We start from the raw sequence: 72089 nt of genomic DNA on the forward strand, positions 1-72089 counted from the left end.
ATGAAGTTTCCGGTTAATACAATTCTAGCATGAATAATAAACATTTATCATTATATAAGGAAGTACAAAATAACAACTTTAATATTGCCTCTAGGGCATATTTCCTTCACCGACTACTCATTCTCACCACACCACCGTCCCGCTCCACGGTCAAGACGGCATGGAACGACGCGGGAGGACTTCAGACTCATCGCCGAAGGCTGCCTTCATCGTCGGAGACCTTCCGGGAGCTGGCCGAAAGGCCGACCTCTATCCGCCCCGTATGGCGGCCTTGCTACTCCGTCGCAAGGGTGACCACCTCGTGCTTCTGCTCGTCAAGAGGCTCTCCCACAACATGCTAGAGCTCGCGGTCATGGTGGAGGTGGTGGAGGATGTGAAGCGGGATGATGGTGTGGTGCGGTTTGTGCCAGGTGTGGCCTCGTATATATATCGGATGCCGGTCGGGCCAAGCGGCAGGGTGTGTCAATGCCAATGCCAGAGTCGATTTATCCGTTGCGTGCATGTTTAATGCCGGCAGGTGGATGGACAGGCTGCCCATTTGAATGCACTAGATACTTGTCCCATCCTCTCACGTCACTCTGACAATGAACATGCGCCTCGGCCGAAGCAACCTATGAGGTCGCATCCGCTCTGGGACGACATGAATGCGGCACTGGCGCTCTTGAGCGGCATGAATGCACGGCAACCACTTCACGCAGGAGAGGGTGTGGACGCGGGAGAGGATTTTGAGTGGGTCTCAGGTGTCGGACATGCGTGTGTAACAGCAGTCTAGACTCCCGGAAAGCCCCTCCCCTGTTTACTTTCGATTTGTGGAAAAATAGACTCTGGACCTACCAGGCGACCGATGGGATACCGCATCGAACGGCAAAACACATCCAGAAAGCCTGGTCCAGACGAATGCGGACGCTTGGAGATAGGGATGTAAGTGGCAAAACAAAAAATCTTTTTGAACTATCATATCATAAGTGGACTTTAAACGAGATTAAACAGGACCCGCTTGACATCCCTACTTGGAGATTCGCTAATCCCGTGAGATGTGCTAGTCCATACGTATAGGATTGCGTCTAATCGTCTCCATAAAAGAGCAGATGCAGAACTAGTGGACGTATAGGATTGCGTCTGATCGTCTCTATAATAGAGCAGATGCAGAACTAGTGGACGACGCCCATCTTAGTACACAGTTAGCTAGTCACCCAAATGGTTACGCTAAGTGTGCCTGTGGCTGTGGTCATGCCTTGGTTAGCTCTCCTGCTCATCTCCGTGCTAGCTGCCCGGCTGATCCATTTGCTATTGATGAGATGGAACAGCAGTAGCCCATACAAGGTAGCAGGGGCGGCAGCTGCAAGGCTGCCGCCGGGGTCGAGGGGCTTCCCCGTCATTGGCGACACGCTCGAGTTCTTCAGCCAGAGCCCATCGCTCGAGCTGGTCCCCTTCTTCAAGCGACGTCTTGAACGGTACTCCCAAAATCATGCTTCGGACACTGCTTTAGTTGAACTTGATTTTTTTTCTTATGCTTGTATTACATGTATTTAACCGCTTGCCCCGTTTGGATGCAAAGTAATTTAAGAGTTTCTCTTTTTTTTGCGAATAATTTAAGAGTTTCTCTATACTGCATAGAATTTCAAAAGAATATTTTGGTTTTTGGTGCTAATCAAGATTTCGCAAGGGGAATATGAGATACCCCCTCCGTTCCAAAATAGATAAAGTTATTGAAACGGAGGGAGTATAATACAATTTTTCTAAAGAAACTATTGTATTAATTAAGAAGATAAAGTTATGACTATCTCAATAGGTCAGGCTCAGCATGTAGGTTGGCACTGCACAACCCCGCCGCACAACTCTTTACGTCTAAATTAGGCAATACTTTAGGCTAAAACATGTCCGGATCTGTCTAGAACTCGGTCGACTGAGACTTGATGAAATCTTAATCGACTGGCATCGGCAAGTATAAAATCGGCTATGTCTGGTTTTCCTCACGTACTCCCTCCGAAAATACTTCTCGAAGAAATGAATAAAAATACAAGTATTTTCGGACGGAGGGAGTACATCGTATCGTTTCTGTTTTATGTAGCCGATTTAGGTGTGTGACTGCTTTTCTATTTGGGTTGGGTCTGTTGTCCCTGGGTTGGGTTTCTTAGCTTCTCTTCCCCTGTTTTGGGCTTGCTTCCTGACTTGGGCTTTATTTTTTCAACAACAACAAAATACACTGGTGAAAAAAAAGGAAAATAGTTCCATGACAGAAACTGGTGCATTGTATTGTGCTTGTGTTTCTTAAAGCCAGCAGAAGAGTTGCCTTGCATAGACCATCTATGTTTGTTCTGCCAGCTCATGTCCTGTTTCAGCTTTTTTTTATAGATCCAAAAGAAAAGTTGTTAAAATTAATTTAAAAAATGGAAACAATCTATATTGTATAAAATTAAAATTGTTCGTGTTTCGTGTTTATAAATGGCCGTCCTATATTTGTATCACCTCATATTTTAAACAAATATTGACCGTGTATTCATAAAAAAACATTGTATATTATAAAATGTTCATCATGCATTTGTCTAATTTTCACGGCATAATATAAAATGTTCATTGTGTATTTAAATATACACTCATCATGCATATAAGAAAATGCTCATCACGTATTTAAATTAATATTCATAATGTAGATATGAAAATGTTCATCACATATGTAAAATATTAATGTATTAAAAGTAAAAACATGGAACACAATGAAGGAAAAAAATAAAACAATGAGACGTCCTCGATGGGCTGGCCCCCTCCTAGTGGCAAGTTTGCAGCTGTCACACCACCGACAAAACACCACAGAGTTACAGTTCGGGCGACACTTGCAGTTGCATGCCTAGTGACAGACACGCAATTGTCCTTTCCGACCAAACATCACAGAGTTGTAGTCGAGCGCGACAAACTATAGTTGAGCTCCTAGTGATAGACATCAACTGCCTCCTCCACCAACAAAACACCATAGAGTTGCAGCTATGTTGAAGACCTGGGGTTGCAGAAGGACGCGACAATTGCAGTTGCATGCCTATTGATAAATGTGCAACTGCCCCAACAAAACACCACTGGGTTGTAGGTGTGGACGACACTTGCAATTCCATGTCTAGTGGTAGACATGCAACTGCTCCTCCTCGACAAAATACACTAAGTTGGATAAGCGTTGAAGACATGTGGTTGCAGTCGGAGCCGACACTTGCAGTTACGTGCCTAGTGGGAGACACGCAATTGATCTCTCTACTAACAAAACACCATTAAAATTGCAGTCGTATTGATGGCATGCAGTCACAAATGTATGCCTAGTGGCAGACATATAACAACCCCATTCCCTCCTTCCCCCAACCCTGAAAAACCACCACTAAATTATAGTCGTATTTAAGACATGAAGTTGGAGTTGGGCGACAAATATAGTCGTGCCACTTGTGTTTGCATACGTGGTGCATCATATGTGCTTGCATGTGAGAGACGGACGTTCAATTAGTTGCATATTTTCCGAAAAAAATAAACACCCATATTTAAAAATAAATAAAAAGTAAAGATAAAACATAGAAGAAAATTATAAAAAAACTAACAAAAAAATATAGATAATGAAAATATTAAAAGCATAAAAAAGAAGCCAACACACAAACAATAAAATAAAGATAAGAACAAAAAATATGGAAAATATAAATAAAACAATTTAAATAACAAATTTGTCTGCCGGTCCGCCCCACACACTCGACATCCTGTGACACCTAGTTGGGTGCACATTGTGCCACTTACAGCATTCGCAGTGCAACACATACAATTGCATGTGGGTGGCATGCAACTCGGATCCGTGTTTGCAAAAAAAAAAGATACCCCTTGTTATAGAAGGAAAAAACAACTAGTGAACACAAAAACTATAAAATAAACAGAAAACAGAAAAGAAAGAATATATAAATAATAATAATCATAACTACCGCACACCCCCTAGTTTCGCACATCGCCTGCTTGTTACATGTCAGGTACCATACATGCAGTGTGCACATTGGGATGCATGCAACCGAGTGGAACGTTTGAAAATAATAATCAAAACAGCTCTATTAAAAAAACTAAAATAAAAATAGATTTTTTTTAATAATAAACCCACATAATAGGCCGCTCATGCAACCAGCTGACTATATCCCCCTAGTTACAGGGAAAAAGGAATAATGAAGTGCAAAAAATACAACTGTTTGAAGCAAAGCCCAGCAAGACATAAGACACGGAAAAAGGCCCATGTTGCACCTGCCCAACACAAAACAATGGTGCTCCTGTTCGCCGCTCTAAACGCCAGTTAGCTGTGCAGCCTAGCAACATGCTGAAAAGGAAACGCGAAGAAAAAATTCTTTGTGGAGGAATCGAACTCAGCACCACACTGTCAAGTGACGCCCTGCCGTGATTACTGATAACCCTTCAAATGCTGCACATAACATACTCCCTCCGTAAAGAAATATAAGGCATTTAGACCACTATAGTAGTGATCTAAACGCTCTAGTATTTCTTTATGGAGCGAGTATTACATACCCAGTATAAAGTAATTGAAAAAAGAAAGTGTAAATTTAGAAACGAACTAATAAAAATATAGAAAAAACATGAATTTTAAAAAGATCAGCAATTTTAGAAAGAGGTCATTGATTTTGGAAAAAAGTTCATCAATATAGAAAATATGTTCACAATTGAAAAAAAAAGTTCATCAATTTTCCAAAAAAGCTAAATGAATTTGAAAAAAGTTCATCAAATTTGAAAATAATTCACCAAGTTTCAGAAAGTTCATTGAATTTGAACAAAAAGTTCATCAAATTTGGAAAAAAATCATCGAATCTGAAAAAAGGTCATCAATTCTAAAAAAAAAATCATCAATTTTGAAGAAAAGTTCATCAGTTTGGAAAAAAGTTCAGGTATGTAGCAAAAAAGATGAAAGGAAAAGAGAAAAGAGAAAAGGAAAAAGGAAAAAAAGTAGAAGGAAGAAACGAAGGAAAAGATAAAATTAATCACATGAAGTTGTGTGACAGGATGGTTACTAATCTTACTTCAAAAAGGAGGTGGCCGGTTCGGTTCTGCGCACACACGCACAATTATTGTGTTTTAAGAGAAAAGATACATGGGCCTGCCCAGCTCGCAGGAGGAGTGTGCCCAGTATCGCAAAATGGCATATGAGGCAGGAGTACTCCTTGCGAAGATCACTCCAACTTCCTCAGGTTGCGACAAGTGACGCGCTGTATGTGCGCCATTTGTCGTAACCTGGGAGTTTTCCCTTTTTCCGTAGATCCGTTTATTCAAAACGTTTTATCTCTTAAATCGTGCGTCCAAATCTCGAACCGCTTTCGCCGTTGGATTCGTCGCGTCGAGATCTTCAAAACTAGATCCCATGTTGATAGGTTTTGATGAACTTTTTTTGTTCACGAAAAAACCAGACGAAAAAAATCAACGAAAAAACTAAACCGGGAACACGGTTTTTTTTCCTTTTCGAAAGAGGCATGCCATGTCTCTGACGAAATCACAACCGTGCCTCTCGCGGAAGCAAAACCATGCCTCTCGTGAAATAAAAAAAATAGAAAACGCGTTTTTCCTCTTTCCGAAAGAGGCACGCCCGTTCCTCTCGCGAAAGCACAACCGTGCCTCTCGCGGAAGCAAAACCGTGCCTCTCGCAGAAGAAAAAAAAACAGAAATCGCGTTTTTTCCCTTTTCAAAAGAGGCACGCCCGTGCCTCTCGTGATAGCACTACCGTGCCTCTCGCGGAAGCAAAACCGTGCCTCTCGTGAAAGAAAAAAAAACAGAAAACGCGTTTTTTCCTTTTCGAAAGAGCCACGCCCGTGCCTCTCGCGAAAGCACAACCGTGCCTATCGCGAAAGCAAAATCATGCCTCTCACGAAAGAAAAAAAAAACAAAAAATATGTTTTTTCCCGTTTTCAAGAGGCACGGCCATGCCTCTTGCGAAAAGAAAACCGTGACTCTCGCCAAAAAAATGCGTTTTTTTCGCAAAAAAATATTTTTTTTTGAAAAAAATTTATTGGTCGAAAAGTTAGGGAAGACCGGTAGAAAACCAAAACGTCAAAAAAACCCAGAAAAAACCGTTTAAAAAGTTGAAAACGCGTGCGGAAAAATAAAAAACATCAAATCCGGAGGGAGCGCCCAGAGCGCGACACGTGGCAAATGGCTAAGAGCGCGCCAAGTGGCGTTGATCGTTGCGAGGCTCCCAAGTGAGTCCTCGTTAATTAGTTGCTCCCACGTTGGCTTCAACAACAAACCATAACAAAAAAAACATACTATGCCTCTTTGCCTGGTTAGTTGGTACTCCCTCCATCCGAAAAAACTTGTCCCAAACCCATGTTAGTAGGCAATTGGCCCAAGTCCACTTCACGTTTCTTCCCCTCGCACGAGTACAACCGCCGCGTCTGAAGTGTGCAGCCCCGCATCGTCTCTGGTGCTCGCAGCCAACAACCTCCCTATGCCTAGAAGAAATGCCTGGGAGGTCCACCACGCCTCCCTCCTTCACCCTGACTATTCGATGGGTGCCCATAAGGCCATAATCCCCCAACTGAGCCTGTCGTCACCGTCAATCGCAGCTCCACCCCACCTGCCGCCCGCCTTATTCGTCACCGTCGTCGCACTCCGCCTTCCCTTATCTTCTTCAGTTTTCTTTAAAGGGCGTTTTTATTGACTCATAATGTAGCATCAAGCGATACAACCACAATGAGCACACACCCGGCCTCTGCATAATTAGGATGCACACAACCAACACTACACACACACAAGAATCACACTGGCAAAAAGCAAAATCATGAAGACCGAAGCTATGCCTAGGCGAAGAAAAAGCAAAAAAGACACGAAGCGATCAAAACAACGATTGATGATGTACAACAACGACCATCGACATCAATCATATTTTGAACATAATGACAGCAACGCCTTCAAGAAGGAAAACGATGCATATACTCCGCCGTCGCCATATCCACCGTCGAAGGCCAGATCATGGGTTTTGACCCTGAAGATCCAGTCTGAGCAAACTCCAAGCAATGCCTTCAAGCGGGTAACAACGCAAAAATGCCTCCATTGCCAGGTATAACCAAGTAAGGTCAGACCTAGGATCTTCATCCCGGAGCTCAAGACTGGGTACTTGGGAAGCACCACCTAATCAAAGTCATCTTAGGTTATCTTCTTCACTTTCCATGATCCCAACAGCTTGATGAGGGAGAAAAGTCACATGGACATCCAAATCCAGAGTTTGGGACACTCGGCATACCGTGTCGTCCTCACAAATGACAGTAGATGACCAATCTGCATGAGACAACGTCACCACATGCCGCCACTACCGTCATCGTCATAGCATGTAGCAACAGATTACGCCAGGAGTGGACACGGTCGCTGTCATGCATCACCTTTAGCGATGCAGGTGGCGAGCCCCACTGGATATGAAGGTCCAAACCTCATCGGCGACCGTAATCCAGCGGATGGGAGCCGTGTCCATGTAGGCAGCCAAGCACGACCAATAGTGGCCACCAGCGCGTAGGCTAGATCGAGAAGCCATGGTGTAGGATCGAAAGTATGTCTAGAGGGGGGTGATTAGACTACTTGACCAAATAAAAACCTAACCTTTTCCCAATTTTAATTCTTGGCAGATTTTAGCAACTTAGCACAAGTCAAGCAATCACAATACAATTCAAGCAAGCATGCAAAGAGTATATGAGCAGCGGAAAGTATAGCTTGCAACTTGCAAGAAAGTATATGGGAGGAGTTTGGAGGGAGCAAACGCAATGTTGACACAGAGATTTTTGACGTGGTTCCAATAGGTGGTGCTATCGCACATCCACATTGATGGAGACTTCAACCAACAAAGGGTAACAGTTGCGAGAGTCCACGGAGGGCTCCACCCATGAAGGGTCCATGAAGAAGCAACCTTTTCAATCCCACCATGGCCATTGCCCACGATGGACTTGCCTCACTTGGGTAGATCTTCACGAAGTAGGCGATCTCCTTTCCCTTACAAACTCTTTGGTTCAACTCCACAATCTTGACGGAGGCTCCAAGTGACACCTAACCAATCTAGGAGACACCACTCCCCAAAAGGTAATAGATGGTGTGTTGATGATGAACTCCTTGCTATTGTGCTTCAAATGATAGTCTCCCCAACACTCAACTCTCTCTCACATATTTGGCAATGGTGGAAAGATGATTTGAGGGGAAAGAGACTTGGGGAAGGCTAGAGATCAATATTCTTGTGGTTGGAATGGAATATCTTGGTCTCAACACATGAGTAGGTGGTTCTCTCTCAGAAAATTAATGGTGGAAGTGTATGCACGTTCTGATAGCTCTCTCCACAAATGAAGAATGGGTGGAGGGGTATATATAGCCTCCACACAAAATCTAACAATTGCACACAAATTCCCAAACCCGGTGAGACCGAATGGTAAAACTCGGTCAGACCGATTCAGGTCAAAATATGAACGTTAGAGTTTTCGGTGGGACCGACATGAACAACTCGGTGGGACCGATGCGCTAGGGTTAGGGCATAACTTAATCTCGGTGAGACCGATCACATGAAATCGGTGGGACCGATTTCAGTAATAGGCACATAGAGAGTTGGTCAGGCAAACTCTATGGGATTGATTCGCTCATTTCGGTGGGACCAAAACGTTATGAAAAGGAAACAGGAAGTTTGCATTGCGAACTCAGTGGGACCGATTCGCTCATTTCGACGGGACCGAAACGTTACCAAAAGGAAATAGGAAGTTTGCAATCCTATCTCGGTGAGACCGAGATCCCTATCGGTGAAACCGAACTGACTAGGGTTTGTGGCAGTGGCTATGTCAAATGAACTCGGTGGCGCCAGATATATCAAATCGGTGGGGTCGAGTTTGACTTTTAGGTTTAGGACATATGTGGAAATGAGAAAGTGGCTGAGGGTTTTGGAGCATATCACTAAGCATTTTGAGCAAGTAAGCCATTAAGCAACACCTATCCCCTTTTAATAGTATTGGCTTTCCTATGGACTCAATGTGATCTTGGATCACTTAAATAAAAATGTAGAGTCTTGAGCTTGTTGCCAATATGTGTCCTTAGCATTTTGGGGGGTCCACATCTCTAGTCCATGCCATGCCAATCATTGAAACTTCTGAAATGATCATGTTGAAAGAGCATTAGTTCAATGAGTTATATGTTGTTAAGAATTACCAAAACCACCCAGGGATTAGTTGCACTTTTAATCTCCCCCTTTTTGGTAATTGATGACAACATATAGATTAAAGCTTCGACAAATGATAATAAGAATGAAAAACATCGTCGCTTTGAGAAGTATGTGATAAGAAAGAGCTTCCCCTAAATTTGTGCATTATTTAAGATTTGCTTTTGAATGCAAATGCACAACCAATTAGGATCATGGGTTACTCTTCCATGTCACATACAACTTGGTGGAGCGCTCAAAATGATAAAAATAGGAACAAGCACTCATCACCAAGGCAAAGTCAATGATCATACATAAGAGATAGATAATATCTTCATCCAAGCACAAGCATTAAGCATGATATGATCAAACACATGACCATACAAAGTATCTCACACACATAGACATAAAGTATCAACCAAGCAAATAAGAAAATAAGTAGCAAAAGAACCAAATATCTCTCTCCCTCGAAGCCTATGATCTATACACTTTGTCCCTCTTTGGCAACAAGTTACCAAAAAGCTTGAAAATGCAAAGTGTTATGCGGCTCTCTAAGCTTGATCTTTAGAAGGTGGCGTTGAGAGGGCTCCAAGGATGAAAGCATCTGTTGAAGTTGATGGAGCTGGTGGAGTTGCCACTGGAGGGGCAACTGGAGCTATGGCTGCAGGTGCTGATGTTGTAGCTCTAGTGTCTGGCACTGGCACTGTTGTAGACCTCTATGCCCTAGGCACTCTCTGAAAACACTTCTGTAGTTGTTTCACCCTTCCTCTCTTCTTCTTCTTCCTGGGACTGCTCAACTGTTGTTTGAATTTAAGTTACCTTAAAGTTAAGATCATAGAATTTGTTTCAATGATCCTCTCCAAGATCTCCTGGTTCTGAGTCAGGGTGGCCAAACCTTTCTCAATCCTCAAGGTAGCTAGAATAAGATATCCAAGTTGGTCTTGCTTTGACTTGAGGAATACTTGTGAAGCTTCTTCAGCACTTGGCATCTTTGCTGCCTTCTCGGGTTTTGCCTTCTCCCTCTTCTCTTGGGCTTCCACAGATGTGGGATCTTCAGCATTCATGACAATAGTGTTGTCCTCAAAATCAGGCAACAGGGGAAGGTACTCCTTGTCCAACAAATACACTCCTTTGGGCATCTTGGAGTTTATCAATGTCTGTATGTGTGGAGCATACCCACATGACCTCTTGTGGTCGGCAGTTGTTCTCTTGATGGTCTCAACAATCAGACTCATAACTTTGAATTTCTGGGGCAAATCAAAGAGATGAAGCAAATTGATGGAGTGGCCTATGATCATCCTGTGATCTCCTGATTTGGGCAACAAGGTGTGCCTCAAAATTGTGTTCATTGTGGCCAATCCAGACATCAAGTAGTACACTGATCCTAGCTTGTGTGTCTCCAAGGCTTTGTCAGGTATCTCCTTGTACATGTTGGCCATGGAGTTGTGATCCTTCTTCTTCTCAGCATAGACATCAATGTCTTTCTCGGCTTCTTTGGGGGCATTTATGAGCTTGGCCCACTCACCAACAGAAGATTGGTACCTTGTACCTTCAGACATCCAGACTATCTTTCCATCAGGATAGAAATGAGTTGTTGAGTAGAATTGCATAATGAACTCATCATTCCACTTGGTCAACTTTTGACCTACAAACTTGTCAACTCCATTGAGCTTGAAGCTTTCATGCAATCCTGGAAAGTGATTTTCATTGGCATGAATATATTCCCAATCAACCCACTTCATGTCACTCACTATGGGATTCTTGTCAAGTAACACTATCTCATAGAAATCTTGTTGTTCTTTGGTGTGAAACCTGTAGTCCATAGCAGTTCTCCTCCTCGCAGCATATGGATCAACTTGTCTCCACAGTCTGACTCTCTCCTTCATGTTTTCTGCCACTGGATGATTGTAATCATGGTCTGGTATCTTTGGCTTGAGTTTTCTGAGCACTTGGGCTTCATCTTGTTCTTCAACCTCAGGCACTGGGGCCTTGTTCTTCTCTGCAGAAGGAATGTTCCTGGTGCTTCTCTTAGGTGCATTCTTGGAGGCTTGAGCTGGAGCTTTGGGGGCAGTCTTGGGCTTTGAAGGTGCAGCCCCAGACTTGATGGCATCCCCCATCAGCTTTTGAGACTTGGGAGCTGGTGCAGCATCCTCTTTTTCCTCTTCTCCTGCAGAATCTCTCCTCATTGATGGATGTCCAATCACTCTTGCAAATATTTTCCTGACCCTTTCTTTTCTCTTCTTTCCATCATCATCTTTCCTGGGCTCAAGAGTGAATCCCATTGTCTCTTGTGTTGATGCCCTGGCCTTTGACATTGGCACTCTCTTGGTAGGTGCCTTCTTGTTCTGTCCAGGCTTGGTGGAAGCAGTAGCAGCATACTCTTTATTGAGCACTTTCTTCTTTGAAGTTACTTCCTCAACCTCAAAGTCTTCATCCTCTAAATCTGAAGTTTTCTTCTTTATCTTCCTAGTGATGCCTTAGGCAGGTTGCTTGGCGTGCTCCTGCTACCCTCATCAAAGCTGCCAGAGGGACTAGTGCCCTCACTCAGATCCATCTTCTCCTCTGACTTGTTCTGGTTGTCACTTTGATCAGACATTCTGGCACTGCAAACTGAGAGCTGACCTTGTGAATAGTTGTAGATGAGATAGAGTGGATGAGCATCACAAAGTGCAGAATTTTTGGAAAAAGAATGAGTAAAAACATAGTTTTAGTTTTCCAGAGAAAGCATTTTGGAGCGACCTATTTGTTAAACTCGGTGACACCAAAGAAACTTTGGAGTCTAAACTAGTGGAAGCGATCAGATCAAGACACAGTTTGGTGACTCTGAGTTTGCTAGGGTTTCACAAAGTCCTCTACTCGGTCACACCGATTTGCAATTTTCGGTCAGAGCAAAAACCACATGTGCAATGGCCTAAGCCAAATCGGTGAGACCGATTTCTCCAATTCGGTCGGTCCGAGATGAGTTCGGCGGAAACCTAACCCTAAATTTTCAAATAAAAACTAATCTAATGGAAGTTTTTGGTGGATAGATTGATCTCATACTTGGTAAGAAACATGACATTGTCTTTGTGCTAAGAATCAGAGGTAAAAGAATGCACAAAGTTTCAAACTCATACCCTAACTTGGAGATGAGCTCGCTACGGGGGCAACATAGGTGAATATTTTCGTTGACGGCGGCGGAGACCAACGGCGGGAGGTCGCTGGCGATGAGAGTACGATCCGGAGACCTGAGGCGGCAGAGCAGGACACGCGCGGGCGAAGAGGTTTTGGAGGAATTTCCAGAATTTGACCCGTCGGTATATATATCCTGACACTGTTAATGTGACCAAGTGGAACAACTCGGTGGCACCGAGATGCAGAATCGCAAGCGGTTCCTGCTACTCGGTGTGACCGAAAATTTCTAATCGGTTGCTCCGAGATTGCAAACTAGATCAACTCAGTATGACCAAAAAGGATGGATCGGTCAGACCGAAATGCACAGAGAGGTTTTGGAAGCTTAAGTCTATGACGAATCGGTGACTCCGAGTGCTCCTCACCCAGAGGGTTCGAATTTGACCTAGATTAAACATTGTGATGTAGCATGAATAGAGTTTGAGATGAGAAAAGCATAGATAGCTAGAGGAAGTTCTTAGGCATTCTTGTCCATCCATTTGGCAGAAGAAGAAGAGCCAAACAATCAAAGCAACAAATGGATGTCCTTGAATGAGAAAAGTATGAAATCAACATGCTCACACAATAAAATGGCAAATAAAATATGTGGCAAAGCATGCACAATCACTCTAGCATCTATCAAGCAATTTGTGATGACTAGGTAACATATATATGAGTATATTGACTTAGGAGTCAAATGAGAACATTTGATCATAGGTCATACTCATCGTTTAAGCACAAGTGGGGTTACCACTTTTACATAAAGCATTGTTGTGTTCACACCATTAGAGTTGCTTTAACTCAATCCTTAGAGTAAAGCTCCCCTAGATGTAATATCCCCCCTTAAGAGGGATAAACTAACCTTGGGTTTTGTTGATGATGACTTCATGTAGATGTTGAAGATGTGGATGCTCGTTTGTTGATGTAGATCATTTGGAACAATCCATTGGAGTGAGCTGCACTTTCAATACCTACATGGGTTAGTCCCACAAGGAACAAACAAGGATATCCATAGACATAGAGTGAAGCACACACATAATGATGTCCACGAAAGCATTAGATTACCTTGTCCCTTGTCTTACCAACAAGAGGGTTTGTGACTCCTTGAACTAGTGCAAGATGTGGAGGTTGTTTGCACTTGTTCTTGCCAAATGAATATGAGTGAAGTATGTTGGCGGAGTCACCCTCAAGAATTCTCTAGTTCTTCTTCTTAGGGATCCACATCATCTTGATGGGAATCCTGGGGGTTGTATATGTACTTGATGAAGTAGAACTTGACGTAGTCTTGGGAACCCACTTGACCAATGCCTTTGGAGCATCTTCAAAAGCATCAATCTCCTCTTGAAGCTTGTCCTTGCCTTTTACCTTGTGGCCTTGTGGTGGAAGATCATCTTGAGCTTGTGTCCCCTTGAAGGAAGTAGGATCATACTTCTCTTGTTGAGGAACAAACTTCGTCTTGGGGTATTGATCTTCTTACCACTCAACTCCATTGGCATTGAACTTTTGTTCAAAACCAACACCTTGATTCTTCCGGTGCCTTCCTTGCTTGTGTACAATTTCCTCAAATTGCTTACTTCCGGCAAGGCTCTTGTAAACACCTTTCTTTATAATTCCCTTCAATAAACTATTTTCTTGCTCAAGTGTAACTTGGCTAAGAGAATCATTAGTGGAATCAAGAGAACTACTAGAAGCAACAATATTGGATTTAGCATGAGTATTGTTACTACTAGAAGAAGAATATTTCTTGTTCTTGTTACTAGATTTTACTTGTGGCATGTAAGACAAGAGTAAATGCTTGACAATGTAAGAAGAACTTTTCTTCTGAAGATCATAATTGATGGCCTTTAAGAACCCATGTTATTGCTCAAGATTGAGTTTCTTGAAGCGTAGCTTCTCATGAGTTTTTAAAAGTTCTCGATGATATACTAAAGTAGTTTCATGAGCTAACTTAAGAGTGTTAAGTTCTTTAGTTAGGCGCTCAATCTCCTTCTTATCATTGTCATTCGTTTTATCTTGATTAGCATGATTAATAGCATTTTTATCATAGTATTCATCACTAGAGTTGTCAACAAGTAAATCATCATCACCTAGCAAGTCATCTTCATCACTATTGAAATCAACATACTCGGGGTGTGTTACCTTGGGGCCTTTAGCCATGAAGCATCTTCCAATCCCTTCATTTGGTGAATCAAATATGTCATAGGAGTTGGTTGACACAAGTGCTGGACCGGCAACACCGACATCTTGAGTATATTCGGTGTCGGAGTGATAACTTCTCTCGGAGTGGTGGTCGGAGTCAAATTCAGATACCCATTCACCAACATGAGCTTGATGTCTTCGTTTTGTGTAGCTCCTTGATGACTTATCCTTCCTTTCCAAATCCTTGTTTTTTCGAGAGGTTCTTCGTTCGTAGCGATAATCTCTACTCCTTCTCTCCCTTAGAGGTGATTCTTCCCTTTTGCTTCTCCTTTTAGGTGAGTCTTCTCTTCTTTTGTAGGGAGCCGTACACTCATTGGAGTAGTGTCTGGGTCTTCCACAATTGTAGCAATTTCGCTCACGACTAGAAGATCTTTTGTCATTGTATGACCTTGACTTGGAACTTCTTTTCTTGCTTCTACTCTTGTAGAATTTGTTGAAGTTCTTCACCATTAAGCTCAATCCTTCATTGAAGGCTTGTGTCTCATTTGATGATGTAGGAGCTACACATGAGGCTTTGTAAGCACCACTAGACTTATTGTGAAGCTCTTCTTTATCCTTGAGTGACATCTCATGAGCAACAATTCTTCCAATGAGTTTGGTTGGCTTGAGATCTTTGTAGCTTGGCATCATTTGGATCAAAGTGCACACAGTATCATATTTTCCATCCAAGGCTCTCAAGATCTTCTTGATGATGAATTTTTCGGTCATTTCTTCACTTCCGAAGCCGGCAATCTCATTTGTGATGAGAGCAAGCCTAGAGTACATTTCAGCGACACCATCACCATCCTTCATTTTGAACTTGTCAAGTTGACTTTGAAGTACATCCAACATGGATTCCTTGACGGAGTCGGTACTTTCGTGCATACCAATCAAAGTATCCCAAATTTCCTTTGCATTCTCAAGACGGCTGATTTTGTTGAATTCTTTGGGGCACAATCCGTTGAAGAGGATATAGCAAGCTTGAGCATTGTATTGCAACATCTTTAATTCTTCCGCGATAGCTTCACGATTTGGTTCTCTCCCATCGAAGAACTCACCTTGCAAACCAATACACACAATAGCCCAAACAGCGGGGTTATGTCCAAGAATATGCATTTTCATCTTATGTTTCCAACTAGCAAAATTAGTACCATCAAAGTAAGGACCTCTACGGTGGTAGTTTCCCTCGCTAAACGCCATACTCGACTAGGTTGTGAAACCAAGGCTATGATCACCAAAGCTATGGAAATCAAGGCAAATGGAGACCAAATCTCTGATACCACTTGTAGGATCGGAAGTATGTCTACAGGGGGGGGTGATTAGACTGCTTGACCAAATAAAAACCTAACTTTTTCCCAATTTTAATTGTTGGCAGATTTTAGTAACTTAGCACAAGTCAACCAATCACAATACAATTCAAGCAAGCATGCAAAGAGTATATGAGCAGCGGAAAGTAAAGCATGCAACTTGCAAGAAAGTAAATGGGAGGAGTTTGGAGGGAGCAAACACAATGTTGACACTGAAATTTTTGGCGTGGTTCCGATAGGTGGTGCTATCGTACATCCACGTTGATGGAGACCTCAACCCACGAAGGGTAACAATTGCCCGAGTCCACGGAAGACTCCACCCATGAAGGGTCCAGGAAGAAGCAACCTTGTCTATCCCAGCACGGCCATCGCCCATAAAGGACTTGCCTCACTTGGGTAGATCTTCACGAAGTAGGCGATCTCCTTGCCCTTACAAACTCCTTGGTTCAACTCCACAATCTTGATGGAGGCTCCCAAGTGACACCTAACCAATCTAGGAGACACCACTCTTCAAAAGGTAATAGGTGATGTGTTCATGATGAACTCCTAGCTCTTGTGCTTCAAATGATAGTCTCCCCAACACTCAACTCTCTCTCACAGATTTGGCAATGGTGGAAAGATGATTTGAGTGGAAAGCAACTTGAGGAAGGCAAGAGGTCAAGATTCTTGTGGTTGGAATGGAATATCTTGGTCTCAACACATGAGTAGGTGGTTTTCTCTCAGAAAATGAATGGTGGAAGTGTAGGCACGTTTTGATAGCTCTCTCCACGAATGAAGAATGGGTGGAGGGGTATATATAGCCTCCACACAAAATCTAACAGTTACACACAGATTCCCAAACTCGGTGAGACCGAATGGTAAAACTCGCTCAGATCGATTCAGGTCAAAATATGAACGTTAGAGTTTTCGGTGGGACCGACATGAACAACTCGGTGGGACCAATGCGCTAGGGTTAGGACATATCCTAATCTCGGTGAGACCGATCACATGAAATCGGTGGGACCGATTTCAGTAATAGGCACATAGAGAGTTGGTCAGGAAAACTCAGTGGGACCGATTCGCCCATTTCGGTGGGACCGAAACATTACGAAAAGGAAACATGAAGTTTGCATTGCGAACTCAGTGGGACCGATTCACTCATTTCGGCGGGTGTTGGTTCAATATCCGGCGTATCTCGTAGTAGGGGTCGTAAGCTAGGCGTCTTGGAGCGATGGTAACATGGACATGGATTTTACCCAGGTTCGGGACCTCTTGATGGAGATAAAACCCCACGTCCTGCTTTTGATTGAATTCATATGGGGTATAGTACAGAGTACATGTATCTACCACGATATGATAGTAATGAATATGAGATTTTTTTATTGACTAGCCTGGCCTCGGTTTATATAAGACACCGGAGGCCTAGGGTTTAGGAGAGTCCTTGTCTTGGGCGCCAAGTCTTGTGGAGTCTTCCTTGTATGCGACAGGGGTTGTCCGAACTGGCCCATGAGTCTACGACCATGGGGGTCCTCAGCCCAATCCAACTGATCGGGAGACGACGTGGTGAGTACCCCTAGTCCAGGACACCGTCAGCAGCCCCCTGAACCGGTCTTCAAGTTGGGGACGCTCCTCAATTCTTCCGAACTGTTCTTCACCTTCGGTCGTTTGGTCTTGAAAACTGGTTCAACAAATGTTCTCATCTTCGATCTTGAGGATCGCCGAAGTGCATCAAAGAGTTTACACGTCGGCTATCCGAGGAGCCCCTTGAAGTTTTCGGCCTTTATCAATGCCTTGTTATTTTTATGCCACACCTCGGGTTTGGAGTTGTTCCCGGGCGGCAGTGTCCTCTTGCGTCCGAGCTCCAACGCCGGACTGCATTCGAGGTATCTTTTGCAGTCGAGCACCAACGCCGGACCGCTTCCGAGCTCCAACGCCGGAGTGTATCCGAGCTCCACCACCGGAATGTATTTGAGGAGTATTGTTACAGCCGAGCTCCAACGCTAAACTGCATCCGAGCTCCAACGCCCGACTATGTCCAAGCTCCAATGCTGGACTATATCCAAGGTGTCATAGATCACCCTGGTTCAAAAAGTTGAAGGAGTTTAGGCGAGCTTAATGCCGGAAATGCCCTCTATGGAGCCAGCCACTAGCGTCCGGGATTTATGCCGGACTGCTTCCGGGGTGTCTATTGTAGACGAGCACCAATGCCGGACTGTATCCGAGGTGGTGCACCACCTCGGCTATGGGCTGATTTTTATGAATTTTTATGCAATGTAATCTCTGCCGAGATGTATATCCAGTAGCCCTCAAGGTGCGTGTTGGCCTAATATCCGGGATGCACCTGAAGGAAAAAAATCAAACTGCTGACCCAAGTATCCCCTGAGACTCAGGTCGATTCATAAAATCAGCCTAAGGATCAATTCCCTGCTCGACAGCATACTTAGGAATAGAAACGCGGTGTGCAAAGTCCTCAAGACTCAGGTTGGGTGTGGCCGACCAACCTGAGGATAATAATCTCCTCGAAAACTATATTCCACTTTCAATTTTCTGCATTGGATTGTCAATGCAGTAGCCCCCGAGACACTAGTCGGGTGGCAACACCAGATCAGGGGATCGATGTACCCTTTTAATATTTATAAATGATAAGCATGAAGCCCAGTAGCCCCCGAGCCTTAATGTGGGCATGGGTGGCCGAATTAAGGATCGATGTCCGAAGTAAAATCACAAATTATGTGTAATGATTCTACGTACCCAAGTACTCTACATCATTAATACTCGAATCCGCATTGTACAAAAACTTTGTTGACCGACCATCGACTTCAACCTACTCGGCTAGTAGCCCGGGAGTGTTTGTACCACTTTATAAAGCTTTGCCAAGGGCAAAGATTTACGACAAACAAGGCAATCCGGCCATACGGTTTTATAAACAAAGGTACGCGGAGAGATATGTTATATTACTTTGTAATGTAAGAAACATCTTCCAAAGAAAATAATCCCGCTATCAGTTTCTTTCTTTGGGTTGTCATGCTAAGCATGATCATGAAACCTCAGCTCCGGTCAATGTGGAAGGAAAATACTGAGGATTTAGCTCGGGGAAAGCTTCCAAACTCTGTGGTCTAAATGAACCCAAATTTTTACCTCCGTTGCGACCGTTTATAATCTGAAGGTGGCCCATCGTCGGCTTCTACCCCCTTGTAGATGCTATGCAGGGTGTTTCCATAATAACAAAACAACCCTTACCCGACGTCTCGGTGCCCGAAGGCGGTTGTGTTGGCGGAAACAAGGCAATCACATATGTGGACTTTATAACTTTCACTTAGTCATAGAAGCTTAAAGTTGGGAGGCCGGCAAGTAGCCCCCCGGTTAGTGTTCGGCAGGTCAAGCCGTAAACACTTCGGCCAATGTTATGAATGGCCCGTCATTTAATATAGTCACCGGACCGCTGACCAGTTTACGCTTATCGTGACAGTCAGTTTTCGGCTTTCTCCACTGAGGTGCTTAACCATGCGAGCTAGAAGAACAATCACAGTGGTTCTCCCTTTGCACACCTAGCCGAACAAACCGTAACGTAGGAGGCAAGCACAGGAGCCGGGCAACCCAATTATTGACCGAAGACACAATTCGAAATTGATGCATATATAGCAATATCCGAGAATTTTTGCCGAATCTCTAAAGGTGTCCGGCGCTGCACTGCGAGAATTATGCGGAAAACACATAAATTGTTGGAAAGTGCCATAGGATTGGAAAAACCAAAAAAGGTCAGTAAAAACTCAACTTCCGAATTAGATCAATTGTTCGGTGCTAATGAGAAAATTTGTCTTAGAAAAAAATTGTGCTTCTGTCGTGCTTTAACATGACACACCCTATCTCAAGACTTCAAGCGGGTCAGCCTACGGCTTCAACCTCCTATCCCGAAGGCGGAGTACTTCTCGTTAGGCCATTTTAGCAGACTTTAGCGGCTTCGAGAGAGAAATTAGGCTCCCTGGCTATTGACCACACACACGCGTCGAAAAAAGGAGTGATAGAAAAAAGACTTTGCAACGACTAAGAAGAAGAACACTTCTTATAAAACAGCTCACAGAAATTTAAGAGCCCCCGAGTGACTTGGGTAAAAGAATTTTATGTATAACGATTGTATGTACCGAAGTACTTATATCATATCTGTGTTCACCGAACTTTAAACGCGTCTTAACCGACCGTCGGCTTCTCCCTCTTTGGCCAAGGGCCGAAAAGTGTTATGTACTCCACGTGTCGAGAATATCGACGGTGTTTCCGATAACCAGGCAATCAGGCCATAAGGCTGTAACAGACAAAGCGCGCTCAGGGAACTTATGCTATATTACTAACGAAGTGTAAGAAGCATCTTCGAAGAAAATAGTAATCCCACCGATACCTTTCTTCGGTTGCTCATTGCTGCTATGAGACTTGTGCAATAGATTTTTTGTACTCATGAGTTCCATTGTGTGCCGACCATAACTAAAAACAATAAGAGCGCTAGCTTTCGGCTTCACCTAGTCTGAGGTCAGTGCTCGGAGGACCCGGTCGTGACAATCGCAGAGGTGCTCCCTTTACTCCCTAACCAAAAAATCGAGAACGTAGGGGCAAACACAGGAGGAAGGCAACCCAGCTTGCAAATCTCTTAAGTTAACACGGTGCATTTTGTGGCGTAATACACGAACAAGGAACGACACCGTTCAAGTGTAATCATTTGCAAGAGGAAAGGCTTCATGAAGGAAGCCCCCAAGTAAACTGGATATTTAAATTTGTGTGTCACAAACAAAGTTATGACAAGGACTTTTTTTTACAAAAAACTTTTTGCCAAAAAAAGGTATAATGCTTGGTCGAACTGAACAAACTTTAACACTGGGAGCCTTTGAGCATGAAAGCGACTTAGCTGGTTAATGTGTTCGGCATTGATGACGTCGTCTGAGCTTGATGCGGGACAAGGTCTCAGCCCCCAAGCCCGATGTGGCTGAGCGAAGAGCTCGGCACTCCAAAGAGGTGAAGCCCCCGGTCTAACCGAGGTGATGGAGCAGGTCGCCGGGTGCCACTGGAGTCTCCGGCCGAGTAGGTTGACGAAGCGACGATGCGGGGTTGCCAACACAGGGCAGCGCGCCAAGGCGACGACACAGTTATGTCGACGGAGGTGGGACGACGCGGGCACACCAAGGTGACAGTGCGGCCTAGTTTAAGTCAATTGCTTGCACAGATAAAATGGTGCGAGCCAGGCATAGCAATATACATATATATAATGTAAAAAAAATCATCTACTTAATTTATTTATGTAAAGTAAATAATTAAAGAAATATGGCCTGAACGCTGAGGTCGTTCCAAAAGAGTGGCCGTGTGGAGATGTTGGCACAGGAGCGTGCGCCGAGGTGACACCGTTGGCATGATCCAAGCTTGTTGTGCGGAGATGTCAGCTGCAGTGGTTGTCGGCCTGCCATAATGACGGGGCGGCGGACCTGCTTGGTGTCTGTATGGCACCTATGTCCGAACAGATGAACCTCCGTACCCAAGAATGCACATCCAAAGCAAAGAGTTTTTTGGATACACTAAATTATACAGAATAATAAAAGTGGAATAAGTGCACCTGATCTATAGCCTTAGCGGTGAAAAAACTGTCCAAAACTTCTATATAGCTGGATGTGTAACCTGGTCGATCCCATATGTGGTGCGTGAGTACTAGTAATAGTACTAGTACTTGTTCCTTTCATGTCATGGACCAACGCATGGTCAAGTCAAAAGACCTGTGCAGGTTAGACTGGCCACTTCTATGTAATTATTTTATGCGAAAAAATGATTTAGTGAAAGGATGCGGCCTGGGGTTGAAGTCCATGTCGATGCAGGGCGTACGCGTGATGCTGTGAAGACACGATAAAATCCGATTTCACAGGGCGGTCCGAGTTCCAGACGCGCTGTTTGACGGACCGCGGACAGGAAACCGGTTGTACTGCGATCTGTATACACTAAATAGTGCAGACTGGCAAAAATATGAGGCACGGATAATTTATGAAATTATGAGGAAGAATAGCACCTGATTTTCTCAATGACGGATGCAATGATCCGAAGAGAAAACGACAACCGGCGTTGTCAAGCATGTATGGGTCACGTCATGTGTACTACTTTTCCTAGTACTCCCTCCATTCCACAATGTAGTGCCTATAGATTTTTGTGAAAGTCAAACTTTGCCAACTTTAACCAAGTGTATAGAGAAAAATGTCTACATCTATAATACCAAACATGTACATTCTGAAAATATAACTCACGATGTGTTCAATGATGTGCATTTGGTATTCTAGATGTATCTACTTTTCTCTATAAACATGGTCAAAGTTTGTAATGTTTGACTTTTGTAAAATTTATAGGCACTACATTATGGAACGGAGGGAGTATTGAGTACTAGGCACCCACGTGAGGAGGAATCAACAGGGTCGAGGTGGACTATTAAACGATTAGATAAAAATGGACTATCCTCAGTAGTACTCAGCTCCCAAGGAACCAGCAGGCGCATGGCTGGTGCAGGCCGATGAGTGATTAGATCGGCATGTGTGCGCGTCCGTTCGGCTAGCAGCCGCAGAAACATCAAAGTATCAGACGGCGGCCGTCGCATAGCAAATCGGAACGGCAGAGTAGATCGGCTATTTCTGTAGGTTTGGATCTAGAATATGTCTGCGAAGAAAATTTCACAGATTGACATAGAATAATTTGCAAGAAATAGATATCTACAAAACAGATCCAACTGAAAAAATATAACCTGATTATCCCATCAATCCGCGACGATCGCCCACTAGGCTCTCAATAAAAGCATCAATGTCGGTTCAATATCCGGCGTATCTTGTAGTAGGGGTCCTAAGCTAGGCATCTTGGAGCGATGGTAACACGGACACGGATTTTACCCAGGTTCGGGCCCTCTTGATGGAGGTAAAACCCTACGTACTGCTTTTGATTGTATTCATATGGGGTATAGTACATAGTACATGTATCTACCACGTGATGATAGTAATGAATATGAGATTTTTTTATTGACTAGCCTGGCCTCAGTTTATATAAGACACCGGAGGCCTAAGGTTTAGGAGAGTCTTTGTCTTGGAAGCCAAGTCTTGTGGAGTCTTCCTTGTATGCGGCAGGGGTTGTCCGACCTGGCTCATGAGTATACGGCCATGGGGGTCCTCGGCCCAATCTAACTGATCGGGAGACGACGTGGTGAGTACCCCCTAGTCCAGGAAACCGTCGGCGGGATCAAAATGTTACGAAGATGAAACATGAAGTTCGCAATCCCATCTCGGTGAGACCGAGATCAGTATCGGTAAAAACAAACTGACTAGGGTTTGTGGCAGTGGCTATGTCAAATGAATTTGGTGGCCCCGGATATATCAAATCGGTGGGGCCGAGTTTGAATTTTAGGTTTAGGACATATGTGCAAATGAGAAAGTGGCTGAGGGTTTTGGAGCATATCACTAAGCATTTTGAGCAAGTAAGCCATTAAGCAACACCTCATCCCCTTTTAATAGTATTGACTTTCCTATGGACTCAATATGATCTTGGATCACTTAAATAAAAATGAGAGTCTTGAGCTTGTTGCCAATATGTGTCCTTAGCATTTTGAGGGGTCCAAATCTCTAATGCATTCCATGCCAATCATTGAACTTTCCGAAATGATCATCTTGAAAGAGCATTAGTTCAATGAGCTATATGTTGTTAAGAATTACCAAAACCATCCAGGGATTAGTTGCACTTTCAGATGGCCGTGAGAAATGGGGCCGCTACACCACCAGCAGCGTGGGCGGCAGCCGTGACATCTCGCATAGCCACCACCACATCTTGCCTTCCCTCATCATCGAAGAGGCGCCTTGGGAGCAGCGCTAGCCCCAGCTTAGCAAGTGGGCTCTCCAGATCAAGGGAACAGTAGCAGTCCCATATCCCTTCATTTTTCTGCATGGCTTGGGCGCCTGCTGTAAGCCGATGCCGCAAGGGATTGAAAAGGCACTCTACTGCATATTGTCGGTTCAATATCTGGCGTATCTCATAGTAGGGGTCCTAAGCTAGGCGTCTTGGAGCGATGGTAACATCGACACAGATTTTACCCAGGTTCGGGCCCTCTTGATGGAGGTAAAACCCTACATCCTACTTTTGATTGTATTCATATGGGGTATAGTACAGAGTACATGTATCTACCATGAGATGATAGTAATGAATATGAGATTTTTTTATTGACTAGCGTGGCCTAGGGTTTAGGAGAGTCCTTGTCTTGGGCGCCAAGTCTTGTGGAGTCTTCCTTGTATGCGGCACGGGTTATCCGAACTGGCCCATGAGTATACGGCCATGGGGGTCCTCGGCCCAATCCAACTGATCGGGAGACGACGTGGTGAGTACCCCCTAGTCCAGGACACCGTCAGTAGCCCCCTGAACCGGTCTTCATGTTGAGGACGCTCCTCAATTCTTCCGAACTGTTCTTCACCTTCGGTTGTTTGGTCTTGAAAACTGGTTCAACAAATCTTCTCATCTTCGATCTTGAGGATCGCCGAAGTGCACCAAAGAGTTTACACGTCGGGTATCCGAGGAGCCCCTTTAAGTTTTCGTCCTTTATCAATGCCTTGTTATTTTTATGCCACACCTCGGGTTTGGAGTTGTTCCCGGGCGGCAGTGTCCTCTTGCGTCCAAGCTCCAACGCCGGACTGCATTTGAGGTATCTTTTGCAGCCGAGCTCCAACGCCGGACTGCTTCCGAGCTCCAACGCCAGAGTGTATCCGAGCTCCATCGCTGGAATGTATCTGAGGAGTATTGTTACAGCCGAGCTCCAACGCTAAACTGCATCTGTGCTCCAACGCCGGACTATGTCCAAGCTCCAATGCTCGACTATATCCAAGGTGTCATAGATCACCGTGGTTCAAAAAAGTTGAAGGAGTTTAGCTGAGCTTAATGCCGGAAATGCCCTCTATGGAGCCAGCCACTAGCGTCCGAGCTTTATGCCGGACTGCTTCCGGGGTGTCTATTGTAGACGAGCACCAATGCCGGACTGTATCCGAGGTGGTGCACCACCTCGGCCATGGGCTGATTTTTATGAATTTTTATGCAATGTAATCTCTGCCGAGATGTATAGCCAGTAGCCCTCAAGGTGCGTGTTGGCCTAATATCCGGGATGCACCTGAAGGAAAAAAATCAAACTGCTGACCCAAGTATCCCCTGAGACTCAGGTCGATTCATAAAATCAGCCTAAGGATCAATTCCCTGCTCGACAGCATACTTAGGAATAGAAACGCGGTGTGCAAAGTCCTCAAGACTCAGGTTGGGTGTGGCCGACCAACCTAAGGATAATAATCTCCTCGAAAACTATATTGTACTTTCAATTTTCTGCATTGGATTGTCAATGCAGTAGCCCCCGAGACACTGGTCGGGTGGCAACACCAGATCAGGGGATCGATGTACCCTTATTTATAAATGATAAGCATGAAGCCCAGTAGCCCCCGAGCCTTAATGTGGGCATGGGTGGCCGAATTAAGGATCGATGTCCGAAGTAAAATCACAAATTATGTGTAATGATTCTACGTACCCAAGTACTCTACATCATTAATACTCGAATCCGCATTGTACAAAAACTTTGTTGACCGACCATCGGCTTCAACCTACTCGGCCAGTAGCCGGGGAGTGTTTGTACCACTTTATAAAGCTTTGACAAGGGCAAAGATTTATGACAAACAAGGCAATCCGGCCATACGGTTTTATAAACAAAGGTACGCGGGGAGATATGTTATATTACTTTATAATGTAAGAAACATCTTCCAAAGAAAATAATCCCGCTATCAATTTCTTTCTTTGGGTTGTCATGCTAAGCATGATCATCAAACCTCAGCTCCGGTCAATGTGGAAGGAAAATACTGAGGATTTAGCTCGGGGAAAGCTTCCAAACTCTGTGGTCTAAATGAACCCAAATTTTTACCTCCGTTGCGACCGTTTATAATCTGAAGGTGGCCCATCGTCCTCTTCTAACCCCTTGTAGATGCTATGCAGGGTGTTTCCGTAATAACAAAACAACCCTTAGCCGACGTCTCGGTGCCCGAAGGCGGTTGTGTTGGCGGAAACAAGGCAATCAGATATGTGGACTTTATAACTTTCACTTAGTCATAGAAGCTTAAAGTTGGGAGGCCAGCAAGTAGCCCCCCGGTTAGTGTTCGGAAGGTCAAGCCGTAAACACTTCGGCCAATGTTATGAACGGCCCGTCATTTAATACAGTCATCGGACCGCTGACCAGTTTACGCTTATCGTGACAGTCAGTTTTCGGCTTTCTCCACTGAGGTACTTAACCATGCGAGCTAGAAGAACAATCACAGTGGTTCTCCCTTTGCACACCTAGCCGAACAAAGCGGAATGTAGGAGGCAAGCACAGGAGCCATGCAACCCAAATATTGACCGAAGACACAATTTGAAATTGATGCATATATAGCAATATCCGAGAATTTTTGCCGAATCTCTAAAGGTGTCCGGCGCTGCACTGCGAGAATTATGCGGAAAACACACAAATTGTTGGAAAGTGCCATAGGATTGGAAAAACCAAAAAAGGTCAGTAAAAACTCAACTTCCGAATTAGATCAATTGTTCGGTGCCAATCAGAAAATTTGTCTTAGAAAAAAATTGTGCTTCTGTCGTGCTTTAACATGACACACCCTATCTCAAGACTTCAAGCGGGTCAGCCTACGGCTTCAACCTCCTATCCCGAAGGCGGAGTACTTCTCGTTAGGCCATTTTAGCAGAGTTTAGCGGCTTCGAGAGAGAAATTAGGCTCCCTGGCTATTGACCACACACACGCGTCAAAAAAAGGAGTGATAGAAAAAAGACTTTGCAACGACTAAGAAGAAGAACACTTCTTATAAAACAGCTCACAGAAATTTAAGAGCCCCCGAGTGACTTGGGTAAAAGAATTTTATGTATAACGATTGTATGTACCGAAGCACTTATATCATATCTGTGTTCACCGAACTTTAAACGTGTCTTAACCGACCGTCGGCTTCTCCCTCTTTGGCCAAGGGCCGAAAAGTGTTATGTACTCCACGTGTCGAGAATATCGACGGTGTTTCCGATAACCAGGCAATCAGGCCATAAGGATGTAACAGACAAAGCGCGCTCAGGGAACTTATGCTATATTACTAATGAAGTGTAAGAAGCATCTTCAAAGAGAATAGTACTTCCACCGATACCTTTCTTGGTTGCTCATTGCTGCTATGAGACTTGTGCAATAGATTTTTTGTACTCATGAGTTCCATTGTGTGCCGACCATAATTAAAAACAATAAGAGTGCTAGCTTTCGGCTTCACCCAGTCTGAGGTCAGTGCTCGAAGGACCCGGTCGTGACAATCGCAGAGGTGCTCCCTTTACTCCCTAACCAAAAAATCGAGAGCGTAGGGACAAACACAGGAGGAAGGCAACCCAGCTTGCAAATCTCTGAAGTCAACGCGGTGCATTTTGTGGCGTAATACACGAACAAGGAACAACGCCGTTCAAGTGTAATCATTTGCAAGAGGAAAGGCTTCATGAAGGAAGCCCCCAAGTAAACTGGATATTTGAATTTGTGTGTCACAAACGAAGTTATGACAAGGACTTTTTTTTACAAACAACTTTTTGCCAAAAAAGGTATAATGCTTGGTCGAACTGAACAAACTTTAACACTGGGAGCTTTTGAGCATGAAAGCGACTTAGCTGGTTAATGTGTTCGGCATTGATGACGTGGTCTGAGCTTGGTGCGGGACAAGGTCTCAGACCCCAAGCCCGATGTGGCTGAGCGAAGAGCTCGGCACTCCGAAGAGGTGAAGCCCCCAGTCTAACCGAGGTGATGGAGCAGGTCGCCGGGTGCCACTGGAGTCTCCGGCCGAGTAGGTTGACGAAGCGATGATGCGGGGTTGCCAACACAGGGAAGCGCGCCAAGGCGACGACACAGTTATGTCGACAGAGGTGGGACGACGCGGGCACACCAAGGTGACAGCGCGGCCCAGTTTAAGTCAATTGCCTGCACAGATAAAATGGTGCGAGCCAGGCATAGCAATATACATATATATAAAAATCATCTACTTAATTTATTTATGTAAAGTAAATAATTAAAGAAATATGGCCTGAACGCCGAGGTCGTTCCAAAAGAGTGGCCGTGTGGAGATGTCGGCACAGGAGCGTGCGCCGAGGTGACACCGTCGGCATGATCCAAGCTCGTTGTGCGGAGATGTCAGCTGCAGTGGTTGTCGGGCTGCCATAATGACGGGGCGGCGGACCTGCTCGGTGTCTGTATGGCACCTATGTCCGAACAGATGAACCTCCGTACCCAAGAATGCACATCAAGCAAAGAGTTTTTTGGATACACTAAATTATACAGAATAATAAAAGTGGAATAAGTGCACCTGATCTATAGCCTTAGCGGTGAAAAAACTGTCCAAAACTTCTATATAGCTGGATGTGTAACCTGGTCGATCCATATGTGGTGCGTGAGTACTAGTAATAGTACTAGTACTTGTTCCTTTCATGTCATGGACCAACGCATGGTCAAGTCAAAAGACCTGTGCAGGTTAGACTGGCCACTTCTATGTAATTATTTTATGCGAAAAAATGATTTAGTGAAAGGATGCGGCCTGGGGTCGAAGTCCATGTCGATGCAGGGCGTACGCGTGATGCTGTGAAGACACGATAAAATCCGATTTCGCAGGGCGGTCCGAGTTCCAGACGCGCTGTTTGACGGACCGCGGACAGGAAACCGGTTGTATTGCGATCTGTATACACTAAATAGTGCAGACTGGCAAAAATATGAGGCACGGATAATTTATGAAATTATGAGGAAGAATAGCACCTGATTTTCTCAATGACGGATGCAATGATCTGAAGAGAAAACGACAACCGGCGTTGTCAAGCATGTATGGGTCACGTCATGTGTACTACTTTTCCTAGTACTCCCTCCATTCCACAATGTAGTGCCTATAGATTTTTGTGAAAGTCAAACTTTGCCAACTTTAACCAATTGTATAGAGAAAAATGTCTACATCTATAATACCAAACATGTACATTCTGAAAATATAACTCACGATGTATTCAATGATGTGCATTTGGTATTCTAGATGTATCTACTTTTCTCTATAAACATGGTCAAAGTTTATAATGTTTGACTTTTATAAAAATCTATAGGCACTACATTATGGAACGAAGGGAGTATTGAGTACTAGGCTCCCACGTGAGGAGGAATCAACAGGATCGAGGTGGACTGTTAAACGATTAGATAAAAATGGACTATCCTCAGTACTACTCAGCTCCCAAGGAACCAGCAGGCGCATGGCTGGTGCAGGCCGATGCGTGATTAGATCGGCATGTGTGCGCGTCCGTTCGGCTAGCAGCCGCAGAAACATCAAAGTATCAGACGGCGGCCGCCGCATAGCAAATCGGAACGGCAGAGTAGATCGGTTATTTCTGTAGGTTTCGATCTAGAATATGTCTGCGAAGAAAATTTCACAAATTGACATAGAATAATTTGCAAGAAACAGATATCTACAAAACAGATCCAACTGAAAAAATATAACCTGATTATCCCATCAATCCGCGATGATCGCCCACTAGGCTCTCAATAAAAGCACCAATGTCGGTTCAATATCCGGCGTATCTCGTAGTAGGGTTCCAAAGCCAGGCGTCTTGGAGCGATGGTAACACGGACACGGATTTTACCCAGGTTCGGGCCCTCTTGATGGAGGTAAAACCCTATGTCCTGCTTTTGATTGTATTCATATGGGGTATAGTACATAGTTCATGTATCTACCACGTGATGATAGTAATGAATATGAGATTTTTTTTATTGACTAGCCTGGCCTCAGTTTATATAAGACACCGGAGGCCTAAGGTTTAGGAGAGTCTTTGCTTGGACGCCAAGTCTTGTGGAGTCTTCCTTGTATGCGGCAGGGGTTGTCCGACCTGGCTCATGAGTATACGGCCATGGGGGTCCTCGGCCCAATCTAACTGATCGGGAGACGACGTGGTGAGTACCCCCTAGTCTAGGAAACCGTCGGCAGGATCAAAATGTTACGAAGATGAAACAAGAAGTTTGCAATCCCATCTCGGTGAGACCGAGATCAGTATCGGTAAAAACAAACTGACTAGGGTTTGTGGCAGTGGCTATGTCAAATGAATTTGGTGACCCCGGATATATCAAATCGGTGGGGCCGAGTTTGAATTTTAGGTTTAGGACATATGTGCAAATGAGAAAGTGGCTGAGGGTTTTGGAGCATATCACTAAGCATTTTGAGCAAGTAAGCCATTAAGCAACACCTCATCCCCTTTTAATAGTATTGGCTTTCCTATGGACTCAATATGATCTTGGATCACTTAAATAAAAATGAGAGTCTTGAGCTTGTTGCCAATATGTGTCCTTATCATTAAACTTTTTGAAATGATCATCTTGAAAGAGCATTAGTTCAATGAGCTATATGTTGTTAAGAATTACCAAAACCATCCAGGGATTAGTTGCACTTTCAGATGGCCGTGAGAAATGGGGCCGCTACACCACCAGCAGCATGGGCGGCAGCCGTGACATCTCGCATAGCCACCACCACATCTTGCCTTCCCTCATCATCGAAGAGGCGCCTTGGGAGCAGCGCTAGCCCCAGCTTAGCAAGTGGGCTCTCCAGATCAAGGGAACAGTAGCAGTCCCATATCCCTTCACTTTTCTACATGGCCTGGGCGCCTGCTGTAAGCCGATGCCGCAAGGGATTGAAAAGGCGATCTACTGCATATTGTCGGTTCAATATCCGGCGTATCTCGTAGTAGGGGTCCTAAGCTAGGCGTCTTGGAGCGATGGTAACATCAACACAGATTTTACCCAGGGTCGGGCCCTCTTGATGGAGGTAAAACCCTACATCCTACTTTTGATTGTATTCATATGGGGTATAGTACAGAGTACATGTATCTACCATGAGATGATAGTAATGAATATGAGATTTTTTTATTGACTAGCCTGGCCTAGGGTTTAGGAGAGTCCTTGTCTTGGGCGCCAAGTCTTGTAGAGTCTTCCTTGTATGCGGCACGGGTTGTTCGAACTGGCCCATGAGTATACGACCATGGGGGTCCTCGGCCCAATCCAACTGATCGAGAGACGACGTGGTGAGTACCCCCTAGTCCAGGACACCGTCAGTAGCCCCCTGAACCGGTCTTCATGTTGAGGACGCTCCTCAATTCTTCCGAACTGTTCTTCACCTTCGGTTGTTTGGTCTTGAAAACTGGTTCAACAAATCTTCTCATCTTCGATCTTGAGGATCGCCAAAGTGCACCAAAGAGTTTACACGTCGGGTATCCGAGGAGCCCCTTTAAGTTTTTGGCCTTTATCAATGCCTTGTTATTTTTATGCCACACCTCGGGTATGGAGTTGTTCCCGGGCGGCAGTGTCCTCTTGCGTCCGAGCTCCAACGCCGGACTGCATTTGAGGTATCTTTTGCAGCCGAGCACCAACGCCGGACCGCTTCCGAGATCCAATGCCAGAGTGTATCCGAGCTCCATCGCTGGAATGTATCTGAGGAGTATTGTTACAGCCGAGCTCCAACGCTAAACTGCATCCGAGCTCCAACGCCGGACTATGTCCAAGCTCCAATGCTGGACTATATCCAAGGTGTCATAGATCACCGTGGTTCAAAAAAGTTGAAGGAGTTTAGCTGAGCTTAATGCCGGAAATGCCCTCTATGGAGCCAGCCACTAGCGTCCGAGCTTTATGCCGGACTGCTTCCGGGGTGTCTATTGTAGACGAGCACCAATGCCGGACTGTATCCGAGGTGGTGCACCACCTCGGCCATGAGCTGATTTTTATTATTTTTTATGCAATGTAATGTCTGCCAAGATGTATAGCCAGTAGCTCTCAATGTGCGTGTTGGCCTAATATCCGGGATGCACCTGAAGGAAAAAATCAAACCGCTAACCCTAGTAGCCACTGAGACTCAGGTTGATTCATAAAATCAGCCTAAGGATCAATTCCCAGCTCGACAGCATACTTAGGAAGAGAAACGCGGTGTGCAAAGTCCTCGAGACTCAGGTTGGGTGCGGCCGACCAACCTGAGGATAATAATATCCTCGAAAACTATATTGCACTTTAAATTTTCTGCATTGGATTGTCAATGCAGTAGCCCCCGAGACACTGGTCGGGTGGCAACACCAGATCAGAGGATCGATGTACCCCATTAATATTTGTAAATGATAAGCATGAAGCCCAGTAGCCCCCGAGCCTTAATGTGGGCAATGGTGGCCTAATTAAGGATCGATGTCCGAAGTAAAATCACAAATTATGTGTAATGATTCTACGTACCCAAGTACTCTACATCATTAATACTTGAATCCGCATTGTACAAAAACTTTGTTGACCGACCATCGGCTTCAACCTCCTCGGCCAGTAGCCGGGGAGTGTTTGTACCACTTCATAAAGCTTTGACAAGGGCAAAGATTTACGACAAACAAGGCCATCCGGCCATACGGTTTTATAAATAAAGGTACACGGAGAGATATGTTATATTACTTTATAATGTAATAAACATCTTTCAAATAAAATAATCCCGCTATCAGTTTCTTTGTTTGGGTTGTCATGCTAAGCATGATCATGAAACCTCAGCTCCGATCAATGTGGGAGGAAAATACTGAGGATTTAGTTCGGGGAAAGCTTCCAAACTCTGTGGTCTAAATGAACCCAAATTTTTACCTCCGTTGCGACCGTTTATAATCTGAAAGTGGGCCATCGTCGGCTTCTACCGCCTTGTAGATGCTATGCAGGGTGTTTCCATAATAACAAAACAACCCTTAACCGACGTCTCGGTGCCCGAAGGCGGTTGTGTTGGCGGAAACAAGGCAATTAGATATGCGGGCTTTATAACTTTCACTTAGTCATAGAAGCTTAAAGTTGGGAGGCCAGCAAGTAGCCCTCTGGTTAGTGTTTGGCGACAGTCGAGGTCAAGCCGTAAACACTTCGGCCAATGTTATGAATGGCCCGTCATTTAATACAGTCATCGGACCACTGACCAGTTTACGCTTATTGTGACAGTCAGTTTCGGCTTTCTCCACTGAGGTGCTTAACCATGCGAGCAGGAAGCACAATCACAGTGGTTCTCCCTTTGCACACCTAGCCGAACAAAGCGGAACGTAGGAGGCAAGCACAGGAGCCGGGCAACCCAACTATTGACCGAAGACACAATTCGAAATTGATGCATATATAGCAATATCCGAGAATTTTTGCCGAATCTCTAAAGGTGTCCGGCGCTGCACTGCGAGACATATGCGGAAAACACACAAATAGTTGGAAAGTGCCATAGGATTGGCAAACCAAAAAACGTCAGTAAAAACTCGACGTCCGAACTAGATCAATTGTTCGGTACCAATCAGAAAATTGGTCTTAGAAAAAAATTGTGCTTATGTCGTGCTTTAACATGACACACCCTATCTCAAGACTTGAAGCGGGTAAGCCTACGGCTTCAACCTCCTATCCCGAAGGCGGAGTACTTCTTGTTAGACCAATTTAGCAAACTTTAGCGGCTTTGAGAGAGAAATTAGGCTCCTTGGCTATTGACCACACACTCGCGTCAAAAAATGGAGTGATAGAAAAAAGACTTTGCAACAACTAAGAAGAAGAACACTTATTATAAAATAGCTCACAGAAATTTAAGAGCCCCCGAGTGACTTGGGTAAAAGAATTTTATGTATAATGATTGTATGTACCGAAATACTTATATCATATCTGTGTTCACCCGAACTTTAAATGCGTCTTAACCGACCGTCGGCCTCTCCCTCTTCGGTCAAGGGCCGAAAATTGTTACGTACTCCACCTGTCGATAATATCGACGGTGTTTTCGATAACCAGGCAATCAGGTCATAAGGCTGTAACAGACAAAGCACGCTGAGGGAACTTATGCTATATTCCTAACGAAGTGTAAGAAGCATCTTCGAAGAAAACAGTACCCCCACCGATACCTTTCTTCGGTTGCTCATTGTTGCTATGAGACTTGTGCATTAGATTTTTTATACTCATGAGTTCCGTTGTGTGCCGACCATAATTGAAAACAATAAGAGCGCTAGCTTTCGGTTTGACCCAGTCTGAGGTCAGAGCTCGGAGGACCCGGTCGTGACAATCGCAAAGGTGCTCCCTTTACTCCCTAGCCGAACAATCGAGAACGTAGGGGCAAACACAGGAGCAAGGCAACCCAGCTTGCAAATCGCTTAAGTCAACATGGTGCATTTTATGGCGTAATACACGAACAAGGAACGAAGCCGTACAAGTGTAATCATTTGCAAGAGGAAACGCTTCATGAAGGAAGCCCCCAAGTAAACTGGGTATTTGAATTTGTGTGTCACAAACAAAGTTATGACAAGGACTTTTTTACAAACAACTTTTTGCCAAAAAAGGTATAATGCTTGCTCGAACCAAACAAAATTTAAAACTGGGAGTTTTTGAGCATGAAAGCGACTTAGTTGGTTAATGTGTTCGGCATTGATGACGTGGTCTGAGCTTGGTGCGGGACAAGGTCTCAGCCCCCAAGCCCGATGTGGCTGAGCTAAGAGCTCGGCACTCCGAAGAGGTGAAGCCCCCAGTCTAGCCGAGGTGATGGAGGAGGTCGCCGGGTGCCACTGGAGTCTCCGGCCGAGTAGGTTGACGAAGCGACGATGCGGGGTTGCCAACACAGGGCAGCGCGCCAAGGCGATGACACAGTTATGTCGACGGAGGTGGGACGACGCGGGCACACCAAGGTGACAGTGAGGCCTGGTTTAAGTCAATTGCCTGCACAGATAAAATGGTGCGAGCTAGGCATAACAATATACATATATATAATGTAAAAAAAATCATCTACTTAATTTATTTAGGTAAAGTAAATAATTAAAGAAATATGGTCTGAACGCCGAGGTCGTCCCAAAAGAGTGGCCGTGTGGAGATGTCGGCACAGGAGCGTGCGCCGAGGTGACACCGTCGGCATGATCCAAGCTCGTTGTGCGGAGATGTCAGGTGCAGTGGTTGTCGGTCTGCCATAATGACGGGGCGGCAGGCCAGCCCGGCGTCTGTATGGCACCTATGTCCGAATAGATGAACCTGCGTACCCAAGAATGCACATCAAAAGCAAAGAGTTTTTTGGATACACTAAATTATACAGAATAATAAGAGTGGAACAAGCACCTGATCTATACCCTTGGCGGTGAAAAAACTGTGCAAAACTTCTATATAGCTGGATGTGTAACCTGGTCGATCCCATATGTGGTGCGTGAGTACTAGTAATAGTACTAGTACTTGTTCCTTTCATGTCATGGACCAACGAATGGTCAAGTCAAAAGACCTGTGCAGGTTAGACTGGCCACTTCTATGTAATTATTTTATGCAAAAAAATGATTTAGTGAAAGGATGCGGCCTGGGGTCGAAGTCCACGTCGATGCAGGGCGTACGCGTGATGCGGTGAAGACACGATAAAATCCGATTTCGCAGGGCGGTCCGAGTTCTAGACGCGTTGTTCGACGGACCGCGGACAGGAAACCGATTATACTGCGATCTGTATACACAAAATAGTGCAGACTGGCAAAAATATGAGGCACAGATAATTTATGAAATTATGAGAAATAATAGCACCTGATTTTCTCAATGGCGGATGCAATGATCCGAAGAGAAAACGACAAACGGCGTTGTCAAGCATGTATGGGTCACATCATGTGTACTACTTTTCCTAGTATTGAGTACTAGACTCCCACGTGAGGAGGAATCAATAGGATCGAGGTGGACTATTAAACGATTAGATAAGGCTGGTCGTAGTGTTAGTATCATAGCTAGTATCATGTATGCCAACTAGGCAATTTTTATGAGGTGTCATAGCATTAAATAAAGAAAGAGAGAGTGTAGTATCATATCATGATACTGTATCATAATAAATTGTATGCTACTTTGTGTCATGCATGATAATAAATAGAGTACTACATGATACTAAAATATGATACTATGCATTAGGGAGGTAGTATTATACACTAATATTATATGTATGGTACTAGTATATGATACTCTCTATTACAACCAGCCTAAAGATGGACTATCCTCAGTAGTACTCAGCTCCCAAGGAACCAGTAGGCGCACGGCTGGTGCACGCTGATGCGTGATTAGATCGGCGTGTGCGCGCGTCTGTTCGTCTAGCAGCCGCAGAAACATCAAAGTATCAGACGGCGGCCGCCGCATAGCATATCGGAACGACAGAGTAGATCGGTTATTCATGTAGGTTTAGATCTAGAATACGTTTGGGAAGAAAATTTCACAGATTGAATAATTTGTAAGAAATAGATATCTACAAAACGGATCCAGCTGAAAAAATATAACATAATTATCCCATCAATCCGCGATGATCGCCCAGCAGACTCTCAATGAAAGCACTAATGCCGGTTCAATATCCGGCGTATCTCGTAGTAGGGGTCCTAAGCTAGGCGTCTTGGAGCGATGGTAACATGGACACGGATTTTACCCAGGTTCGGGCTCTCTTGATGGAGGTAAAACCCTACGTCGTGCTTTTGATTGTATTCATATGGGGTATAGTACAGAGTACATGTATATACCACGAGATGATAGTAATGAATATGAGATTTTTTTATTGACTAGCCTGGCCTCAGTTTATATAAGACACCGGAGGCCTAGGGTTTAGGAGAGTCCTTGTCTTGGGCGCCAAGTCTTGTGGAGTCTTCCTCGTATGCGGCAGGGGTTGTCCAAACTGGCCCATGAGTATACAGCCATGGGGGTCCTCGGACCAATCCAACTGATCGGAAGACGACGTGGTGAGTACCCCCTAGTCTAGGACACCGTCACATATGCCCTGCCACGAATCGTTGCCACCCCTACACCATTGCCGTCATTGGTTCAAGCCATCTCATGTACATCGCTAATGGCCGCCGAACACCTTCAGGAACGGTGCCCCGCTGCCGCCATGGGCCCGTGCGAGCAAGCCTGGTGGTGACTCCCGGCGGAAGCAAGGGACGGAGGATCGAAAGGAGGCTGCCAAAAAAATAGGATCTACTCGCCGCCCATGTCGTCCATGTGGACTAGGGGGCAGTTCTGTTTCTTGTTCGTAATTATCTGCTTCCTAACGCTCACTAGGTATTCCTGAATCCCCTAGACAAGACCTTGTCGAGTTGGATGTCCCTTCTCCCCCTCCTTGCGAGCTCCGAGCTCGGCCAATCACTGCCATCGTCGGAGACATTGCTCCTGAACTCCAGTCGCCTCTCCGACCTCGGATCCGTGCTCAAGGGAATCTCCTCTTCCTTTTCCCTCTCTTTCCGGAGCCTCTTGTGCATTCTGTCATCATCGCACCTAGCGCCGCCCCTCGCCTCCACTAGAGCTCGTCGCCGACGAGCCGTTTGGACTCTGGACACCCGCACTTCATCCCGTAGCTATGCCGCAAGTCCATCTAGCTCCTACGCGTCCGCACGGGCTCTCCCGCCTCTGTAGCATGTTTGCCGAAGATTGTTGCCATGCCAAAGCCGTCGGCGTTTAAATGTCGGTAGTTGCAATGACACGTCGTCCCCGCCTCTTTTCATTAGCCTATATAGGGCTAAAACATGATTAATGCTAAACCACCATGCTAATTAGTCATTGACAGTGGGTCCTTTCATTTAATTAGTAGTTATAAATCAAATTAGATGTATGCCTATCCTATGACATGTCCTTTTTCTTCTTTCTTTTCCATTGAATTGGACCCACCTGTAAGGAGCAACAACAAACCTGTCCAAAACCAACGGCTGTCACTGTCAAATGGCACTAACTAGACAGAGCCGTGACGGAAGGGCATCGATCGACCTGAGACGAAAAACTAAGGATAAAATCGAGCAAGCTTGAAAAGTAAGGGCAAAACTCGTGAGTAAAAACCAACCGATGGCAAAAATTCAATTGTCCCAAAAGAAAACCTATGTGTATGTCTTTGAGGGTACTCTCAATGCTTTTCTTTTAAGATGGTTTGGTAGATAAAATGTTGATGTGAAATATTAATTAATAATATGAAAGTGGGGAGTTGTATGATAGTATAGATGCGCTTACTAGTTTGTTCCTGTATGCAGTGTAATTAATGCTCTGATCTGGTGTGGCGTATATCCCTATGTTTCTTCGTTTTCTTTTTCTCCACGGTGAATCCATAATCTTCAGATGACCCATAAACAATCAAATGCAACACTATTTAGATACAACACTTAAAAGATAATGGACGTGGGTGATTTGTCTCTGAAAAAAAAAATCCTATCATAGAATTTCACATAAAGAGCCGATGCACTACTGGAGTGCTCTAAGCGCTCCTACAGAGCATTTAGTGCACATACTTTGACTATGATGCATACATGTCGATGTCTAATTATGAGGAATCAAGAACCTTGTTAAAAATACAAGATCATTGATGGTGCGCGTTGCCCACACCTGTCCATTATGGCGATAGAATATAGGAGTATATGATTGGGGGGGGGGGGGGGGGGGATAAATAAATGCTAGAATAAAAAGTACTCCCTCCGTCTAGGTGTGTAAGTCATCTTACGAAAATCAAATAATCCCAAAACACTTAGGCGCGTGCATTAAATTCTACCTCATTTCTTGTTTCTTGACATATCAACCAATAAGAGATGTGGGGTGTGCATGTTTTTAATGACTTGATAGTACCAAACACGACATGCAGTGATTAGTTCATTGCATGCAATGCTATTAATTAGCAAATGAACATTAAGTTCTCTTGTTTTCTCCTCCTTCTTGGTCACGGTGCACAACCTAAGATGACTTACGCACCTAGACGGAGGGAGTAAGCACAAATCTAAAGCAGAAGGATGTAGCAAATAGTATTTCAACTAATCATGCTAAGAGAACCTCCCCATTTCCAAAATAATAATGACATGGCATCCCAATTGTTTACTAAAATGTTATGTTGTTGCAGATAATGTTTTTCACAAAGATCTGAACTGATGGTTCTTTCATAACCTCCCTAGTTTTATTCAAGTGTGTTTTTGAACTTCAAGATGATTTTTGGAAGTAGATAGATTAACCACACATAGCAGAAGAACCAAACCAAAAAAAATAAGATGCCTTGTTTCCTAGGAAAGCAACATCTTGAGATGAAACTTAGCAGAAAACACAAGTTGTAATAGTGTACAAAATCAAAATATCCTTTCTAGACTACACCACTCTTGATGTCAACGTTCACTTAAGGAATGCATATGTACATACACCCAAGCTTGTCGAAGGTATGCATAGAAGTATTGCAGTCTATAAGGATCTTTATTTGGCACCACTGAGAAGGGGAAGAATGGCGCAACATGGTTAAATAATCAAATTTCCCCTTTTTCACGAGCAAGGCAATTAGAGAAAGCTTTCTGCACAACTCAAGAATGTCGGTGATAAGTAGCATGATATAATAGTTCCTATGCATTACTGCAACACATTTTAGGAAATAGATAATTTATAGAGTTGAGCACACAAAGTGCAAATAAACAATGGAAATGCAAGAAAGAACATTATTTAATCAGTGGTATATCCGGATAGCGATTACCAATCTCACCATATGCTTTAATGAAGTCACACTGACACTCATATATATGCTTAGTGCATTTTTAATGAAAACGGTGCAATATATCCTTGATCTAACAAGATGAGAGAGAGAGAGAGAGAGAGAGAGAGAGAGAGAGAGAGAGAGAGAGAGCAACGTAACAATCTACAATAACATAACCACAGAGCCAAAGACATCTTAAAAATTCTAATTTGTTGCCATAGAGGAAGCAAAGGGCGGAATGCAACGAAACAAAAACTTACCATATTCATGTTGACAGGTATTTACTAATCAAAGGGAATGCTATGAAACAAAGACCAAAAGGTGGCCCATATTCATCCTGTTGTTCCACAGAAGTTAACAATTTATTATGCATAGAATGGAAAATTACACACATTCTAAATTAGCATTACTGTTTTGGTCAAGAATATTGAACATAATTTCTAGAAATTATGCTTTATCTTTCCTAAAACCAAAGGGGCAACATATAAGTAATCAATGATACCTTACTTGTGGACAGTAAAAATCCAAGCATAATTAGCATATACTCATATTGCCCTAAATTTATGTATATAAGATAAAGAAGTTAAATCTCATCAGCCTACAAGAGTTGCAAGCTCAGAGTTGGGTGCACTATCAAGTATCAAAGGACACAATAGAAGAAGCTCGCTTGGCTCCTTACATCTTCGGCAATAAAGATCACATGTTGCCAACTTTAGTAACCATTCGATTTGATCGGTTATTGCAAGCATAATTTCTTATCACAAAGAGCTGATATGTAACCTGAAATAATTCCCAATGTTGGTGATATATGAAGGAAGGTTTTCAAACTATACATCAGGTCTGTCATAACCAGTGGCAGCAAGCACACCTGCAATGAGCAGCAAGCTAAGCGAAGCAAGGGGATGCAACATCATAGTTGTGAAGAAATGCTGACAAGATAATCAATTTATAAACTATATAGTCATGAGATGTAAATCATGTATTTACCTTGCGAAGAAACACTGACTACATAACCGATTTGTCATAGAACAATGAGGCAAGATGCATTCTTTGGATGTACGATCTAAAATTTTACAAGGTAACTCCAAAATGGATGACGCAGTGAAATACATCTACTAATCAAAACTACCAATTAACAGGTAAAGTAGTGCCTCTAAATAAACATAAAATGAAGCAATCAGATCAATGAGTTAAGCTAGGCAAAAGAAGAGAATCCCAACCCCGAGCTGAGGCTCCAGCGGCGGCGTCGCCGGTCGCGCTGGCCGCCACGGCCATCCCTCCCGTTGTCAGAGGCCCTAGGACGCCTCAACCGGCGGTCGTTCTCCTTCTCGTCGTTAGAAGCCCTTGACCGCCTCATCCAGCGGCCGTCCTCCTCCTCCTCGTCGAAACAATAGCGTGCAAGCGCGGGGGTTCGTCGACTTTACTGGGCTTGGGGACCGCGTTGTCTTCAAAAGACTTGGGGTCACGACGGGGCCGGCGGTCCGGATCAAGCAGGGACAATCCGGCGGTCTGGATCGGGCGGGAACGATCCAACGCTTCACTGGAGGGCAGCGGCATGCCCAATGGCGTCCTTGGGCCGGAAGGCTGTGGCGAGCGTGGGAAGCTGACGCGCTGCGCATCATCATCAACTAGTATAAAATTTCAGCTAGATTGATTTGTAAAGCAAATTACAAAGAAGATTACTCAGATCTATCAATAAGTGTAAAAGGATGTGGCCAGTTTGATACATCCGACTTTTTATGTTCAGTCAGGATATGGCTAGATCGATTCATCACAATAAATTCCAGTAAAAAGGGCGCTCCCAACCAACAAAAATAGTTAACCGTGATGCGGCTGGCCGGTCGTCGCTCGCCACTGGCAAATATTTCGCGGTTAAGTGAAACATGTATTAGCAGTACATTGAAAATATCAAATGTCAAGCAGCACTACACTGAAAAAATATCTTTTTTTTTAATGAAAGGGGGTTCCCCCCGCCCCATTTTTTATTAATGAAGCGAACTGGAAACAGTCATCCACGAGTTCAAACATGAGAAGATCAGGTCCTCTCCCAAGCACTCTCAAACTCTCTTAATCATTACAGACCCGGAATGGAAGGGACAGCCACGGAGTACACTAACACCATGGCATAATCCCAGCCATCTGGACGTGTGCGTTCATCTCCAAGCAATCCGCATCAGCTCCTTGTGCTTTTTGTCCAGCAGAAGAATACATCTTTGTAGCAGCACTGCTTGAGTGTCGTCGCAGAGTACCTTCCATTGCTGTAGATGAGACCTTAGTTTCACAAAAACACATGCGGCATTTCTCCAAGTGCAGCCCTGAAAGCAGAATTCATTTCTTAGTTTCCAAAGGCTCCATAAGGATGCAGCCACTATCAAGTTCAGCACAGGCTTCTTTTTACATTTTTGCTAAAATGCAATAACATCACAAAAACTGGTAAAGAAAGGGCATTCAAAACAGACAGAAACAACTTCCCAAACTATTTTTGCAATAATACAATCAAACAACAAATGTTGCACTATTTCATTCTCATTGCAAAAAAGCTAAGTCATGTCATCAACCTGTCTCCTTTTGGCTAAATTATCACGAGTAAGAATCTTGTTGTAAACCCCCAACCAAAGAAAGACATGGATTTTTTGAGGGCATAGAACTTTCGACAGTTTGTCATCTACAGCCGAAACTATCCCCCAAAATTGATCTGCTTATAAAGAGACTTGACTGAGTACACCACGTTAGTCTCTAAAAACCAAATTGGGGTGTCATTCTCATTCTGTAACTAAGTTTTTCTAACCATTTATACTAATTGGTTCCATCTCTCAAAACCTGTCATATCTACACATCTGCGAAATGTTAGCTTAAGTTGGACCCCATCCCATACTTGTGCCACAGAGCACTCAGTTTGATTACAAATGAAGAAAAGGTCCCAGAATTGAGTTTTGAGGGAACAATCCCCTACCAAAGTGTCGCCAGAAGCTAATTCTCTCCCCATTTCCCAGTTGCCACTTATAAAAGACTCTGGCAGCTGAAAAGGCCCAAGTGGCACTCCTCCAGAATGTGGATCAAACCCCACATTTGGACCAGAGGATGTTGGGAGATTCAATATCATATTTATATGTGATCACTTTCTTCCAGTCACTATCATTGTTATCAAAAAACCTCTTGCTCCAGGAAGCCAATAGGCCATGCCGAAATCCCTTAAGTTAGGGATCCCTACACCTCCAAACTCCTTTTTCTAGTAACCATGCCCCAGTTAGCTAAATGATATTTATGCTGGTTATCCACATTCCCCCAGAAAAAATGAGCCATTTGAGAGTTAATAGCATTTACAACACATTTGGGAAACTTAATCATAGACATCAAATAAGCAGGAATACTCACAATACAAGCACACAGCAAAATGATTTTTCCTTTGTAAGTAAGGTATCTCCCTAACCATCCAGAGATGTTTTTAATAATCCTATCAATGATAGGTTGCAAGTCCTCTTTCCTTAGTTTTTCATAGTGTAGAGGCACTCCTAAGTACTTAATTGGGACATTCCCAAGTTTACAGCAAAAGATTTGAGCAAATTCCCAAGCAGTCTCATTATCCATATTGATGGTCAATAGGTCACTTTTATGGAAGTTAATCTTCATACCCGACAGATTTTCAAAGCAAGATAGCAACCATTTAAAGTTCCTAGCTTTATCTACATATTTTGTCAGGAACAAGATAGTATTGTCAGCATACTGTAAACTGATCACCCCACCAAGTATCGCATGAGGTAGAAGCCCCGAGACCAGACCTTGTGAAGCGGCTTTGTGTAACATTTTAGAGAAAACATCAGCAACCAGATTAAAAAGAAAAGGAGACATTGGGTCCCCTTGTTTCAGCCCCTTCCCAACTGAGAAATGAGGCCCCATTGTATCATTGATCCGCACACTAAACGTGCTTTGGAGAATAATATTTTTGATCTCCGGCTAAGCGGCTGCGTGTTTGAAGGCAACACATCCCATGAATGTGCGAGCGGAGATGTGTACTGACGTCGGCCAGGCGGTGTAGGAGGCAGAGTCCCCGAGGGCCGACCAGGCGATGTAAGAGAAGGCGCTAGCCGTCACGCCGTCCCCGAGGGCCGGCCAGTCGTTGTAGGAGGAGGCACCGTCCTGGACGGCCGACGGCCGAGGCGAGGCGATGGGTGGGGGCGTCCTTCGAGGTGCGGCGGCTTGGTATGATGGGGATGACGTCAGGAAGGGTTCGGCTTGGTGTGATGGGGGCGATGGCATGAAGGGGCGGCGGCGGCAGACGTGCCGGAAGGCTGCGGCGAGAGTGGAAAGCTGACGCGCAACGCGAGTCCTGTCCCCATTCTCGTCTACATCGAAGGCGGAGAGGCTCAAGAGAGGGCAGGTCGGGAGGGGTGGGGTTAGTTGGGAGGTCTAGGGTTAAAAAATGAAATAAAGAAACATAAAATCGAAGGAAGAAAAAGAAAAAAAGAAACAGAGAAACGAAAAAAGAAAAAAGAAAACGAAAAAAAACCCAGTAAAAACCCGGTCAAGAACCTTCAAGAAGGTTCCCAGAACCTTTCTGGAACCCTCCAGAAGGTTCCCAAACCGGAAGCTGTATCGCGTGCGCTATCCCATAAATGGACCGGCTCATCTTGATCGCTAGGCCGCTCACCTATGTGCGAAGCCTCGACAACTTGATGCAACGAGCGTCCGTTAGGAAATTCCGGGTTAGTTTAGGTTATCCAGCAACACATATCGGACCAAATGGGCAATTCTTGCTTGGTTAGATGGGCCGACAACCCAGTTTACCACAGGGCGTCGTTTCGGCCTGTGGAGCAGCTGTCACAGGACAGTGGGCCCAGTATTGCATCAGACAGAGATCCAACGACCAGAAACACTCAGATTGCAAAAACGGACGTCTAGAAATGCAAATCGCTGAGAAGACTCGCTTTAGGTTTGGTTTTACTGTCCTTAACTACATGTTTCTATGTCCGAATGGGGTTGGGAGTTTAATAATAAGTGATGAATGTATAGAAGACTAAATTATTATCGGTTGGTTTGTCTAATCACAAGATGATATTTTTTTAGAGCCAAACATGCTCAAGTTTATTGATCAACGCTTATAGTTACAGAAATGTTTACAACTCCATTGAGATAAAGTAGCCACACATGAAGGCCTTCAGCTAACCCAGATCATATTTAGCTAGGCCATCTGCCTGTTCGTTTGAGGATCTTTCCTCATGGATGGTAGAACAATCTTGGAATTCATAGGGTCATAATCTTGATCTCATGAGATGAGACAAATCAACATCAAGATGTAACTAAATCATGGGCTTGGGTCCATAAGGTTGGTTATATCGACGAAAAGGGGTTCCCCCGCTTTGTATTACAAAGCAACAACACCGTTACAACCAACGATAGTTACTCGGACGAAAGCAACATAGGCACGCACAAAAGAAATGACAGAGAAAATACAAAAGAAACAAATGCCGACAACGGCGGATCAACAAAACGAAGATGACTCGTAACCGCTGCGCCCGCCGGAGAATTCCACCACACTCCTAACACTCCGAAATGTCGTATACCACGCAAAACCTTCAAGAAGGAACACGACGACAATGACGTTGCTACCTGGACATGTCCTAGGGTTTTCCCCGATACGCGAAGGGACATGGGTGAAGGGGTATATCCAACTCCCTTTAGAAAGGCACGGCGGCGCCCACGGGCGTCACCGGCCGCATCGGTGCCGATCAAGCCGACAAGGATTTCTCCCAACCACCAACAAACCACGACCCTTGACGAACCATCGCGCTCCACCATACTTGCCGTCCACTAATATGCGCCACCATGGTCTTGCAGTCACCAACGCCGTCTCATCGTGGCAAGCGAAGCGAGACCGGCGGGATCAAGAGGAAGCAGCCAGGAATGGGGGGCGGCAAGGTCAGCAGCCACGCGGGAGGGGACAACCTCCACTAGCCTCGACGGTAACCAACCGGACGCAGCTCAGGAGCAAACCAGACACCCCCGCCCGGCCAGACCCGAAATGGGCTCGTGAGGCTCCCATCACCGCGCTGCAGAACACGCGCCGCCGTCTCCGCCACACCTCCGTCCACCGGAGACAACGCCATACAACCTGCGCCAGGCCCGCCTAGACCTACATGGGGCCCAAAAGGGCCCAGATCTGGCCCGGAAGGGCGCCGCCGCCAGCCATCGCGTAGCCCCGCAACCAAGCAGCCGCGCCACCGCCACCTCGCCATCCGGAGTTGTGCCGCCCGCAAAGTCGCGTCGCCGTCGGCCTGGGTGCAACGCCGCCAGCCGCCACCACCCGAGCTGCAGTGTAGCACGGGAAAAAAAAGGGGCCGCCGCCACCGACACCACGCGATCAAGGCCCAATGGCCTACACCGGCGGCGGCGGGAGGAGATTAGGAGGGGCGCACTGGGAGGAGGAGGGAAGGGGAGCCCACGGTCGCCTCGCTCGAGGAGGCGACACGGTGGGTACGGGGAAGGGAGGGGGTGGGGGAGCGGGAGAGAGGGCTAGCGGCGGCGAGCTCCGGCCCCGGCGCTGGGTACGTGAGGCGGGGGAGCCAGAGGTGGCGCGAGGAACCCTAGGGGAGGAGAGCCGCTGAGCGGCCGCTTGGGGGCGTGCCCCTGTCATGACCCTACTAATACATGTTTGATAATTATTAGTGCTACCACGTTAGAAGACAATAGTGCGCTTTTCTCCACCACTGATTTGCAGCAAAAGCCGTAAAGTTTTCGCGGGGGGGGGGGGGGGGGGGGTTGCACTAAAACATGTTTTTTGTTTTTGTTTTTTAGATTGTCACACACCAATTACAAGTCATGTTTGGCTCTAAAAACGTTTTGTATGGGTAAAGTGTGCGACCTCTACCAAGTTAAAACGAAGATGCCAGCCAAGGAACCACACTGGCATCGCCTGACATACTTGATAATCAAAACACAGACCTATACTAAAAAGAGGATTACAAAGCCATTGTGGCTTGTTTATTACAGCACCCCCAGAGTTTGCATTACGGTAGAGTTTAACAATAGCGGAAGACAAACTAGGGGCAGCACGTACCTGGAGCTACACCACTCCATAGGGAACTGGCTGGAAAAATCTCCTAGCAAATGAACACTTCGACTTCACGCTAGTGGAAGACGTCTCCTTACCTCAATATGGCCAAAACAACTAGCAAGTGAGTACTTTAACACTCACAAGATAATCAAAATAATATATAACACTAAATAAAGCAGTGTATGACATGTCACATAATCATATCAATTATAGCTATCATGGCATAACACTAAATATATATGTATATGTATAATGGTTCAATTATTTCTCATGGTCATTCCAATATCATAAACAAATTCTCATGGTCTTCGACACCCACATTTCCACAACCCTTTCATGGCTCACACCTGCATTTCTTAACATCACATAACCGACAGTCCAACTGTCATTTCAGTACAATACAGGCACTTCCCAACATCACAGATCATCTCTTTCACCTGCTTACTATACCTTTCGTGATTAATTTGCATGATGTGTTTTTATTTACGATTTTACCTCCAAGTTTGGCAAGGACCAAATAGTGTGACTTATCCCGACTCGTCCATGACGAAGGACACGACTACTCAAACGTTTTAACTTGGTAGAGGTCGCACACTTTACCCATACGACAAAGCATCTCTTATGGGGACACCCACCAAGATCTTCTCAAGTCATACATTTTGATGGGATTGCATTAATGAAATCTTTTGGCTGGGAATTATCCTAAACAACAATCTATTAGAACAGAGAATCAAAGGTCTGATGCTTCTAATTTTTGTGGGATTTTCTAGCATATTTCTTTTTTTATGAGACAGTAAATTACTTTTAGTATATAAGAGATAGATTACGATAGAAGATTTCGTATGTTTTAAAATAGCCTAACAAATACTCCCCCCGTCCCATAATATAAAACATTATGCATATAATAACGGAAGCGGATTTGTAGCGTCCGGGTGCTCCACACCCCTATGCAAACATTAAATTCAAAAAGATACCGAGAAGTTTGAAAAAAAATCTGAGATTTTGGGATATCAAACCTGGATTTTCCATCTACTCCCGTGTGAAATTTCTTGAAAAAAATACCAGGAAACATATTCGTGGCAAAAAGACAAAAAATTCCTATGTATAGAAAAAAATTGTTTGGATGGATTTTTGTGTCGATAGTATTTCCTTCGCCACAGATACGTTTCCTGGTATTTTTCATGAAATTTCACACTGGAGTAGATTAAGAAACCATGCTTGATATTCCCAAATTTCAGATGTTTTTTTTGGTATTTTTACGTTTAATATATAGGGGTGTGGAGCACCCATGAGATCATGTGTATTTTCCTATAGTACCGTCTTATATTAGGGGATGGAGGATATAGTAGATAAAAAGAAGATTGTAAAGGAATAACAGTTTAACGTGTAAAACTCTTGTAGAAAAAACTGCATACCCACGAAAGAATTCGGTTACGTTTGACAGCACGATTTTTTAGAGTATTGGGGGAGAATTTTGGATGCAACAAAAAATATCCATCCAAACATAACAAAATAGAAACTTGCTTCGATGCTCGTCTTAAGACGAACTTAACAGTGAAAATTAGTTGTTTGTAAGATAAATCATTTTAAATTTTAAGATATCGCAATCAATGATGGTGATATCTGCATGCATGCATCCCATGTACTAGTTAGAATGAAATTAACGAATGGTTCAAATTTCAGGTATGGTCCAATTTTTAGGACAAGTTTGTTCGGTGAAGACCTCATAGTTTCCATGGACAAAGAGCTGAACAACTTGGTGTTCCAGCGAGAGGAGAAGCTATTCCAGATCTGGTACCCGGAGTCGGTCATGAGAATATTTGGAGCCGACAGCATCATCTCAAAACTTGGGTCCTTCCACAGGCACATGAGGAGTCTAGTCCTTAGGCTGTTCGGCCCTGAAAATCTCAGGCTAGTCATGCTCCATGATGCTCAGCGAACGGTCCAGACCAGCCTGCTCTCGTGGCTCAATCAACCCAGCGTTGAACTGAAGGAGGCAACTGCAAGTGTATGTCACTGTTAGCTTCTTCCTAAAATAATCATGTTGTGATAAAGATAAGCAAATTAAATCCAAGTTTTGAGCACCTTGTCGTCTGACTTCTCTCTGTAATGCAACAATTTCTTATCGTAGATGATATTCAGCATCACATCAAAGAGGTTAATCAGCTATGACTCCTCAAACTCAGATGGGAATCTCTGGAAGCAATACGATGCATTATTTCAGGGAATGCTAGCATTTCCACTCTACATCCCTGGCACAGCATTCTACAAATGTATGCAGGTAATTGACAAGTATACAATAGCAAATTCTTTGAAGGAAGAAGGAATGCAGAGTGAGGGGGCAACCTTGTCGTGGCATTAACATGGCAAGTGTCCTCATAGGAGAACTTAGTTGTGAGGCCATAGCTGCGAGGTGAAGCCTTGGATGGGGTTGATTGGAAATGACAGACACGAGTTTACCCAGGTTTAACCCCTCTACTAAGGGTAAAACCTACTCCTGCTAGATTTCTTATTGGATATGTTGGTCTCGATTACAAGGATGCTATTCTTTCTACCTCTATCGAGAGAGCTCAAAAATCTTGTCTATTTGAACGACCCAGGAACCCCCTTTATATAATAGCCGGGTCCCTGGGTTACTCTGGTTCTACCCGCAATCAGAGTCCTACCCTTAGTAGAGGTCCTTCGTGTACTGTCTTCTAAGGTGGGGGTCTCCGTCTTGTATTTGGACTCCTTTTTCACAGAACCTCGCCTAGGTTCAGGTCCTTCAGGCCGGGTCCTGTAGCAGGCTGGGTCTTTCTTCAGGCGGGGTCCATGTAGCAGACCGGGTCCTTCCCAGGTCGGGTCTTTCTTCAGGCCGGATCCTTCCCAGGCCGGGTCTGGCTGGGTCCTATAGCAGGCCAGGTTCTTCAGGGATCTCGTCCAGTCCAGGTCCTTCAGGACCTGCTGGTTTCTCTACATCTTATTGGCCTACCCGGTTGGGTATTCCCCGTCACAACCCTCGGACCAATCATTTAATTAGAGTATAGTAGTAGTACTTATTATATGTATTCTTGCGATTAACAAGTCTCTTAATTAAAATGATCTAATATGCATCCTTAGCTGTCTTTGTATATCTTACAGATTATTCTAAGATACTTCTACACAAGTAGTATGAAAAAATATCACCAGGTCCTAAGATTTTTTGCAATATATGGATTCAAATTATTATTGTTTATTATTATTATTATTTTATTATTATTATCTCTTCAGGGTCTGTAGTAATAACTAATGAAGAATAATTTAGAGTATTCGCCTATGTGGTATATGAGGGACGCAAGTAAAAACTCTTAGGAGCATGTAATCATGTCTCTATATGTATACATCCTATATACAAGTATAATGCATGTTTTAGTTTCACACTATGCATATATAACAAGTTCATTGTCAGGGACGAAAGTATGTCATGAAGATTTTGAGGAAGATGCTAGATGAGAGGATGAGGGCGCCACATCGGGAGAGTGTCGACTTTCTTGATCTACTGATCGATGATTTGAAAGAGGAGAAGCATTTAATGAATGAGAAAATTGCGTTGGATTTGCTCTTCTTGCTGCTCTTCGCCGGCTTTGAGACCACGTCATCCGCGATAACTGCCACAGTCAAACTCCTAACAGACAATCCGAAAGCCCTACAAGAACTTACAGTAAGTGAAGAAAAGGCTAAGAAAGTGGACTTCAGTGTTCTGATTTTCAATCTAAAAAATCCTTCCTTTCGGAGTACACTCTCACCTGCCTACCACACATGAACTTACAAATAGCACTTTAGTCTGTAATAATTGAACAACATATAATACTAGAAGTTTATGTATAGTTGGATAAGTTATAATCATGTTGAACATGTTACCCAATCAATCTGTGTGATGGTTCCAGGAGGAGCACGAGAACATCCGGAAAAGAAGGGTTGACCCTGACTCCGAAATCACATGGGAGGAATACAAGTCCATGAAATTTACGTCTCATGTATGTCTCGCTTACACCATCCATCGACCATGCAAACTTCTAAATTGGTTCATGATTATTGTCAAAAGCATCCACCTCTACAATGTGCATTTATCTTCTACATTGTTGATTTCTAGGTCATACACGAAGCATTAAGGCTGATTAACATCGCTCCGATAATGTTTAGAAAAGCTACAGAGGATGTTCATGTAAAAGGTAAAGTTTGTTGTAAGGAAAACGATACATGTAGGACTAACCTTTTGTTCATTGTTTTTGAGATAGCTAACAACACGCATCCCAAGTGGTCATGTAGGACTAACCTGTCATATACATGGACACAATTATAGTTGGGGCAAGTTAACTATATGGGATTGGTCGTGATCTGTGCAGGTTACATTATACCAAAAGGATCAAAGATCATGATTAACCCTTCTACTGTTCATCTGGATCCTACAATTTACCAGGATCCCAATGCATTCAATCCATGGAGGTGGAAGGTATGTGAAATTTAAAGCAACAACATATGCACATATTTTAATGAGTAAAGAGCCGAAGAAGATTTTAGGTTAAATCTCGTGAATAGAGAATAGCCCGACCCTGGCACCCCCTCTCTCGGGCGACACGGGGGAACACCGCCAGCGCTGCCACTACCCTCCCTCCTGTCCTCATCTTGTCTTGCCGCCGTCGGAGGAGCACACCGGTGAAGCTGGTTCCTAGGAAGGTGGTAGTGGGAAATCTTGTGAGGGCGTCACGCACCTGTCCCCATCCACTGGGTGATGCCCCGGCGGCTGCTCTTTGTGCCATTGTGGTGGTGACACTGGTTCGGCAGGGGTCCTGGGCGTTGAGGCGTGGTCTGATGCGATGACGGCGATGCCCGAGGATGCCATTTTTTCTCCATGGAGACGTTTGTTAGTTCTGCTTCTACCTCCACGATGTCGTGTGTCTCTCGAGTGAAAGCCCTAACTGAGGTGGGCGGCGATGGCGCCATCGTCATCGTAACCTTCTTGACGGCGCAACCTTGTGAGATAGTTGGCTGGTGGAAACCGTTTGGTTGGTGTTGGCGGAAATTTGGATCTGGAGGTGGTGCGATGTGGCATCTTCCGCGTTGGCGATGACGGGTCTCGGTGGCGTGGCGCAACGGGGTCTCGATGTCGGACGCATGTTGATGGACGCGTGTAGAGTGGTAACGTTGACATGCATCGTGGTGGCGTCTACGGTAGTTAGGCCTGAAAAGGTCAATGCGTTGATCTCTTCTGAAGTTGGGAAGGCGGAAGATGACGGTGGCGGATTCCGGAGCATGCGGATGCATTGCATGGTGAGAGTCTGCTAGATTGGTTGGTGCCAGCTTGGTGAGGCCACAAATTAGATGTTGTGCGTCGGTGCAAGGTCAAGGCACATCATCAAACTAACAGGTGTAGCGACATAGATCGTCAGGAAGGTGGCTTCGGGTTGATCCATATATTAATTTTGTCAAACTATTGAATAATAAACTAAAGGTGGTTGTGTGCATGGGCTTATCCTCCTTTTTGTAAAAGGGCTAAAACAGGCCGATGGATAGAAAAGGCTTCCAGAATACATGATACTGTATTGTATCCTTGTTTTTTCTATATTAATACGTTTAAATTCATGTCATGAATGGAGAAAATTATAGCTCAAGAGCTTCCATAGAAAAACGGAAAGTAGCTCATGCATGATGGGTAGCATCCTAACTAGTGAAGTTTGAATTATTAAAGACAATTTATTTACGCAGGTAGTAGTGATGTACAATGTTTTCTTTTAAAGAAAAATATAGAAGAATCAAAAGTTAATTAACATGTTCATTCATTTTACCCCTATGATTTTTCAAGTCGCGGAAAAGGCTAAGGGATCTAGCTATATTTTAATGCAAGGGAGTAATATTAATTGTTGCACAAACATAGTACTTATCTCCCTGAAACCTAGTTACAACCTGCGTGTACAGGGTACTGCTGAACCAGTTAGTGGTGCCTCCAAGGAATTCATGGCTTTTGGAGGCGGGCTGCGGTTATGTGTTGGTTCAGACTTTGCCAAGCTACAGGTGGCTATCTTCCTTCATTGCTTAGTTACTAAATACAGGTAAAGTTATATTTCTTGTATTTGAAGTATTTTGATAAATAATAATTACTCTAGCAACAAACATATATTGGAGCGAGGGTGCTACCAGCGTACTTATATATTTCCTTTAGCATAAAAAAGACACCTCTATAAGTAAAATTGTCCGATCGTACTCTCCTGTCTCCTGAAACAAATGTCTTTCTAGTCATCGGTCCACATCGAAACTGATGTCCAACAGGTGGTTAGAATGTGGGACTCTAACGAGTTCCATAGGTCGGATATCGGTGGGATCTTGAATGAGGTTAAGGAGTTGAGTGCGAACTTCTCCTTGTTCAAATTGTGCTGTATAGGCAGGGACGCTAACACGGCAGCTCATTGCTTGCAAAGCGAGCTAGTGAGGCTAGACGTAGGTGTTCCCCCCTCCTTGCTGAAGTGCTTTAGCATGATTGTAATCCTATGGAGTAACCAATAAAGTTCATTTAGTCACACATACACAAAAAAAGATCCCTTGTAGTACCTTCAAGAAAATAGATATGGTGTACAACAAAAGGAAAATCGTTAAAAAACTTCAGTGCTACATTATGTTGTGCAAGACGTGACTAAATTTAACATTTTTCAAAGGAAACAAACCAAAAATTGCAAAACATGTATATAGTGCTTGATTCTCTTGTGGTATTAGATGCGGGAAGCCGCCATCCAACGATGTCTGCATACATTTCAGACACTTTATGAATCAACCAGATGAAATTTATGCAAACACAGCCGGATTTCATATAGACATGACGGATTTTATACGAACATGAAAAAAATGGTTACATTTTGGACATATTTTAACTAAAAAGGTAAAACTATGTGCACATACACGATTGCGCGCTGAACTCCACTCCCATGACACGGATTAGTCTACGGCCGGCTCCGACGGATCCCTTTGTATTTCCATGTCTGGCAGCCCACTCACCGGACTGCCCGGAGCCCCGGAGATATATTTTTCCACCGTATCTTCCCTATGTCTGGTTGTGCCACTCATCAGAGTGGCAAAGAGGGTGATTCAGCAGGAGGGAAGGGGGGCTCCTCCATTTCGGTGGAGCCCAGACGGGGGCCGAGGATGGTTTGACATAAAGATCCGGACATGTCATCGACTGTACAAGCCAGTGATGCACCGACGATGGCCTTACTGGGACCCAAGCGGCGGCAGCCTCCCGTGTTCTACTTTTCCCTCGATGTTGGCGGTGGACGCGCTGGCCGCCGACTCGTCGATCTTCGCGCAGCCGGCTTCTTTCTCTGCCAGCAGGGCACGGTTACGCGCGCGTTGACGGCAGTACGACGCGATGTCGTCCACGGAAGCGACGATGCCCGTGTCGACGTGCTCCCCCTCGCCCCATGTGCCGGCTTGGAGCGGCGAGTTGCTGAAGCACGCACCGGCTTGGGGCGGCACTTGCTCCATTGGACTAGGCGAGGAAGATGGAGCAGCAAGCTGCGTCGCTCGTATCCTATAGCCTCCGCGGGCCTCTCAGCAGGCTTTTATGCTGGAGAACTGCTCTTCCTTTTCGTCGGATGCCATCAAAAGGGTGGAGGAAATGGTGAAAGAAGGAGATGGGGAGCGGCTGAGTGGTGCAATTCTTGCCCGGCATTTGGCCTCCTTTAAATAGCAGGCGGACGGGAGGAGCTTGTCCGACGTTGTGTTTAATGCCAGCCTGCTTGTGAACAGATGTGTGGCCGAAGTAGGTTTCTCGGCTTTCATGTGGGTTTAATAGAGGCGTTTGAATGCGGCAACGAGGTGTTTTCAGCCGGGCGTGCAGCAGGCGGCGCCCCCGGCCGGCGCGTCGCTTCAATGGCGGAGGCGGTGAGAGGTCGCGTCTGCCCTGAGCTGTCTTCAATATGGAGCGGCCCACTCTACATCGGCATGAATGCAGACCGCTGGCACCGAGCGAGAACACACGCGAGAGAGGGATGAGGGGGTTTGGGTGGGGCAGGGTGGTATGAATCAGCGCGTGGTTGCTGTCCGGATGTCCATACCCCCCCTCGCCCCACGTTTATATCTGGTTTGCGGGAGAAAGTACGCCCGGACAGCGCCACTGACCGACATTAGATGCCCGCATTGGATGGTTTCCGTGGTCCGGACAGCACGGTCGGACATATGCGGGCGATTTGAGGGTCGGTGTACATGTGCTCAGTAGAAGAAAGGAAAATAGCATATGATATAGCTTCAATGCAAAACATGAGACTATAAATAAAAGAATTGTGAGCTCTTTTGAGTCGTAGGATTATGCATACTTTTTTTACAACATTGTACATAAATCCTAACAAACTAAACTTTAAACTTCTGCCTAGCGCAGATGGAATGTGATAAAGGGAGGAACCATGGTGCTTTCTCCTGGACTACAATTTCCTGGTGGTTTTCACATCCAACTTCTCCCAAAAGCTTGATTCGTGGTGTTCATTTCTGCAATATGGACGATGTTTCTATGCATGGCACCAGAGGATATGCAGTGTTGTCATGTTACTTATTTTGTGGCTAGTTATTGACTTATGGAACGCAAGATTGCTAATAAGCCCTTTTTTGAGTTGTTAATAAGCTTCTCCTATGTAGCATAAACTATGACTCAATTTGTTTCTGCTTCCCATATTTGGTATATGCCGGAAAAATGTATTTGTGGTTTGTTTGGTGCAACTTGGCAAGACGTTTTCCACTTTGTCAGGAATCTACCGGGAATCTAAATGATGGTTAGAACGTTGCTATGTTTCTGCCGATAATCAAAATGATGCTTACATACATATTTTGTAAATGCATCTCTTATGTTATGTCCCCGTGCATCATCAGTATATACCGGAATTGTCCATGCATCAGAAATCCTCGGTGTCCAAGTGATAATCCTGCAAAAATGGTACACCTACGGGACTATTTTACGGACCCCCCGCTATGGATGGAAGTGGCCTATTCACATTATCCCTCCCTGGGACCGTTCATGATTCAATCAGATAAGCCCACCTTGGATCTGTAGCTATATTCCGTAAGTGTAGCAAAACTCATAATTCTAGGTGAGGTAGCGATGTAAGTTCCCTCTTGATATGTTGAAGATTGTGGGAACAACACTATCATTTCGATCCGAAGAAATAGTCACGTTGCTGCTTGAGTATAACCTCAGAAGAAGTTGAAGTTAAAATTATCATTCCGTTTCAATGTTTCATCTTGGTCTTGAAGCCTGGAATGTGGCTCTGTAACTCTTGCTTCTGTCCAGTCTGAAACTTCCCATATTTGTTCTGATTCTGGTCATCTTGTGCTGACTATGTTGTTTGACTTTGTGCTGACTGTGTTCTGATTGCCGAGTTTTTTGAGCGGTTATTCACTAGGTTTGGTGTATTGTATTTTTGTAGCATTGCAGAGTTTTTTTAGAGCACACAAATTGTGTGCCTTGACTTTATTTCTCGGACTGTGGAACTAGTTCCGAAGCAGTTTAAGTCGAGACTCATGCGTTGAAATATCCAAAACGCTTATATTTGTGAACGGAGGGAGTATTATTTAAGCAGGTTTATCCACGCAAAAAAAAGTATTTAAGTAGGACTCATTGCGCTAATTGTCACACGTGTGGCAGGAAAGAAGACGCACCACATGTCTGTAATGTAAACAGATTACCACGTCATCGCATGCATGCATGCAAGAATCTTTTTGGATTTTCAGTTTTTAAAATGTTTTATCTCTTAAACGAAAAATCCGATTGAAAATTCGTTTTCACCATTAAATCACTCGCGATGAAATCTTCGATAACTAGATCCCATGTTGATATGTTTTGATAATTTTTTTTTGGATTAAAAGTTGTCATGTCTATTGCATATGAATTGCCATGATGTTTACACTGAAGTTGCCATGATATGTTTCAGCTATTTTCTTCTACATTTAAAAGTAAATTTTGACATTTATAAAACGGGGAATTAAGAAACTAGACTTGCCATGAACCATAAATTAAAATTGCCATGATACATGCACGTAAAATTGCCATGGTTCATACAAAAAATAATTTTCATGGTCAAAGTATTGGAGTTGTCATCATCAAAATACTAAAATTGCCATGATCTACAAACTAAAATTGCCACATGGCAACTTTAGTTTAAGCCCTATGGCAACTGCAGTGTAAACATCGTGGCAACTTCTGGCAAAAAAAATTCGTCGAAACATATCAACATGGGGTCTAGTTTTGAAGATCTCGTCGAGATGGATTTAATGGTGAAAACGGATTTTAGTTCGCTTTTTTATTTAGGAGATACAATATTTTTAAACCGAAAATCAAAAAAAATTCTACTGATGCCATCTATTCATACGTGGCAAAATGAGTGGTGATGGAGGCATGTGGGCGATATGCAAACGCCCACACGTGTGGATGTTAAACATTTCCGTTTAGTTTTGAACCAGGGTAAGCCGATTCAAATTAAAAGTGGCCGGTTCAGTGTGGGCCCTGCACGTCAGGTGCTAGCTAGGTGGCGTACACGTGGTACCGATCCTCCACGTGTGACAAGAAGTCCGGCCGCCTTGACGCGTTGCGACTGGAGAGTGAGCGGCACAACCTCCTCTGCTTCCTCTCTCTCGTCTCTCCGAGCCGCGACTCGCTCTTGCGACGGCGCTGTGCTGCGTGCAGCCGACTGGCGACGGGTGAAGGCGCGCCGTCGACCCACATCCCGCATGCCTGCAACCGCGCCCCAGCCGCGACCCCCTTCTTCCTCTGCTCCGGCCTCCGGCGCTCCCCTTCCACTCCGACGCGAAGGAAGAGAGGGCTTCCCGTCGGCCGCTCGCTCGTAGCCTGTACCCGTCCAACGCGCGTGGAGGGGGAAGTTGGCGAGGGGTTCGTGGGCGGGCACGCGGTGGAGGGGCACCTCAGATCTGCCACTACCCTCGGTCGCCGGCGACCCGCGCTTCCGTCTGTCCGCGAGCTGAGGTGAGGTGGTGCCTACATTTTTCAGCTTGAGGCGCCCAGGGCTTCGATGGTTGAGGTGAGATTCACGGATTTGGCAACGGTACATTCGATTCGACCTAGGGTTTCGATCTACTGATTGGCCTGCTCATTTCTGTCCTCTCCTACAGAAGGATTCCCATCGCCTGTTCAAAGGAATGCATACGCGTGCTGCCGCGAGCGGCGAGGACCTCTTCCGCGTCCTCCCCGATGAGCTCCTCCGGCATGTGATATCCTTTCTGCCGTCCGACGACGCCCTGCAGACTTGTGTGCTCGACACCCGGTGGCGCAACCTTTGGAGAAGCACGACCAGCCTGGACCTCAACTTTGTTTATGGGTGCTCAAGAATCCTGAGCTGCGAGCGTTTCAAAACGATGGTGAAGCTGATTATCCTTCTCCGCGGGAATTCGCTCCTCGTCAAGGGTGGAATCAATGCCTGCGAAAATAAAATTCAGAGCGCCTGCGCCCCGGCCCGCTTAAGCTGGGCGTCCATATACCTAGGGACTGGGGCTAGCTGTTCCCGTAATTGACTCACGGCACGATTCGCGTGCAGTTGTTACGAGTGGGACGCGACTGTTACCCGAGGGACTGTTTTAGCCGGGTCACATGCACACAAGATAAGGACAGATTCCTGCCGAGCCCCTGAACAGATTCCTGCCGACCCCCTGACTCTGTTCCACCTCGGTCCGACATTGGAGTTGCTGGCTGTAGCTGTACACAGGAGAATGCTAGGCGGCGGGGGAGACTGATTCATTTGAGATGGAGATGGAGAGATCACGGATCTGAGTGGAGGCCCGCTTGCTGGAAGAAGAGGAGCCGGGGATTCAGCCGCATGTCCGGGCGGGCGGCACCAGAATCGCTGCCGGCGCTATCCCGCGCCGGGCACCCCTCCGTCCATCTGCCCGACGGATGAGATTGGATAGCCGGAGATGTTCCATCTGTGGTCCGGCACATAATCCACACAAGGAGAGGATTCAGAATCTCATACAGGAAATATAGTTTGATTAGATCCCACCCGAGACGAGCAACGCGAAGAGTGATGCAAGCACATGAATCAGTGCGACCTATCGGCGGCCACCGGATTGATTTCCCAGCCGAGCGCCGGCGCCATCAAGTCGCCGCCGTGCGGGGCATCCATCGAGCTATAAGTCGAGTGAAGTGCACTGTAGGTCCTTGAACTATTCCAGGGATGTCACGTAGGTCCTCGAACTATGAAAATCGTCATCTAGGTCTTCAAAGTGCAGTAAGTGTGTCATTCAGGTCCAAAATCTCCCTGACAGGCTCTAACTGGCCAGCTGGCACATAAACAGTAACCGTAACAGTACGCGGCAAACAGTCCTGAATTCCTGTGCGTGATGAACAGTACACTACAAAGAATAAATATAAAAATATATAAAAAAACTGAGATCATCTGTCATCGAAGAGACCCTGGCGCGTGAACAGTAAAAATATCGTTAATTCAAAAAAGTTCGCGAACGATGAATTTGGAAAAATATTTGTGACTTTAATAAAATGTTCGCGAATGATGAATTTGAAAAAAAATATTCGTGACTTTAAAAAAATATTCGTGAGTTTAAAAAAAGTTCGCGAACGATGAATTTGGAAAAAATATTCACGACTTTAAAAAAATGTTCGCAAACGATGAATTTGGGAAAAATATTCGCGAGTTTAAAAAAAGTTTGCGAATGATGAATTTGGAAAAAATATTCATGACTTTAAAAAAAATGTTCGCGAATGATGAATTTGGAAAAAATATTCGTGACTTTAATAAAATGTTCGTGAACGATGAATTCGGAAAAAATATTTGCGACTTTAATAAAAAGTTCATTAACATTTTTTAAAGTCAGGAATTTTTGTGGTTCGCGAACATTTTTTTCCATACCCACGAACAATATTTGTGGTTCGCGAACATATTTTCAAATTTATTGTTTGTGAACTTTTTAAAAGTCGCGAATATTTTTCCCATATTCGTGAACATTTTTTGAATTAATGAACATTTTTACTATTCACGCACCAGGGGTATCTTTGATGCCAAAGATTTTCAGATTTTTTTGTTCATATTTTTTTATTTTTCGCACTGTTCACCATGCCAGCTGGCCATTTAGAGGGGGTTTGTGAGATTTTGGACCTGGATGACACACTTACTGTACTTCGAGGACCTAAATGACGATTTTCATAATTCGAGGACCTATGTGACACCCCTGAAATAGTTTAAGGACCTACAGTGCACTTCACTCCTATAAGTCAAAGAGAGAGGAGAGAGAGCGTCAGATGTGTTCACGGGCTTGCAGGGGGTATGGTGAAGAGGAGGCGAATCCTGTACGACCCGTTTGTGAGAGAGCTCGTCATGGGGGTGACCCACCTGACAGCCTCCCCTTGCGGCCGGGTCGCACGTACGACCCGGTCGTACAGGATTATTTTGCTGGTGAAGACAAAGCTACGTTGGGCCTAAGTTGGGGCAGTACCCATGTGACCACATCGACCGTAATAGCCAGCTGCCACGGTAATAGTGCCAACAAAACCTGTTTACTTGCCGGCCATCTCAAGGAACAGTGCACAGAATCTATCGCTGGGATAACGCGGCCCCGACGCAGGTGCTCTAAAAATCCGCATCCGCCTGCTCGATGCCTGTCCTGATGACGACACGAACTTCACATACACAAACACCATGCTGCTTATTAAGTACGCTCTGGCATGCCAAGTTAAGGACCTACGAGTGAGAACTGCTGATGTTCAGGATGATCCACCACCAACACTCGATGTGCCTCTCATTTACCAGCACTTAAAGACCATATACCTTGAATCGGTTGACCTAGACTGCTCTGCTCTGGATTTTTCACACTGCCCGGTATTAGAGGATCTAGGGATGCAACATTGTTGCATTTATGCACGGAGGATATCTTCCAAATCACTAAAGCGTCTGTGCATCCTAGCGACCCGAGTTCAATTCCTAGAGTTGACAGGTGATGCACAGGGTTTTTCCCCGTTTATTGAGGATCAAGCTTGGTGTGTGGTGTAACCGCTCATCAAGAAATATCTTGATACTCATGTTTATCTTGGTATTCATACTAAAATGGTTGTATACATTCCTGGTTGGTGCAAGAGGCCGGAAAGTGAAAATCACTCCCATTTTTAAAGGCAAAACGGTACCCTCGCATCGCCCCGCGCGGGCGACTCGAGGGCGTACGCGAGCGCGCCGCCGGGCCACAAAAATCTTCGACCCCTCGCTGCCGCAGGAGGCTGGCACCGGCCAAGTCCGAGCCGCAGCCAAGGACGGCGGCGGCGGGGCCGTCTTGCCCTGGGAGAGGGTGTGATCTGGGCTTTGGCCCGCGGTGGTCTTCCCCGACGCAGCGGCACCTTCAGCAGCAAGGCGGCGGCTTGTCAACATCCCTCCGCCCTACGGTGGTACCGGCCGGCCATGGGGCTCCGAGGCAACGTCCGGCGAGCCTGGCCCCTGCAGGATCCAGATCTGGCATCTGCGGGCATGTAGGGCCGATGGGCCCGGGCGGGCCTCATCCATCGTTGGTGTTGGCGACTGGGGTTGCGGCAAGAGGCTAGTCTAGGCAGCTCGGTCGGCGGCGACGACGTTTGTTATGCGGCCGGCGGCAGTGGCCCGTGCACGAGAGATGGAGGTCTTTGATCAGATCTTGGTGAAAACCTGCTATTGGCTATTGACAATGGCCGACGATGGCGACGTTGTCTACGTCGTTCCCTTTCTGAAGGCATCGCCGAGGAGAAGTTCAAGGCCACTCTCTGCTACCTCCGGGGGAAACCCTAGATCAGTAGATCGTATGACGGCGGCTCTCTGGTGTTGTTTCCCCCTTGGGGGCGTCATTCTTGGAGGTGCACACGGGCTCGAGGGACCAGAGGACGGCGTCTTTGGTGGAGCGGTGCTTCATCTTACACATCGATGGTGGCGGATCTCGGCGGCGTGGCGCTGTGGAGACTCAGCGTCTGATGCGCGGAGATAGACTCATGCAGAAGGAGGAAGCTGTCTGGCATCATGGTGACGTTGATGGCAGAGAGGCCTGGCAAGGTCGGTGCTTCAGTTCTGCTCTGAGGATGGATCGAGGGATGATGGAGGTGACGGCCCTTCTAGCGTGCGGTGCTCACTGGGAGTGTGTCAGACCGGTGCGGGACCCAATCCAGGTAGTGGCTTGGATGGGACACCCGGCTTTAGATGTTAGGCTTTGGTGCGATGTCTGTTTGGTATTAGGCCCGGACGTTCGGCACGCCTTCATCAAGGGGATAGGAGTAGCGACGATGTTGCCATGATGGTGGCTTCAGACTTATTGATGTATCACCTTATATGGTCTTTGTGAATAATTAATAATATGGCTGCATGCATCATTCAGATGCAGAGGCCGGGGTACAACCTCCTTTTCTAAAAAAAAGCGTCTGTGCATCACCAATTATTGTTACTTCCCTGATAATTTCCAAATTTCGATATTTGCCCCGGGCCTTCTCTTACTGCTACTATTGGTTGGAAGGCTTGCCTCCTTTCCTTGCGTATATGCCGTTACTAGAAACAGCCTTTGTTAGGCCTGGCGAAGAATCGCATGATTTCTGTCGCGAGAATCATGCTTATCCTATTGAGCAGGGTCAGTTTCTCAATGCTTTGGCCAGTGCTGTCAATTTGGAGTTCACAGCTTTACCTGAAATGGTAATCATGCACTTGTAGTATTTCTATCAATTGTTAGAACTCCTTATAAGGAGGTCACCTACTTAATTTCGTTACCGCACTTTGGCTCATATTCGTGGTTTATAACATAGTGGCTTGATTGGATGAAATGTGGCATGCCATGGTTTTCTGCAGTCTCAAGTTCCTTTTATTTTCGTTGGCAATTTGACCTGGAATGGATGGCTGCACTTATGCCTTTTCACTCTTATTTGTTATTTCCCGCCCACAGTTTCTCTTGCGGTATCTCTATCCATTGTTAGACCTGCATATAAGCAAGTTGCTTGTATTCTAGAAAATAAAATTAAAAAAATAAGCAAGTTGCATAGTTTCACTGCCAGTTTGGTACTTTTATGTGTACCAGTTGGTCTCAAAGTAACGAATTGATAACATAGTGGCTTGGTGGTTATTTCTGGGGCTTAACATGCAGTTTTATATTTTCTTAGTTAATATTATTTAAATTATGTACCCAAATTTTTACCAACTTAAATCATGTCGTTTTCTAAAGTTTCGCTGTTCATTTTCATTCATATGCAGTCTGCGCAGCATATCTACGAATGGGATTTAGAACGGTGCCCCATATTTGAAAAATTAAAGACTCTCTTACTCAACGAGTGGTTTAGGGCTATTGACCTAGTTTGCATTCTCCAACACTCTCCAGTTCTTGAGATGCTCACTCTTCAGCTTGATAATACGGAGGTATATTCTGTATATATACCTTAAAGGTATTGTCACGTATGTGCTATTGTCTTACTAAATGTTTTATATTATATAGATCCTCATAGGAGCAACAGGGTCCCTAGAAACAATAGAACAACCGTTTGTGTCTCCGCACCTTAAGGTTGTCATTGGATGTCGAAAGGTTGATGGGGGAACCCATAAAATTTTGAAGATCTTGAGTACATGTGGCGTCCTTCATGATCACATCAGCATCAAGGACCTATATTCTCTCTCAGAGTGTAAGTTAGCTTTGTTATTTTTCATGCTTCATATGTTCCTGCAATCTTCCTACTTCTATCATGTCTACTGTAATTACACATCAACTAGAATGTTTGACCCCTTGACAAATACATTGATATTCAGTATCTATTATCCTTCAGTAATAATGGGATTGCATGCTAGTTGATTTTAAAATGGCTCTTCAGTTTTATCAAAATTAATTACTCTAATTTACTAGTGACAGTATGATAGTGGCCACACATTTTTCTTGGGGTGTTAAAATGAAATAGCAGTTTTCACGTCTTGAAATGGAACCCGTGTCTGCTATCTGATCGTAGATTCCATTTCACTGAGAATCTTGAACTGATGGGAGCAAGGAGAAACTGCCTTGGCCTCATTGTTTGCAGTTTCATCGTTGTTCATAGCCTGCTCTCAGTTTGATTAATAGAGATTGATCGCGCATGCCACACTACTGAGCTTGAAGGCCTCTTGAGTCTTGAGGCGTCTAAATGGTCATATATATCTTGCTCTCACATGGCTAAACTCCGTGTTAACGAAATTTTTTGCTCAAGGACACTTTAAGTAAAACAAATCAGGAATTTGGTTATGGTCACTCTTTAAGTAATTTTTATTTAGAAATTTGGTCAAGTTAGATGATAGTTCATCTACATCAAACTGCTACCCAAGCTATTCTCCTCTCGAAACCGAACTTATTGGAATTGTCGTGGTTTGTGCAGATTTCAGTTTCCAGAAGCCTCCACATAACTGCTGCTGTGGCCCTAGTTGCTGCCTCCATTGACAGTGCCTGAGATGCCCGCTCGCTTAAAGCCTTTTGTGTTTCTCAGAACTAGTCTGTTATGGTGGTCCTGTGTTAGCCTTTATCTTTGCACTAGTTTCTTGTTTTCTATCTTTCGGTCCTGTGCTGGAAATTAGCTTTGTTTCTTGTTTGGTGCAATTCGGCAAACGGTCCGTTGAACTCGTGACGTGTCATGGTTGGTCGAACATGACTACGTTTATGTTAGCAAGAAATGGCGAAATGGGGATTGGGCTGGAGAATTGATAAGTTTCCGTATTCGGTGTTTGAATTGGAGCTACCATTTTTCTTTTGCGGGACGGTTTGAGAGACGCTGATGGAGTTTTTTTTTTTAGACAGAACAGTGCCGACTGGACTAGAATATAAAATGAAATATATGATCATGGTCAGAGCATTGATATGTTCTGTAATCGATATTAATGGAATTCGGGTCCGTGTGCCCGGTTTGACTGCATGAGTTTCTCTTGCATTAGAGTGTGACACCCTTTATGAATGCGTTAAATATTCGGTTTCGTTAACCTTCAGTATAACTGGACTGCATGCTGTTGTAGTCCAAAACAACTGTTTAACGACACTCTTTTGCAAAGAAAAGAAAACAAGGAATTTTGCGGTTTGGCAAGCTATTCTTCTGTGTATATCAATCGAGGGCATCTTGGCACCAAACTTATTGTGCATTGTCATGTTTTGTGCAGTTTTCAGTTTCCAGAAGGACCTGTAGCCCGTGCTTCCTTTGTAGGTGCTGCACCAGGCCCTGCTGTATTGTAGGCGTAAAGCCTTTTGTTAGTCTGTAAGGTTGGTCCTTTGCTGGCCGTTATTGCTACATTTAGTTTTCTCACTTTCTACCTTCCGGTCCTTTCCATGAAAAAATATGGACGTGTTGGATGAGATGCTGGACCTGAACCCCGTTCCTAGTTTTTGTGAGTATGCATCTTGTTCTTTTTCCCGTCGTCGTGTGTTTGTCCGTCTGATCACGCGGTCCACACATCCTGGGATGTTTATGTACCCAACCAAATAAATGTTGCAGGTAACAGGAGGGATTTTTTTTTTTGAAAAAGAAGGTGGTTGATTGCCAACCTTATATTTCAAAACAGGCCAGGTCTGATGATAAAAGTCAGTTACAAAGCTTGCCCAGTGCACCTAGGTTCAAAACACAAGCGTCCTTTGAACAAAAAGAGAAGAGCTAGGAGAAAGAAGGATGTTACATCCGGCGTTTAACAAGGACTAGCCACCTATTTTCTGGCTCCAGACCTGTAGATCATTCCTGTCCTGCTGTCTTGTAGCTCTGTAACTCCAAAGACGAAGCAAGTCTGCCGCATAGAAACAAACGTATGTCTCTGTCCACACTTTGGAGTTGAAAACCCTATCATTCCTGGCATGCCAGATTGTAATGGCACAGGCAGCAAAAGCAACATCCCATTTGCGCTTGAAGTCTAGTTGATGAACCGCTTGCTCCACAAAGGTCAAGATATCAGGCGATGAGCATGCCAAAGTATCCAGCATCTACTTACTCCATATAGTAGAGGCTGCAGTACAGCGTAACACCAGGTGGTCAATGGATTCAACTGCAGGGCAAGCATCACAATGTGCAAAAGGAGCAACCACAGACCAACACTTTTTAACCATGTTATCTCTGGTATTGAGACGCCCCCGAAAAGCGAGCCAGAGGAAGATCCTGTGCTTGAGAGGGGCCAAAGAATCCCAAATCCAGCTGTCAAGGTTTGACACTACCCCACGAAAGGTAAGCAATCGGTAGAAATAACGGGTGCTTAGCTGACTAGAGCCCAACGAAGGTCCGCGCTCGTCTTTTTGAAAGCTACTTGGTGCCACACTAGAGAGGAGCTGGTTCAGTACTATCAGTCCCCGCGTAGTAGCTTGGGAAAGGTTAGGATGAAGCTGCACCTCCCATGTTCCTTGCAAGTGCTGTGAGTGGACAGAATAGTTTGGATTTGTAGCAAAGGAATATAACATGGGGAGCACCAGCCATAAACGACCCTCCTCAAGCCACTATTCGTTCCAGAAGGATACCAAAGCTCCAGACCCCAACGCACATCGTGAAGAGTTATTAACCATAGGGATGAGATCCTTGAAAGCTTTCCACACGGCCGTGTCTCTGCTGCTGACACCCTGAGGTGTAGTATTTCTGCAATACTGTAAGGTAAACCACTTGTAGCATGGTATCTCAGAAGCTTGCAGGACCTTGGAAACGAACTTGCACATCATAGCCTGGTTGTGAGCCTGTAGATTCTGAACACCCAAACCCCTTTGGCACGAGGTAGTGTAACCATGTCCCAAGCCACTAGGCATTGGCTACCTTTAACCACATTCTTGCTCTGCTAGAAGAAAGCTCGCAAGAGACTGTCCAACTTAACAAGTGATTCCTTGGGCCAAGAAAAAGATGACATGAAGTAACTCGGTATCCCAGCCAACACTGAATTGATAAGAGTGAGCCTCCCTCATAAAGATAAGAAAGTGACTAACCATCCTGAGAGCCTGCGGTCAACCTTGTGAATAATCGGCAGAAGCATACCATGTGTGATCTTGTGCAAAGAAAGTGGCAGCCCAAGGTAAGTACACGGGAAGGAGGAGACATGGAAGCCAAGCATTTGAGCTATCGTGGAGGCCGTGTCTGCATCCACAGAGACTGGTACAAGGGCGCTTTTGTGAAAATTTATAGTCAGCCCCGAGAATTCCGAGAACGCTGTAAGAACAGACTTGATCACAACCGCATGTTGTGTATTTCCTTGAAAGGGGATCAACGTGTCATCCACGTACTGCAGCACCGGGAAGAAGTTGTCAGAGCCAAGAGGATGCTGCAGTGTGCCTTCCTGAAAGAGGTTGCAACACATCCTCTGGAGCACATTAGCAACAAGGATGAAAAGGTACGGGGACAGAGAGTCCCCTTGGCAGAAACCTCTCTTTGCAAGAATGGGATTTCCCAACTCACCATGAATGAGCACCCTGGATCTGCCAGTGGATAAGAGAGTATGAATCCAAGTTATCCACAAGCGTGGGAACCCCCTGGCTTCAAAGATTTTCTAGAGGCAGCACCAACTGACACTGTCTGTCAGGACCCCGATCCTAAGTCACACCGATCTAGCATGTAACACATCATATCACTTTGCGGCCTCACGCACGGTATTCCCACGGGTGCCACCTTACCTGGCCCGGGATCGTTTGCACATTTTGGCTCACGTATATGATAGTGCCGCTAGCATCCATATGACAAAGAACCCGGGCTAACATGGCTAGTCGTGAACCCAAAGTGGCACTAACTTACAGGGACAGACATACATGACCCAACAACGAACGTGTCGGTCATCAGCGAGTGAATCCGGGCTGTAGCAGCTGGGCTAGCAGGACTCCGGTAAACCGGGCTGTAGCAGGCTAACAGGACTCCGGTAGACACCGCGTGACATTTCCCTAAAGGGAAAGACACAGGAACGAAGAAGGACACATGCCGGCCAGCCTAAGTGTTCCAGAGCAGTAGCAAGCTACCATGGCTCAGTGGAAGCACTAGAAGACATTTCCCGGTAAGAGAGGCTATCAAGGATAAACAACTAGATAGTCAGATCCCACACATACCAAGCATTTCAATAACATACACACAATATGCTCGATATGTGCAAATACAACATGGCATCACAACATAACTCTACGACTCAAAGTATTATTCAATAGGCTCCGAGGAGCGAGATATTACAAACATGGGTCTCACGACCCAACATTCAGAGCATACAAGTCAAAGCACAAACGGAAGCTTAACATGTCTAAGTACAGACATCTACAAATGAAAAAGGCTGAGAAGCCTGACTATCTACCAGATCCTGCCGAGGGCTCAAGATCGTAGCAGAGGTAACAAGCTAAACGTCGAAGTCCATGCGGAACTACTAGTGAGACTGAAGTCTCTCTGCAAAAAATGTAAAATAGGCAAACATGAGTACAAATGTACCCAGCAAGACTTACATCAGAACTAACTATATATGCATCATTATCAACAAAGGGGTGGTGGGGTTTAACTGCAGCAAGCCAGCTTTGACTCGGTGGCTATCCTGAACTACGACTGCAAGTAACTTTTTTGAGGTGGCGCACACGAGTCCACATATTCACCATATCAATACACCACTATGGATCCGCTCCCGTCTCCCTACGAGAACGCCATCCATAGCACTCAGGCTTATCTTGCGTATTTTAGAGTATCCACTTTCACTTGTCTATGAACTGTACAGGCAACCCAGAAGTCCTTTACCGCGGACACGGCTATTCGAATAGATCATATTAACCCTGCAGGGGTGTACTTCTTCACACACGCTCTCACCACTTACTGCCGTTTACACGACATGTACTCGGCAACCTTCAAGCGGAAGCCCAGCGAGGGTGTCGGCCACGACCTGACTAACCACACAAGTCTCTCGTCCAGGTTTATCGCCTATTCGGGTTCCATCCGCAAGGAGATCCGGCCGGGGTGTCGCTCATGGCCCCAAACGATGTGAGCAGGGTTCCCAAGCCCACCATCCGGGTGCCACTTGGTACACCGTGCCACTGTGCCTAGTCTGTCCCAAGCCCACCTGTACCGGGTGACACTTGGTATACTACTAACACTACCTACAAACACCAGAAACTAGTTGCAATTCCTGGACAGAGATGGAGTTGATTAATAAGTCGAGAGAGTCAATTAAGGATCCCAATGTGTGGTAGTAGCTGTTCATGGATCACAAACACAGAACTCAGTTCCTGAGGACGGCTGCAATGAGACAACCCACCATGTACTCCTACATGGCCTCTCACCGCTACCTTTACCAAATCGTGTTCACACACTTAGCTCCCAACAGTAGGACATGTTCACCACATTCCAATTCATCCCCGATGAATCAGACCTGACTCAACTCTAAGCAGTAGCAGGCATGACAAACAAGCATGAATGAGTAGGCACATCAGGGCTCAAACAACTCCTACTCATGCTAGTGGGTTTCATCTATTTACTGTGGCAATGACAGGTCATGCAGAGGATAAAGGGGTTCAGCTATCACAGCATGTAACAGTTGAATCGTTGTCGTCCTAATGCAGTAAAAGAGAGCAGGAGCGAGAGAGTGGGATTGTATCGGAATGAACAAGGGGTTTTTGCTTGCCTGGCACTTCTGAAGATAGTATAGCTCTTCATCGGTGTCATCGATCACATCGTCGGAACACGTCTACTTAGAGGGGATAAACACCGACAAGCAAAGTAGAAACACAATCAATGCAATGCGACAATATGATGCATGATCATGACATGGCAAAATGAATGTGTTTGACCTAATGCAACTGAGAACAGAAAGGTTTGAGCTAATTTGAACCAAGGGTTCAAATTCAAACTCAAGTTATGAATTTATAATGTGCATTATCATGTTTTGGTATGAACAGCAAGGTTAAGTTGCTTTATCATGCATGAAACCAATACCAATGGATAGATTGGATTTTTCTGATCATTTTTCATATATAAATTATTTCATCTGGATTACGGTTGAATTTCTATGAATTTTTGAAGTTAGCACTATTTCTGGAATTTCCTGAGAAAGAATAAATCCAGAAAAACCCTATTACTGCGTCAGCATGACATCACACTAACGTCAGCAGGTCAGCTGACCTGGTCCAGGTCAAACCTGACGTGTGGGGTCCACACGCCAGTGACACAACTAATTAACAGGGGGTTATTCCTAATCTAATTAAAAGATTAAGGCGCCGGGGCCCACTGTCAGTGTCATTAGGTGTGTGTGTGTGTGGGGGGGGGTGTTAGTGCTAATTAAACACCTGGCCGGTGGGGTCCACCTGCCAGGCCGCGCGAGGTCGTCGCCGGCGACCACGGGACACGGCGGTGTCCATGTTACAGGCTACAGGGGCGGCGGCAAAGGGCACCGGGGCGTAGCCCTGGCCCTCGCGCATCCAGGGAATGAGACGGGAGGACGGGGTGTGTGGCCGGAGCTCGCCGGAGCGGAGCTCAGGGCGGCGGCCGAAACACGGCTCCGGGCGGGATGTGGCTGCAGGGCACGACAGGGGCTGCGGAGGGCCTCTACGGCCTCCTGGCGTCACCAGGAACACGGTGACGTGCGCGGGAGCGGCTGGCTCGGGTTTTGGTCACGGTGGCGCCATGGACGGCGGCGAGGTGCTCGCGGGTTCGACAGTTAGCAGGCTACGGCGCGCAAGCAAAGGAACGGAGAGGGGAAAATGGACGGTGAGCTCACGTGGATCCCGTAGAGGTGGACGGCGAGCTCGGGGAAGGCCGAATGGCGACGAATTTGACGGCGGTGATCCGCGGCACCGACGAGGAGGACGCCGTCGAGGGCAGCTCTGCAGGGCATCCCGGCTTGCATGAGTCATCATAGAGATCGAGGACGGCAACGCGGAGCTAATGGGCTTGTCAGAGAGGCGAGGCAGTGGCGGTGGGCGCGGCAACGGTGTGCGGCGGCGAGGGTAGCACTTGGGCATGGTGAGAGAGAGCGAGGGAGAGGAGGGGAAGGAACGAGAGAGAGTGAGAGAGGTGCGGGGCGTCTCCGTGGCGCATCCAGAAGAGCCGGGGCGTCGCGGAAGCAGGAGGTGGCTGCGTTCGGTTGCGCGCTCGCCACGCACCTGCTTCTCCTTTTGGCAGAAGGTTGAAGAAGCAGGCAACGCTGGCTGGGCTGGGCCACCCAACTGGGCCGCCAGGTGGGCTGCACAGCAGGTAGGTCCAGGTAACTTTCTCTCCCTTTTATTTCATTTTCTATTTTCTGTAATTGTGTTTGGCTTTATTAAAAATGCCAGGGCATTTCCAAAAATCATGAAACTGCTCAATGTCACTGTTTGGAATAGTTCCAACAGCAAACATTTTAGTTTGTGATTATTTGAGCATTTAAATATTATTTAGCAATTAAATGCCCAAATGCAAATACCGTAAGAATTAATTCAAAAATCCAGAATGGCCTAGAAAAATGTGCACCATTTTTGGGAGAGGTTCTAGACCAATCCAAAAATAATGAACTTTTCTGAAGAGCATTTTGGGTTCATTGAGAATATTTCTATTTGAACCTAGTTGATTTGATCTGGTGCTAGGGTTTGAGCAATCCCCATTTCAACTTAAATAAAATTTAAACATGATGCACACATGAAGGGCTAGTCTAGTGCATACCAGAACTAGGGATGTGACACTGTCAAAGGCTTTGTGGAAATCCAACTTCAAAGCAATGACCGGCATCTTCCTTTTATGAGCGTACTGGATCATTTCAGCAGCCAAAGCAAAAGTTCTCAATGATCGACCATCCCCGCAAGAACCCAGACTGCATAGAGTGGATCAAAGAAGGAATCCACCTTTTCAACCGATTTGTTAGGACCTTAGAAGCCAGTTTGGGTGTACTATGCACCAAAGAGATAGGCCTGTAGCCTCTCAACTCCAAAGGCGTATCCTTCTTTGGCAGCAGTGTAATGAACGCAGTGTTGATGCCATCTAGAGCAACTGCATTACTGTGAAGATCACCAAAGAACAGGAGGAGATCATCTTTCAACAGAAGTTTAAAAGCTTTGTAAAACTCGTTAGTGAAACAATTAGGGCTGGACTTCTGTTATTTGGTGAACTATCAATGGCCTCCACGATTTTTGCCCAAGAGAACGCCTCCACAAGTTCTGACATGTCCAACTAAGTATACATGAAGTCCAAACCAACAGTATGCATAGAAGAAGCAGGCTCTCCCAGAATTGCATTAAAGGAGTCTATAGCCAACTTTAATTTCTGACTATTCTCAAAGTGCTCCACCCCACCTTGGACAATAACCTTGATCTTATTACGACGGGCTTGGTAGTTGGCTACTGCATGGAAAAACTGCCAGTTCTCATCTCCGGATAAACACCACCGTACCTTAGCTCTTTGGCGCCAAGCTGCAGTTTGCCATAAGATCAGCTGTTCTGCCTTGGCGGAAGCAAAATCTTGGAGTACGGCCTCCACAACAGAGAGTTGACGCCTTTGCTCAACAACATTCAGTAAACAGAGAACATGCTTGTTGTTGTCTAAAAGAACCTTGATGTTAGACTTCTTGCGGCACCATTGCCGCAACGCAGCTCGAACCCGCCTCATTTTGAAGTTAATTAGAGACGCGGAGGATCTGATGTCTCGGGTGCCTCTCCACCAGCAATCAGTTATGATATTACTAGCCTCCTCTATCTCCACCCAATGGTTCTGCATGCGGAACAACTTGCTTCTGGACGTGTCCGCAGAGAAGGACACGAGAACGGGCGCATGATCAGATGTTGTTGTGGGTATACATGTAGCAGAAGATTGCAAAAAGTTTAAGTTCCAAGAAGCACTGAGAAGCACACGA

General features: G+C 45.2%; 1 protein-coding gene across 1 annotated transcript; it reads left to right on the plus strand.

Moving 5' to 3' along the window:
- The first annotated feature begins 1127 nt into the window (after positions 1–1127).
- On the plus strand, positions 1128–55029 carry LOC123139319 (cytochrome P450 87A3). The gene is made up of 9 exons (XM_044559122.1): positions 1128–1454; positions 48031–48355; positions 48479–48628; positions 49775–50026; positions 50253–50342; positions 50459–50537; positions 50712–50818; positions 52282–52415; positions 54731–55029. The coding sequence occupies exons 1-9, from the start codon at positions 1198–1200 to the stop codon at positions 54819–54821; spliced, it is 1485 nt and encodes a 494-aa protein (XP_044415057.1). The 5' UTR covers positions 1128–1197; the 3' UTR covers positions 54822–55029.
- The last annotated feature ends 17060 nt before the right edge of the window (positions 55030–72089 follow it).

The sequence above is a fragment of the Triticum aestivum genome, chromosome 6B (genome assembly GCF_018294505.1).
Source record: "Triticum aestivum cultivar Chinese Spring chromosome 6B, IWGSC CS RefSeq v2.1, whole genome shotgun sequence".
Classification (NCBI taxonomy): Eukaryota; Viridiplantae; Streptophyta; class Magnoliopsida; order Poales; family Poaceae; genus Triticum; species Triticum aestivum.

What these genes read in the sequence shown, in the direction of transcription:
- LOC123139319 (XM_044559122.1), top strand. Translation starts at nt 1,198, where the DNA reads ATGGTTACGCTAAGTGTGCCTGTGGCTGTGGTCATGCCTTGGTTAGCT. An exon ending in AAGCCCTACAAGAACTTACA is followed by an intron (nt 50,027 to 50,252) that starts GTAAGTGAAGAA and finishes TGATGGTTCCAG; the next exon opens with GAGGAGCACGAGAACATCCG. An exon ending in TGCTTAGTTACTAAATACAG is followed by an intron (nt 52,416 to 54,730) that starts GTAAAGTTATAT and finishes TGCCTAGCGCAG; the next exon opens with ATGGAATGTGATAAAGGGAG.